This window comes from Ostrinia furnacalis, unplaced genomic scaffold, assembly GCF_004193835.3.
Source record: "Ostrinia furnacalis isolate ACB-3 unplaced genomic scaffold, ASM419383v2 OfSCF5129, whole genome shotgun sequence".
Classification (NCBI taxonomy): Eukaryota; Metazoa; Arthropoda; class Insecta; order Lepidoptera; family Crambidae; genus Ostrinia; species Ostrinia furnacalis.
This window is the reverse complement of record NW_021135368.1, coordinates 49,472-121,560: the sequence shown is the minus strand read 5'-3', so window position 1 is coordinate 121,560 and position 72,089 is coordinate 49,472. Positions and strand designations below refer to the sequence as shown.

The following is a 72,089-nucleotide window of genomic DNA, read 5'->3' as shown; positions in this document are numbered from 1 at the left end:
TTTAAGTGCCTTTGAACATGATATAGTGAATGAAAGTTGTGTTGTCATTTGATTCGAAAACAATACATACGAGTAACATTAGAGTAAGTTGTTTTGTTTCCATGGTAAGATTTTTTCAGCTTCATTGATAAAAATGTATGGTTGACAATTATCCTGATGCGACAGACACAATAAAAATAAAACAAAACTTTAACAATGCACATAATTTTCCGTGTTTGAATCCCAACTTTTAAAGTAATAAATTCCCAGGCTGTTGTTACCCGGTCCTTCATGTCCTCGTAAGGGACTTTGTTCAATACGCCTAAGGGCTTTTACTTATATTTCACTTAGGGTAGCTTGCGCGTATCCTCCGTAACTTTTTGCCAACCCTAATTCTATTGTACGTGTATTGTACTAAAATATGAATCGATATTCAGTTAGGGCTAACACTGGAGTGATGTACGTTTACTGTATCTGTCTTGTATCGGTGCGAGATACAAACACCTAACATGACACGTACCTGAATAGAGAATTTACACTCTGTTCTAAGGGAATTAAGTAAAATATTGTCCGGCTTAGATTAGTAGTTTTCATTTGTTTCTCAACAGAATTACGAAGCCTATTCAGCTTTATTTCTAATTATGAATGAAAGAATTTTTAGTTATTTTGCATTTGTAGTAGTCACAGAATAATGGCTCTTTCGGGTCGAAAGTGTAAGCTTTTCAATTAAGAACATTTTGTCGGATAATAATCTACTAAAGTTCGATAATTTTCTTAGATTAGAAAATTGCAATTGTCTAAAAGTAATTACAACGTAATCTATCATGCTCATTTTTTTGTGTGGTTGAAACAAGGACATCAATGATGAGATAATCCGATTCCTTAACCTTTTTGTTTAGCATATTGTGACTATAACACAACATAATAATAAGGTCGCTACAACCGAACAAGGTATGTAGGTAACTTATGTTCAACCTTCCCGTCTTTACCTTTCCAAACCCCCGGATTTTGCGTGACAACACCTCATACATAAACGGTTAATAATGTGACGTTAGTTCCCTTTACGCGGGGCTGTAGTACTTAGCGTTGTAAGACGCTGTCACGTCTGGAACATGATGAGAATCTCTTTTAGTTTAAGCCTTTTTACTTTGGGATTATTTTAAAATGTAAGTAATAAAATTTTCCAACATTGAATACTCAAGTGTTATTATTTGTTGGTGTAGTTTTTTTACGCTATTCCAATAATCATTCAGATACCGTTTTAATCATAATCCTACCGTTTTAATGTTTTAACTCGTGATCATTTTGCTATGTTCTTTTAAATGGTAGGTGGTAAATTATTAAGTTATTTGCCGAGCAAAAAAACATAGCTTTCTATGACGACCTCCGCAACTAGTGTAATACTGACCTCCGCATCTAGAGTGATACTGACCTCCCAATTAGCTATCTCTATAGTCGATAAGTTGCTTTTGTTTGTGTATCTTCTAAGCATCCGATCCCCCCTGTAAAACACTATTAAAAAAGACTAATAAAGAGTGCGTCCAATGAATTTACCCAAGAATAAATTGTAAACAATCCACTGACAATTATGCTGCGGCAAATTGACAATCCATGCGGTATTTTCAGCCATCGAATTGAGACAATTCCACAAACATACTCCATATTACTCATACATATGTCACTGCAGACGCCCGGATTAATTCAGCACGTGCAATCCTGTGTGTACTTATGAGAATTTAAACTCGTTAATAACTCGACAGACAATTATATTGTTTGTACTCTTTAATTAAGCGATAAATATGAAGTTACTGATGGGGATCTCGTTATGATTGAAACTAGCTTGTCTGGATTGTCAGTATTATTGCGAGGCTGTATTAAATATTTCTGTTGCCGTGTTTTTAGTCGTGGTAATTTTATTTTTTGCAGAATAGTTAGTATTTTGTTTTTATCACCATAATAATTATTCATAACAAAAATTGCTTTCATCACCATAATAATTATTGAGCACTTTCGTTGACAGTTTAGTTTAAGCATTAATCCTAATACAGTGTGAGTCACGTTAAAGTGTACATATGAAAATAGATGAAACTAGACCTATTTTTATCGACAAAAAAGAGGTCAAAAAATTTTTGAGATTTTTTTTAATTTTTATTGAATTTTTTTTCTTCCAAGTATTTATTGTAAAGAAAACGTAATAACTTTTAAACTAAGCGGTACATCCTGATAAAATAAAAACAGTAATAATGCTAAATAACAGGCAATACTAAAAAAGTACATAAAATACACAAAAAAAGCCAACAAATAATAAAAAATGATATTTTTTTAAAAAAATCTGCTTTTAAATTCGTGCTTTTTTGGTTATTTGATAAATTTCTCCATAAATGCCCCTATAACCGGTGGTTTTTATTACTTTTTATTATTCTCTATCGTATTACCTTCGTAAAACCAAAAATCGCATGTCTCTATCCCTATCACAACGTTTGCAATGATCGTTTGAACAAAGGCCTGCCACAACATTATTCTCCGCTACAGGTAGAGGCAATTTTAATTTTAACTAAAATGCTTATTTTACTTCGAAATCTTTTGTTTTTATTTGAAATCTAACTTGTCTTTATCAAAATTACAAATCTAGAGCCATTTTCAGTTTCGTTGTTAACGAAGCGTTGAATGGCGCGCCCGGAGAGGCTTAGTTTAAACGATCATTGCAAACGTTGTGATAGGGATAGAGACATGCGATTTTTGGTTTTACGAAGGTAATACGATAGAGAATAATACAAAGTAATAAAAACCACCGGTTATACGGGCATTTTTTGGAGAAATTTATCAAATAACCAAAAAAGCACGAATTTAAAAGCAGATTTTTTTTAAAAAATATCATTTTTTATTATTTGTTGGCTTTTTTTGTGTATTTTATGTACTTTTTTAGTATTGCCTGTTATTTAGCATTATTACTGTTTTTATTTTATCAGGATGTACCGCTTAGTTTAAAAGTTATTACGTTTTCTTTACAATAAATAATTGGAAGAAAAAAAATTCAATAAAAATTAAAAAAAAATCTCAAAAAAATTTTGACCTCTTTTTTGTCGATAAAAATAGGTCTAGTTTCATCTATTTTGATATGTACACTTTAACGTGACTCACACATTTGGTGCTCTTAAATGTTGATTTGAAGACAAATGTCCTCTCAAATTGTACAACGGTAACATCATTACTTTAATTTATGTAGGTACCTGCTACCCGTTCTCTGTTTAGTTACCTAGACCTATGCATGTTGTTACAGCTACTGTTGACATACATCAGACTACAGATTTCATTTCACAGCTATTACAGCCCCGTAAGATGCAACAATGTTCAACTTGACGTGCCGTTGTCTGCACCAAAATAGGCGTACGTTAGTGCATTCAGGGCGCATCTGCCAAACGCCACGAAGACGTCGCGTCACGTTCACCGCGCCTTTGTTTGCACTCAGCCCGTGACTAGTATGAACCACGGTTGGGTGTTGCTTGCATTATGCTTTAACAACGTTGGGAGATAAGGTTACGTTCTTCAGACGCGCGATAACCGCGCGGTTTCTGAGTGGTTCTCATTGGAGGCACTGAGGCGGTAACCGTACGGTTGCGAGTCTATCCAAACTGTCTGAGAACTGCCCAGCAACCGCACGGATTCTGCTGGGAATAAACTAGGCATATATTTTCTATTAAAAAAAAACCAAGTCTACAACTGAAAAGTTACTTGCATGCTTGATAAGTGCTTCTATTTCCAACTAAAAAGGGCCCGGGTACCTTCCTAATTTAGTCTAAAACAATTCGTCTCACAGCCACAACCATTCACTATCTAGTTTCTTAATATAAGCATTTTCAATTAAAAATGCGAAGTGTAAATAAAACGAGAAAAGCCTAAAATATTCTTGAGGTCACATCTGTATAAAATGAGGTTTATTTATCTATCTTTCAAAGAAATATAAGCTCATTATTTTCATTGAATAGACTCGGAGCTTTTATTTAAAAAATGCCTGACAAGACCTCTTCTTTTAATACTAAGACTTCTCAGAGGTCGTTTCGAGGAATTAAATAAGCACAAATAATGATCTGCGCTATCCGCCCTAAGTGGCATTAAAGCCGGTAATTTCTTTGATATATTCGTCAATTTAAATTTAAAATGTCACTTGCTGGCTTATTAAATAAACTGGATGCCCCTTAAAACCGTTACGGGCTATAACAGACACTTCCATTGTGGGGGTGAGTAAATAATAAGTTTATAGTCGAGTTATAATAAAAATTTTCTGTAATAAGTTAACTTTTTGGCTTTGATCGGTCTAGGGTAGAGATATCTGGCAGATAGTCATCCGTATTTTTAATAGCGATCTGAGCTAACAATTAAAATCTTTAACAGGTAAGGTGAAACAGACCTTTGATCTTAAAAATCAGCGTTTAGATCGTTCTCGCGACAAACAATACTGGAAGCACTCGAACTCATTTCCTACAGCTTGTGTTCTATCGAATTTACACGTTTCAAAAATCCAATCCGTTGGCAGTGAACGAAAAATGTCAGGGCAAAATAGGACTTCATAATACAAGCGGAACGTGGCCCGGCAATATGCCGACGCGGCAGTCGGAACACTTGAAACTCGATTTTCACCGTTCCGGTGAAATGGTGAAATAAGTAGTCCGGGTTCCGTCCGATCGGAATCAGGACTTTTTGTTTTATGGCGGGATCAAGACGACGTTTATTCTTTAAAGAACAAAACACGATCGACTTTTGTTAGATTAGCTGAATTCGAACGATTCAAAAAAAGAATGACAGTATTTTTTTGTTTTTCTTAATGGTTTTGTTATAGTAGCCAGCTGTAAGAGTAACTTTATTTTTAAATTTTATTAATAGCCTTTTTATGGCCATTTGGTCCCACCAACGTAGGTACATAATTTAACAATTTCAGTGATGTTCAAAATCAATTTTACTAATTCCCGTCCAAAGCACATTATAAAAGCGCGATTTATAAAGCACTCTTAATAACACCTTTATTATATCCGATTCCATTAAACGGTCGTTTAATAATAGTCCATAGAGTATTAATGGAATACTTCAGTTGATCGGCCAAAGTTAATAACTCCGGTACAAGGATTTATCGAGTTCGGCACAAAAGCTAGCTGTATAAACTTGTAAATCTGGACGTGCGGTGTTCCCGCTCTAAAGTGGAAACATGGCTAGTGAGTTCCCAACTCAGTGTCCTATAAATGTTTGTGGGACAAAACGCAAAGCTTTCGGAAAAGAATCAGCTTTATCGTTGGTAGAAACGACAATACGTCGAGCTAAATAAACATTCGGCATCTTACATACCTTAGTTGTACTTGTATTAAGTGCTTATATTGCAATGAAAAAACTTTTTCTGATCTTTTTGTTGTCATATTCTCATTTTATTTTCAGGCGATATTATAAATTTTTTCCTCCTAAAAAATTCCATTTACATAATGTAAATGATGAATCTATAACTTTAGGTACTTCGTGGGCTGCAAGTTCGGAAACGCAAGTTTACTAAGTTACTAAGTCAGTATTTGAGAAATAGATGCATTTAGTAAACAACTTAGAAAAAGCAATAACTTGCAAATCTACTTACAGTAGACTCTAAACTTGCCATAACAAAAGATACGTTTTGGCATAATAACACTGCGGTAAACCATTTCACCGCCGTCCGCCGCAGCCATAAAGTTATTTCACAATAAAAAAACATAAATAACAATTCACTTTTCAATATTCAGGCATTTTTCGCGGCATTCCGTGGAGTCTATCGCTTTTGGCCTTATTTACGTTGGAGTCGTTTCCGGTGTTTCGGGGCCATAAATATCCAGCCGGATACATGACAAACAATTGTATAGTTGGACAAAAAACAGCGCTTCTGCAAAATGCTTCCCAAATATTTACTTCGGTAAGCGCGACAATATCTGTTGTAACCACGCCTTTTCGGTATCGAAAGCTAGAGCATGCATTTTGTTCGAGTCATAGACAGTGTTTTGTTTTGGCATGATTTATAATCCTAGTTTTTGTTGAGTCTCTTTGTACGTGTCATAAGTTTAAAATACCAACTTAGATCTACTATTTTGGTGATAAACCGTTCAATCGGCTTAGAATCGGCTCAATACGGCCACGTATGGATTGAAGTATGTATGTGATTTACTGTTTATTTACCAACAGTAGAGCGTTTGTACTATGCAGCTATGGACCCGATCCGAATCCGAAATAGGGAACGCAATAATGTAAAAAATTAGTAATTCTTAAAATTAGGTACTTGAAAAAAAAAACTTTTCTCGAACCTTTAAGCAGAAAAGTATTACTTCCCTTCTTAATAAACTCGTCACACGGTAAGAAATCAAAACCTTGGTGTCCGGACACTGACAAGTGAGTGAGGGCCCTAAATCAGCATGTAACACACCAAGCACGTCCGAGCTGTCCCGTTTCGCACCAGTCGAGCGGTCTGGAGACCTGCCCCGAGCGCGATTGGTAGGGTGACAATGATATTGAGAAGAAGAACTTGTCTTACGATAGGCTGGACTTATAATTTATTTAGGAAAACCAGGGTTTTACAGTGTGTGATAATAACAAGTTAGGTCACAGGTATACCACATAGGTTCCCACAGGTAGAAAACAATCTAAACATTAATAAGCCTTTGCACCAGGATTGCTAATACTACAGTACTAGAATTATTAGGCCATTTTGCATTATTCAGGGTCTGGGTTAATTTGTTTTGTAGATATATGGGCTGGAAAAGGTTTTCAACAAAGTCGAAAATAAATGCTTGAATAGAAGATTTGTGTTCAGAGCACATCATACGTTTGATCTTAATTATGGTTGTAATGAAGCATGGATGATAATGGGTCTTGAAGCTAGGGTGTCCCGTCGTTATATGGAAAAAAATTTTTTTTGAGCTACGGTTACGCAAGAGGTATCAAAAGTTGCGTTTTGACATACAGATTACGATTAACATTAAATTTAATTAGATATCTGTCATCTTGAGGCCTCTACCTGTCCTTGAAAAAAATTTAAATTGCTATTTTAGTGGTTCCTAACATAAACTATAAATAATACAAAAATAGCGTTTTTATGAAATTTGAGGGTACACAATGAGTCACAGCAAGGTTTAAAATAGTTGAAAAACCAATAAATCCATAAATACTTTAAAAACAGAATTGGCTTTTTGACCAGAATTAGGCATTTACGCGCGTGATTTTAATGTATTCCTAATTAATCCATGGGTCAGCCAAGATATCGATATAATTTGGGGATACTCAATTCCCTTCTCACAGCAGGTTAATAATTTTATTGCGCTATTATAAAACAATGATTGGCATCTCTAAGTGGTAGCTAACAGAAATGGCAGCCAATTTTAGAAAATCAACCATAACTTGAAAACCATTGGTCCGATTTCATTATTTTTTTTACTTAAATGAAAGCTCTACGTGTGCGCTTGATATTTTGTGGTATAAATTGTATCGATATAATCAACCTTTAGTTAGTAATTAAAGGAAAATGGAAAATTTTTACATTGTTGTGATACTACTTTTTAAATCATTTTTTTTACAAAATGTCTTATACTCTACTAAAAATTTTAACGAGCCAAAGAAGTGTATTAAATTGCCATTAATTTGATATATAACACGTATGCGTCTCATAACTAAAAATATATGTTTACTTCCGTTGAAGTTCACCATTGATAAAAAACTGCGTTCAGAACAAAAACTTCAGCTAAAAAGTGTATGTAGCGTACAAAACTGTTATTTATATTTAATTGTATGCTAAAACTATTTAACATGTCAATAAGTATTAAGTTTCATTATAATATTTTAAACATTTTTGGCTAGGTATTTTTTACCTGAAAAAAAACAAAAAGTATACTACTCCCATTTAATTGCAATTTTTTTGTTAAATTTATGATAATACTATCTAATATTATAACAAAAAAGTACGATGCGATACTTTACAGCAATAAAACCTCAAAAGAAATAATACCAACAGCCTCGCCGAAGAAGTAGAAAATTTGAGAAAAACAAGTCAAAATATGAATTCTGCGAGTTTGAACCAAACCTATTCCTCACTGGAAACAGTCTGTCATTGCCTGCAAATCATATCTTAGTGTTCCCCCACCACCGTAACTACAAAATAAAATGAAATAATTGTGAAAAAAATGTAATAGATGACAAACAGTGAAGGGCTGATTAAGTGATTTTTTGTGACATAAAAATGCCGGTAGAGCCCTTGAGATATTATTTTATATTTTTTTAATTATTTTTACGGTAATCTACATCTTATGACGCAACTTTTGAGGGGTATTGTGTAGCGAAAATATAAAAAAAGATATTTCGGGACACCCTATTGAAGACGGTTGAGATTAATTTATAAGAAATTCAAAAACTTATTTCTTTTTTGACACTTTGTTTAGGTTACACTCGTTATTAGAGCTGTTTACACTATCTTGTAAATCAGCTGTGCTTATTGCTAGTACTTTAGCAATCCCTCTCTTCTCACATACTTTTTGGTCACCCTTCTCTCGACGCAGTACGTCCATTACAAATCATCTATCCAAGTGCTTACGTGGATTGATTTTACCGCTTCATAAGCTATTCTTGGATGGAATTATTGATTTCCGAATATAGCTGTTAATATTTCATTACATTGGTATCGCTTGTTATTAAATATACCTACTCGAAGCTTTGACGGAAAATTAATTGGACAAGAATTAATAAATTACTATACATAATAACTGATAGCTTCATCATTTATAAATAGATAGGTACCACTTACGTTATTGTTTTAATATTAATTTAGATTATTAATTTCCACGTTTCAATGCGTTCTGAATCATTATTATAGTTTGAAGTAGTAAATTGTAAAGGTACCTATTACCTATTTCCCATGTCTGAACGCATAGTACGGTGGAAAGATGCAGATGTGTTATGACCCGGAATTCTACTGTTCGATTCCCATAAGTGAAAACGATTGCTTTGTTCCCAGTTTGGTTAGATTATTAGATACTTCTAAGAAGAAAAATGACTCCGTGTTACGGAGGGTACGCAAAGCCATCTGGTTCATCATCATCATCATCATTTCTTTCATAAACATTAACATCAAAACAAATGACGCTCACACCAACGATATGCGTAAGACCCCTTTTATTTACAACACCAATAAATGAGTAAACGCAACGACGTCATTACCTGGTTTTATTTTATTTGCACACCTCAAACGGTCCTGAGTAGGCGTGTAAAGTGTGAGAATCACCACTCGGCACCATTGTCGTGTGGAACGGCGATAAATAAGCGGGACTAAGGAGGATATGGCCCGAAGGAGGGCACAGAGATGTGTATCTGTTGTTGTGTGTAGAAGTTTTACCTGTTTTTTTTTACAATTTGGGATATTATTACATGAAAAAAAAATGACGTCATTTCCCCCTCCGGCAGCTTTTTTAAAAACATTGTTTTATTATTGAGTAGGTAGGTGTATATTTTTTCAGTATTAGATGGAGACAATAGAGGTTTGTGATTGATTGCAGCAAACATTCGAAGCAGAAGGAATGTAAGTAAAGTAACTACTAAAATTGCGTTTGTTAATAAAATTTAACTTGTTTTCCGCAGTGCCAACTTTTGTCATTATTTTGATTTTGAAGTCTTTAAATACAGTCAAATTTTGTTAAAGAAATAATTAATTTTTTGGCACGTTGATTTGCAATTCTAGACTCTCATTGTTAACCATTAAACATTTATAATTTGATTTAGTTGCATACTTATTTAAATAAAAAATATTTTTTTTATTCTAAACGTAAACTAACAAAAGAAATTATACAACGTCAAGCGATTTTTAACTGTGAGTTGTTTGCAGTCTGACTTATTTTGGTATGAACAGACTTACTGTCCACATTAACCCTCTCTCGCTCTGCTTGCCCTGAAAACACCTGGGCAGAAAAACATGACCATTAGAAACATTTCGTTTGCATTTTTTTTTTTCATCCTGTGGCCATTCTTTTGATTCTGTCACGGTCAGTACTTTTTCTACCAAAAAGGTTGATGTATTATACAGCCTTTTGTCCTGTAATATTTTAAGGTAATTAAGGAAAGTACAATAAATTACATTCCGCAGTGAAACTTGAAACGCGTTCAGCTTACTGATTGTAAAATGTTTCAACAGTTCTATTTCATTTTCATTAATTTATTTTGTTATGTAAATGTAAATCATAAGATTTTGCTGCTCAAATATGAAGAAAATTAACATTTTTGATTTAAGATTGAATAAATCAGACAATCTGCGTTAGGTACTAAATAATACTGGTCCTGAAACTTTTTAAAAAAATTTAAATTTAATTACCTTTCCTTTTGGCCCACTTGTTGACTTCGACTTCCAGCGACCTACATTAAAATGAGAGTTAATAAACTAAATCCGTTTCAAATTCGATTCCGTAGTTTAATTGTACAATCGGTCTTTGCAGATTCGTAATCCAGCTGATCACAATATCGGCCGAGCGATATTCCGTGTGACCGAACACAGATTGCCGATAACGCAACCAATAGCCAACACCGAACCATTTGTGTCCGATGCCGACACAATAAGGCATTGTACTGCGGGAAATATAACCGTTAGAAGTGGAAGGGTTAATATCCAAGTTTGGAAAGTAAAATTAGCTGATGAAAATATTTGGCGCTTTGACAGAAATAGCGTGTTGATAGACTAATTTGGGCAATCTCAGAATTTTGTATCTACGAAATAGATAATCGTAGAAACTTAAATGTCTACGAATTAAGTCCGATCCAATTTTGTTTGAGCGGTTGTTTATTGATTTAGATGTTGGTCCAATACAAAAGTACCCCTTTCGAATAAGAGTTTATTTACACCTTAAGTATGAATAGTTTACGCGGACGCGGTGAGGAAGACGGTGAGCGGGAGTTTGCATCGTGCGGTCCACACAGCTTATGACCGCAGTCTGTGGAGGAACACTATCTGTGGTCGTGATCCTCATCAGTGAGGGACCGAGGAAGAAGAAGAATCAATAGTTTTGAGTCACACAGGAAATCGGTATGTAATTAACATAGACTACTAGAACACACACAGTACTATCTACAGACTTTCATGAAACAAAATAATATGCTCTTCCAGTACTTATAACAATACGACGTGCGCATTCACTAATAAAACTCAAGCGCAAAATACAAGCAAATATTTCCTCACTTAATAAGCAAAGAAAATTTCCCACGAAAATAAACAGTTAATGTTGGAAGGTACATAAAAAATCTATTCCACTTTGCCAAGTTCAGAGAAGTTAAATTTAAAATCAACTGCCGACATCCCTCCACGGAAATCAAATTATATTCGCCACCGTGAAAAATGGGAAAACATTTTTCCTTTTGATCTTCAAAAACAACTTGCCCCCGACATTTTGGGAAAACATCAATTACGGGTAACGACCTCCCGATCATGTTCGGCTAATCAATGCTGCATTCAAATCGTGGTCACGTCGTTATTATAATTCGGGGTGATTAGTTAAGTTCTAACTTATGTTTGATTACGTGCGTCTGTGATTAAATACTACGTGACACTAACGCCCGTATTCACAAACAATATGTCATGGTCCCTGTGCGTCCACGCGCACTGTACATAGTATAATAGAGCTCTCTAGCTCTATTCAACGCTGTGCGTTCGATTTGCTGCTTCACTTCAAGAGGCCAAGAGCTTCCCCGTTGGAGATTAAAAAAAAACTTAAGCAAGCATCGCGATCGTTCGTTTGTGAATACGGGTGTAACTGTAGTCTTTGCTGAGTTATTACTATTTCTAATTAAAACCGAGACAAGATAAAATATTACTTTGAATTGTAACCGAGGCAGATGGATCTCATGCACATCACATAAAAAGGAATCGACGATTCGCGGTTATATTTTTTAAGTTTGAAAGATTGGTCTATTGATGGGAAATATAACTGGTGAAAAGAACAAAATAACTCTATCAGAGAACGCCATTTGCTTAGATCTACATTATTTTTCAGAAAGATGGTAAGACAAAAATCTTCATTTAACATTGTTACCTGTTGCAAATACTAAACTTTTAACCAACCCAAACAAAACCCTCCTGTGACTACACTATACATTTTCCTTAAATTTTACAATTTTCATATGCCATACTAGTTACTACTGACCCCGTAGCGTTGGCATAGGTGAAAACCAGTGAAATATAGCCGCAGGTCAGCACAATAGGCACACGCCACAAAGATTGTGTCACGGCACATTGTTGGCCAGATAATAGTGGGTTTACTACATCGCCACAATGTGATATTGAAGTACCAAAACAGGGTGTACGAAATATTACTTTCAATTTTCTTCGCAAGTTTGGAAGTTCTTTTTTTAATTATCTGAGGATTTGCTTGTAAACTTACATCTTAGGCTGAGTTGCACCACCTAACTCTAACCGTGACTGTAACGATAACTGGTGTTTTTTGTACGGAGCTTGACAGCTTTTTGGTGCTTGTTAAAGTAAGATGGTGCAACCCAGCCTTAGAGAACTGACATAAACCATTTGTTAATTTATTAAAGATGTAAGAAATAATAGACGTTCCATAATGTGAAGAAATGGTTATGTTAATCTGATATTCCAATTTGAGCTTTCTTTTTAGCGCTTAGATCGTGCTCAAGATTGGTTTTCGGTCGGTTCCTTTTTAGGTCACTCAACCACGCTATTGTTGCATGTTCATAATCCGTAATTTTATATAAAAACTCACGAGGTAATGAAAGCATTAACTCACAATATGTAGGTTTTATACAAACGTCAATTTAATAAGCTAAAAATATTTATGACAAATCGTTATGACTACTTTATGTAACGGTGTTATAAGCACGCCCTGTATTACATTAAGTACCCATTTAGTAAAATTAATCTAATTTAATTTGGCGCAAAATGATGAAAAGATAAATCTCAAATTAATGTTAGATGAAACTTTCATGATCTTCATTTGATACTAATTTGTTAGGTACCTTTCATTAAAGGAGATTGAGATTTTTATATTGATGTTGTTGAAGCCGTATACTGAATATCATTATCAAAATTGACTAAAGAACACAACGTATCGGTCGTAAAGAATTTTCTACCTATCAAGAATGAACTCCTACCTAATTAATTTAATTACTGGTAATAAATAAATGAGTAAAGATTGTTGAAGAAGAGTATAAAGTCATATTTATTTTTAATCCCACTATTTCTATCTATTTCTATTCTCCATTCCGAAACAAAAATAGTGTCAAGTATCTTTAGCTTTGCTATAAACCACACTATACTCATAATAGTTGACCTTTGACGAGCTCAGCATCGCCTACGTCATGTTTGGAATATTCCAGATACCTTACGCATCGGTCGACCCAAGTATTTTGTACTCGGGACCGAAATATCAAGGGCAGGTACGGAACATGATAGCGACAATTTGTATTCTTGGTAATTCGGTATATTAAACTGTACCTGTAGTTGAAATATGAATTTATAATATGTTTTTACCCGACTGTGCTAGAAGGAGGGATATGTTATTATTAGCTCAACATTGTTTAGGTAAAAAGAAAGTGTTGTAAACGAAAATCTATTTGCAGTAAGCTCGATATGAGTAATATTAATTTTTGTAATGAAATTATACTCATTTTTCAGTTATTCAGTACCATTTTAAGTTATTTACGAACCGTGCAACAACGAAGCAACGTTCTAATAATTTTCTTATGTTACTAGCGATAACAATACCAACTTGAAATTTAATCTTGAATGTTTAAACTCAGCTAAGATGTAACCCATTACATATATAATGCACTTTGCATTTAGAATGTAGACACATAAAACAATGTTTGTGTGCATCATTTGCTATTCTCGCGCACTCAGACTCAGTTTGTGAATATGTAATGACGTGGAGATACCTTAGTTCTTATGTTGTCTTGTTTTTTTAAACAGAAACTTGATAATTGTAATAAGCATTACGCGAGTATTCAACTGCTAATGAAAATTTTCGCCGAAACATTAATTGTTTTGGTTTTTTCTGATTCCTAAAGTTTATTATGATTTAACACTTGTAATAAAAAAATTACGTGTTTTCAGACTTCTACGACTTTTATCATGCTCTCTGACGCCCGGAATTATGTTTTCTTTTCGGATAGTCAGGTACGCAAAGTCCTTAATATGCGCTTGATACCCAAAGTTTTAACAATCATGCCAAAAAGTGCTGCATTAAAATCACTTCGATATAGGTATTTCCACGTCAGCAGAATTCAGCGCATCAGCTGCACTAAGTCTCTGGGCGGCTCTTCATTCGCCCTAATACGGCCGTTCTATCCAATAGGCTGTTTAGTAATTAGGTGTGAGCGAAATATTAAAATTACCGTGTAAGCGCAACGATCATGGGATTCTGAAAGAGTTTTTAAAGAATTGTAATGCTAATTTTTACAAAACTATCAAACTTTTCAAACAGATCCGGTGTGGTGTATTAAGTTTTCAATAAGACTGGTCGCTCTACAAACAGTTGGTTTGGCTACCAAGCATGTATCTACATTACACTCATATTATGTACAATTAAGTACCCGAAGTTTTAACAATCATACCAAAAAGTGCACTAAAAACCCACGTCAGCGCATCAGCCGCACTAAAAGTCTTGGGGCGGCTCTCCACTTGCCCTAATGAGGCCGTTCCATCCATTAAGCCGTTTAGTAATTAGGTGTGAGCGCGGACGCGCTGAGCGAACAACAATAATTGTTCACTATGCATGAACTCGTAATTGCTAATACTGCGCAACGGCCTTGTGATTTTGGGTACCTTTGTAGAAGTATACCTGTGAGAATAGTGTGCATTATGTCTAACTTACATACTTAGTTTAAATGTTAAATACCTAGCAAAGAACTAACAGCGCAATAAGTTAAATTATTATGCAAACTTAAATTAGACGGCTTAAGCAGAAATTAGGCATACATACCTTAATTAGAATACGTAAATTTTAGGAGCCTAAAATGGAAAGCTATGAAAATTCCGGTAAAGGTATAAATCACACAATCTGAATAAAATCTTACAATAATGTCTTGTACTACAATACCTTGCTATCATCGTAACTCGTTAATGTTCTGTTTGGTGCGTAGATTTATTGATCTAAAGTACTTATTTATTTATAGACCGTCAGGCCGAAGGTATGCTTAGGTATGCTTAAGCTTAAAAGTAGGGCTTAACCAAATAATCCAGGGAAGCATCGAGCCAAAAAACCTATAAATCGTTGACTTAATAAAGAACCTTTGGGCCAAATCCTGCGTAATAAATTCACCCTTCAAAATCATTTTACGACACACTTCGGCACCGTACAATACAGGCCACAGATCCAATGCTCTTTGATAAGCGCTGGCCGGTGCGGGACATCAAAACTCCATCAGAACCGGGGCATTGTTGATCTGAATTCGATGTGCGTACGGAGTTCGAAGCTTGCGCGGTAATGTATGGGCACTTATTTTACGTGTATGTGTAGTGATGCTTATATGACGATGTTTTGGGAGTAAAGTGCTTCAACTGATTGCTTTCTAACACGTTGGACGCCACGCGGCTCACCGGTGAGCCTCGAACAATACAATTTCCATTGTGTCTAGCGTCTCGGCGTTCAATGACTTAATGGCCAGTGTGTTGTCAACATTTTTTTTTCACTTCGAAATAACCAGTCGATATAAATAGTATAAGATGATCTTGTCGTCTAACGTTAGACAGAAACAAGGAGCTAAATAAAGCGTTAGACAATTACAATACGCATAATTAAAATAGAAGTGTAGATGCAGATTGCACCAAAACTCAATATCTTCCATTATTGGAAACCGTCAAAGGATTTTGTGCTGAACAGCTGAAACAAAGGTATTGTTGGAATCACAGACCACTTTGACGAATAAACAAACAGTTCCAAATTGTACAATCGTAATACTTAGTAGGATATTTCTTAATAATTTATTTCTTTTAGCCGTCCTTAGAAATTAACCCTGGTTGATTATTCGATTTCACTGATAAAATCAATACCTTTTATTCAAATAGTAGTGGTTGAGGCAGAAACCTTCTCAAGTGGCGAACACAGATAGGAGAACGTTATGTGAGTAGAACCCCCCACTCTGTGTACCAACGATCAGGAAAATGTCGCGGAAAGCATCTGTATGCGGGCAACTGCAGGACCGGTCGGTAGGAAATTTGGGGAGGCCCAGCTGTGGAAATCCTTTGACTGAAAATATCTTTGAGGGAGACCGTGAAAGCAGTGGACAACAGACGTCATTTGGCTGAAATGATGAAAAGGTTAGTAGAAACTCAAACTGAATACTTGGCGCAAAATTTGATTATGTGTCACGGTGTCGTTTCGCTGACTATGCCGCCAAGTGGTCTGTGATCCGAATGTAGCTTAGTTAGTGTTCCCAACCAGACTAGTAAAGTCCAGATTATTGTTCCAAATGTTGAGTGTTTCTTTGGCTAAAACTGTCTAAGTAGGTACTGCTGTATTGTTTCTAGGTTGTAAATTAATATTTGTCTAAATGTCAAACTTCATCGATTTATGTAAGTATTTGATGGATGTTTTTATACATATATTATTACTTCAAGTGTTAAATTTGTGATTAATTTATTATTGTTTATAGTGTTGTTAAACTTTTTCCAGTTCATTGCACTAGAGAGTTTCAAGACTATCAGCCTCAAATATTTTCAATATTCAAATTCTTGGTAATTGGATACGAGTAGGTAGGTACACTGAGCCTACCCGAATTGGAGAGCCAGTCAGAGCCTGAGGTATGGTAGCGGCACGGGAGGTTTTTTCTGAGACCTCAAACGTCATCGAGACTTAAGATATGCATCAGCCCCCTTAGACAAAACGCACTTTTTGATCGAATCGAAAATCAAATCCGTCAAAACTCCATACAAATAATTAACTTTAAAAAAAAATAAAACCGACTTCAAATGCGTGAACACAAAAAAAAACTAAAAATTAAAAATATTGCGTATAAAAAAGTTCATCCCTAATTTTCCACCCTTGGGGGTTGTTTTTTCTATTATTAAATTTAAATGGGACCACCCTTGAGGTATTACCTATACGCCGAAAAAAGATTTGTTCAAATCGGTTCATAATTGGCGGAGTTATCGCGTAACAAACAATATAGAAAAAAAACATACGGGTCGAATTGAGAACCTCCTCCTTTTTTGAAGTCGGTTGAAAAGGGGCTTTTCGACCACTTTTCGACTGGTTTGCGATTATAATTTGCACTTTGTCTAGACCCGCTGATTTGTATGCTCTGTCACATCATAATTTATCAATGTCACCCCTCCCGTACCGCTCTTACCTTAGACACTGACTAAGTTAAGCACCAGATCTATAGTTCAATACTGCAATGACAGCAAACGCATACTCGTATATTCCTCGTCATCATCATCATCAACAGCCCTTTACAGTCCACTGCTGGACTATGAGCCTCCTCCACTATAGTGGAGGGTTTTGCCATAATCTCCACGCTTGGCAGGCGGGTTGGAGATCGCAGTTTAAAAGATTGATGTTTTTCAGAGAGCGCTGCTGCCCATTCTCTGTTTGATGTGTAGTCCCTAAGTCGCCTCTTACGATACGACGATATTCCTCGTACTTTAATTAAAATGAATTCATAACGACTGGGTTTTTAATGCAAAATGAAATAGATTAGACGCTAAGTTTATTTCCGGACCTGGATAGATATCGAGTCTTCACTCAACGAGTTCTTTAAAGGAATTAAATGAAACTAGACTGAAACTGTTGACGTAGTGAGGAGATATTAAAACGAGTTTTAAAATGTAAAACAGCTTTGTAAAATTTAATTACTTTAGTTAATGATTGCTATAAAATATGTTTCCGATAGAGTAGAGTTAATTTCCGATATTCCCATTGTAAAAGCGACCAGAGGGACATGCCTGTGTAGTAGGCCAAAAATTCCTCTCTTTGTGAAAATTGGAGAGGGTGGAGACTGACGCCCGTATTCACAAACATTATGAGGTCTCACAGTGTGCGTGGACGCACAGGGTGACACACGAACCAATCACAGAGCTCTATTCAACGCTGTGCTTTCGATTTGCTGCTTCACTTATGCAAGCATCGTTTATGAACGATCAAATAATCATAATGATAAAAAAAAATTCATCTCACTCGAACGTGTATCGAAAAGCATATTTTCGCGTGGAAAATCTTTGATCGGAATTTATGTCTCTACGGGGACCCTAAACAAGCAATATAACTAAAATCGATGTTTTTATTGTTCAACAAATATCAATATATCACTCGAGATTGAAAGTAATAAATCTCGATAAAAGATAAAAATGAAAAATAAACGATTCCCAAATTGCTTATTACAACAATAAATATTCTTCAAAGATACAATGCCAATGTACAAATTCTCGTTTTTATTCCCCAAACTACAGTCACATTCCGAATAACATAAAATAAAGGCAAAAATACCTAGCTCCGGTGAGACATGAAAAAATAATTACGCCAAGGAATGAACCTGTAAATAAATACATAGGCACCTACGTGACTGCCGACTATATAGAAAGTCGTTAGCTAAATAAAACAACGTACCAATATATTGCAGAAAGGCATCGAAACAAGAAAGTTCAGAGAATTCTCCCGAGAACAACACAACATTCGCAAATTTCGAAAAAGAAAATAAAAATACTCGTCTCTGAGCTGAAGTTGCTCTCAGCCATAACTTGTTGGCTGAAGGCTTTTTATAGAAACATGACTCAAATAGAAATGGGAAAGGTTCGCCTCTAAGTGAAGGATAAAAAGTTTTCGTTTTTCTGTTTGACTTATAACGGGTTTTGTATAGACTGTAATCTATACAATATTTGGGGTATGGTTCGAACTCACGTAGGCATTCTTTTGTAATAAAAGTTTTGTTATAAAAATATTTGTGGCCATAGTAGTTATACTTAACCCTGTAACGAGTAGGCATAGCTCATTAGAAATAACCTACATTATGTAGAAGATGAAATGAAAAAAAGTTTTTTTTTTTAATATTTCCCACAGATGGTGACTAATATCCTAATAACTAACCAAATCCAATTTATAAACATAGCACTTACTCACTACATACGATATTATTAGATATACATGCTACTGAAAAACAATAGGTAGGTACATTATGTACTCCAGTATGTTACATTCACTACAAAAACAATAACGCCGAGCGGTAATGACGAAAAAGACAACAAGTGTAGTTTTAAATAAAAACAGTTGGCCTAGTTATAGAGTGGAAGTGCCCAAGTTGGAAGCATAGCCAAACCGCTAGTTTCTAACTTTTCCCGGCCTTCCCGCTACCGAAATTTGTTCGTACGATTAAATTTTGACGCAGATTGCCGAGATTATTTGTTTTTAATGTGGAAGTTAACTTATGTCGTTTTAGAGTTTGGATGAAGAGAGTTTTGTATCTGTATTTAAATGTATGATTTAGTTGTTGCTATTAGCAAATAAAAAGGTTGTATTTTTTTCTTTACAATTTAAAAAAATATCCAATAAATGCGCTGCACTATAGTGACGTTTTGTAATCATTCACGTCACAAAAAAACGAAAAATTTGAAAAGAAATACTAAGTACTACGTTGACACAAAATTCAATTAAGTTCTGGATTAATTATATTTTTATGGAGTTATACACATAATAAATTCGCAACACACAATCAATCAACTATTTGTGTAATACTGAGCCGTAGACAAGCAATCTAAACCTCAGGCATGTCTGAAGGGAGCGTTCTGCGGTCCATTATAAGCTAAGCCTATAACACAAGTTACTCCTCCATCGGTCCATTATAAACGGTGTTTTGCTAGAATAGATTGAATTTGGAAATCAAATTATAATGGAAACCCAATCTCAGCTGTGATGATTTCTATCCCCGTATTATGTGAGAGTTTTCGATCAAACTCCTTACGCACCTGGCCACTATAAACATTTTTTCTTTTTATTCGACCAATAAATATTGATTGTCATTTATTTCAATCACAACCCCTTCTGGCAACGTTTAAAAAAACAAATTCGTAAAGTTCCTTTTTTAAAAGTTCATAATTTGTAACATGAACACACCCAGAACACAGAACGTTGTTTAAATTTAATAAATAGCTGGCACAATAGACTGTAATCGTCCAAATGTGAAACTAAATACAGTGGAAGGCAAGATTAGGGAGTAAGTAGCAAATGAGTTTATAGCGTGATACCCAACCTCCGCGGTGTAAGGTTAAGCTTGAGTTGTTTGTTTGGCGTGTAATTAAAAAATAAATTATACATTATAATGTGTTGACGTGTTATTTGTTTTTTTTTTTTTATCAATTTCAATACATATTTAATTTCTTACTGTTAAAGTTCTTATCGTGTATTTACTAAACACTGGCTCAATTAACTTCCTTTACAATGTTAAGTGCTTTTTGTTTTTTTTTCTAGGGGCATTATTTGCTGTAACATTATTATTAATTTTTGAAAAGTACTGATGGAAAGAAATATAGAACCTTTACTAACATCTTATTAGTATTTAATTAAAAAATTGTTGCATTTAATAAAATGTTAAATTCAGTAAGGGGAGCATAATGACGCAACTTTTCAAAGGTCCCTCCCCTCATAAATTACTAACACATCATCTTTACACGAAGTTTAATTAAAAAATCTCAATCATTTTTTTATTTAAATTACAGAGGAAAAAGACTAAAACTGTAACTTTTAAGGGAAATTGTTTAAGGGAACAGGGAAATTAATCTTTCGGTTAATTAGGAAAGTTGGTCGGACGCTGCGACGGGGTATTCGCGACCGATAAATCAAGGTGTTGGCTTTACAGATGAAAAGAATATAGAAGCAGCTCTTCTAACGCAGATCTATGTATATATTTAGTAGTAAAAAAATAAAGTAATGTCAGAGTTCTGAGGTAGGTATAGATTACCTACCAGATCGAACTCAAAATATTTTTTTTCAAGAGTTTAGTGCGAAGCTCATGGCAGGATGTGAAGCTATTTTAAACTCAGTCGCCATTATTTAAATTACCACGTGTAGCTATGTTTTACATACTTCCATAAAATTCAGGGGTGTCCTTTTGATTGGAGGACCGTTCGTAGGCGAAATGTCTAATGACGACCTGTGCTGTCGACGAATCGTACGCCAGTGAAAGGTTCTGTTTGCGAAACGGCGATATACGAAATATTGTGTCGGCGGGCAGTCATATGAAGAAACGAATGTCGGCGACCAGTTCCAGATTCGACCAGATTGACTACTGATTCTGCAACAGATTTGACCTCTGCTCATTTCAGCCTATTTTTTTTATCTTANTTTTCTTTGGTCTATTATTTTCGTCTACTTCTGAATTACCTCATTCCATATTTAATCCTTTAACGAGATTCCAAGATTTCGACTTGAATTCGAAATTTCGCATTAATTGGTAACCGTGGCTTTCCCTGCTCCAAGCTCTACGCCGACTCCGCATGACTGAACATGGCCCCAGTTTTTCACTTCTACGTTTCTTTTGTTCTCTACTCAGCTCAACCAGTCCAAAGCAACCATTCTTTGCTTTTAAGACTTCAATATTTTAGAGCACCCTTATCGATATTTCAGCTGCCAAAGCGTAGGGCGCGAAACCCTGATGTTAGGGGGTACGATAAGACATCGCTTTCCCACTGTTAGTTTTTACGATAAATCACAACCTTTGTTACGAACAGTGACCGATCGTGATAGTGGAGAGAAATGTTCGGGGTGCGTTTAGGAAGATGCATGTCGGGGGAGGCTGTCAAAATATTATTTCTTGTGTCAAATGGAAGGTTACGTGGCGATTTGTATTACTAATCTTCTATATTGAAAATTGAATTTTCATGTGATATCAGTATTAATAAATTAGATAAGCTCGGTATATGATAAATCGCATTTGCACCCCTTGATTGAGATTGTTATCAAGCAAAAAAAAATACAATACTAAGAATCACGTATGCCCTTGACTGCTTCCAAAGCGCATCAAGTTATCGCTTGTATTCCATCGAAATGAGGGCGGTCGCAAGTCCAATACTTAATATTATCAAATCTTACCTCCAAAACAGGCAACAAATAGTACAAGTAGACAGCTATGACAATAAACAACACAAAATAATAACCACAAAATCGAGTAGTAAATATTATATGACCTGTTCCATTCCCCAAGGAAGTGTCCTAGGATGTGTACTCTTCTTAGTCTACATCAACGACCTTCCTAAAATTATAAAAAACGACGTTATCCTACCAGTCCTTTTTGCTGACGACATAATAATATCAATTTTAATAAAATGCAATAACATCATAAGTGCAAATACTTTACTTACAGAAACTTTACAAAAAATAACAAATTGGCTCCAAGATCATAATCTCCAAATAAATTTCCCAAAAACCAAAATAATACAATTTAGATCATATAAAAAAAATCCATTAAAAATAAATAATACCTTTTTAAATAACCAAATAGAATCTGTAGATACTTTCAAACTTCTCGGCATTGTAATAGACACGCACCTTAACTGGAAAAACCACATAGAACATATTAAGTCAAAACTATCCAAATTCACTTACGCTCTTTATGAAATAACGCACAGTACACATACAGAAGCAGCATTAGCAGCATACTACGCCTACGCTTATTCCCAATTAAAATATGGCATCATACTCTGGGGAAACAGCACAAACTTCATTGATCTCTTTATAATGCAAAAGAAATGTATCAGAATAATAGCACAAATAGACAATACACAATCATGTAAACCTTACTTCATTAAATATAATCTACTTACGTTACCATCAATATATTATATCCATGATACATGTATATTTACCTACAAAAATATTCACAATTTTACAAAAGTTAAGGACACACATAATATAAATACCAGGCATAAGGATAAACTTTACTTACCCCCATCAAGAATAAAAATGTTAAATACCAGCCCCTACTATATGTCGGTAAAATTATTTAACAAACTTCCAGAATATATAAAAACTGAACCAAATGTTAAACGCTTCTCTAAAGCCCTTAGACACTATTTAATATCCAAATGTTTTTATTCAATTAATGAATACCTAACAATAGATCATAAAAAATATTATAGCAACCAACTACTTTAGTCAATAAGTTATCAAACNAATGTTACTTGGGTACGTACGAAGCTAATTGTATTTTATAGTTACTCGTAATGTTTTCGTTAAATATTATTATACCTACTGCACATTTTTTTAAGAAAATGGCTTTCGCTATTTATTTGCTCAGTATTGAAAATTGTGTAAAGATTTTAATTACTTTTATAACAACGACAAATTACAAAGTGAATTTATTTCACACGTTAAGTATCTGGCTCGAAGGTCCAAGTTACACAACGTGGTGCAAGCCACAGGAAAAACAATTTTAAAAATAGAATACATTCACAAGAGTGGATAACGAAAAGCTAAGGCTTTGAATTTGAGTTTAGAACCCGAGTCGACCTACATTCGCTACTTTTGTGTTCTACGTTTGAATTTGCGGAAATACTCTTGGCTCTTGCGCGGATTCGGAATCAGGTGTTTTTGTCCCATTTCCGCTTTGTGATGACATTTGGCCAAGTTACTGAGCCACGGCTTTGGCTGTGTGTATAAATTGGTTTGTCGCAGATAATCGCGCAATACTTGTAAAGTGACGTTTATATGAACGTTTCCACCATCAATCCCTAATTTTTAAGTGACCCCTGTGAAATTAGGAACAGGAATATTGTTTTCACCAACACCTAAGGGACACCTAAAGGGATACTTAATTAATATTGTTGGTGAAAACGGGTATTAATCCTAATGCTAGGTATTTGAATGAAGAATCGTTATAACATGAAGATTAAAGAATCCGAGAGTTATTCGTCGGTACATACAGATTTTGCTAAGCTGCTAACAATCCATGTGTTTGTAGTAAGGTAGTTCGCACTTGTAGTACCTACTAATGAATGGAGTCAAACCAGCCAAGCCAAGACAATAGCACTATATTTAGCGCTGTCTGTCTCCACTCCACAGATAATTGCTGCACTAAAAGGAACGCTTAGAGGAAAATGGCGGTTATTTTTGACTTAGGGCGCCGCAAACGTTTAATGAACTACTATTGGGCAAAACCGAGTTGACATTAACATCGCATCAAGCTATAAACAAAACACTGTTAAAATCTTTGTAGTTCTTCAGCTTTTGTCTGCGGTGTCGCTCGCGTTTCTTTTTGGAGTTAGGACCCTTGTTTCATCCTCCTCATCATTATCATTTCAGCTACAGGACGTCCACTGCTGAACATAGGCCTCCCCCAATGACTTCCACATCGCACGGTTGGTAGCGGCCTGCATAGCTCGTAGAGACGATGGCCGTTGGGGCAGGAAAGTTCTCGAGTGGCGACCACGGGCTGGAAGACGTAGCGTGGGCAGGCCTCCTACTAGGTGGACCGACGATCTGGTGAAGGTCGCGGGAGGTACCTGGATGCAAGCGGCGCAGGACCGGTCTTTGTGGAAATCCTTGGGGGAGGCCTTTGTCCAGCAGTGGACGTCTTTCGGCTGAAACGATGCGATGACGATGCGACGACGAAGCCGCGGGCAAAAGCTAGTATATCATAAGTAGACATTGAAATTATACCTAATAATAGCTTTGTCCATGGAATAATTCACGTTTCAAATGATGGAAGATTTTTTTAAATAACGTGTAGGAGTAGTAGGGGACATAAGCTCAAACTCGCAAACTTGTCTTTAGTAGACTTAATAAGTGGACTTATTTAGCGTTCAGCCTTAGCTGAAAAAGCTATTTTAGTACTTCGTCTCTAAACGGTTAGCAAGACAATGGGGCCCTCTGGAAGACATTACTGTGATGTTTATTGTATAGACTACATGGACTAATTTGTTGTGTATGAAAGTAACTGTGTCTGTCTGACAACTTCTTCTTTTGGAGGACGCTGTCGTTTAATCTTACGCCCGTATTCACAAACATTACTATGAGGTCTCACAGTGCGCGTGGACGCACAGGGTGACACAAGAACCAATCAACAGAGTTCTATCCAATGCTGTGCGTTCGATTTGCTCCTTTACTTGAATACGGGCGTAGAGCTCTAGCTCAATTGTAGAGTGAAGAGTAGGAAACAGTTAAGAAATTGGATTCAATTTGCATAGAATTGCATGAATGAAACTGTATTATGCTTTACTGAGGGTTGCCAGATGTTACTGAATAAGAGAACTGGACAAGTTTTTGATTTGAAATCAATAAGCATGCCTGTCGATCTTGCTAAAACAGAACCTACAAATGACCAAGTTATTGATTTGAAATCAAACATGTCTGTTGACTTTGATAACACAGAATCCACAAATGACGTTAGACGTGACTTTTTCCAAATAATATCTTCAGGGAAACAGTCTCATGCATGACAGCTCCTTTATAGGATTTCAATTGACTGGTGGTGCCTGATACCTTAGTACTCTATTGATGGTGATAGAGTTTAGCCTACTTTTAGGAACAACTGGCCCCTATAAGTTAGTAGGTACTTAACCTATGTGACAATTTTACTTCCAAAATATCTTTGCTCCAGCTTTCGTACGCTGTGTCGCTGTGTGAAGCGATTTCGAAATTGAATGTCACTTTATCTATGGGGGCAGTTAGTACCGACCGAGTCCACATTTTTATAGTAGGGTAACAGCTTGAATGCTTCTATCCCCAAATTGAAAGCAGCGATTGAATTTACGTAATCGTAGTGCGTCGCGTTGGCGGCCTGCCCAGATCATTGGCATCATTTTGTTTGGTCTCTAGAGCTACCATCGTCCGGGTCCCTGGAGAAGTCCTGTTTGGATCGTCTGAGGATGCTTGTAAAGTTCCCGGAGAAACCCGGACACATTTCATGCCTCAACTAGATATAAATAAAGCTTTAAAAAACTAGGGCCGGCATAGGGAATGGTGCAGAGTCCAAATACCGGTGGTCAGGCATTCATATTGTGTCCACGTACTTATGCTAACTAACTGAATGCATAGCGCTTAAATAAATAGGTTGTTTCGGTAGTAGAGTTGCGGGAAATATTACATTGTATACCTACGAAGTCTTGCGACGGCATTTGACGTAGGCCAAACCATTCCCTTGCAGCACCATTACATTACTATAGGAACCAACTTAGTTATGCTCAATGTTCGAAGAAATCAAAACAACAAAAACTTATTGCATCGCTATCCAGTGATAAAATATCAAATTCGGTTCACAGCGACAAAAATAGGTGTCCGAGGAAATTATTTTACCCAAATGTCCGGGAAAATCAGTTTTCTGTCCAGCATCGCTAGGTGACAGCCCTACGTCTGACGTTTCAATGGAGATGGTTTACTATCGAAATATTTAGAGTACGGATTTATCAATGACGATAATGTTTTTGTAGTCCGTGCATTTGTGAGCTTCTGTCTGCGACTTGGATAAGCGTGGGATTCGTTCTGAAGTTTTTTTTTTACTTTTTTTGCGTCTCCCCAACCCGTCTGGCCAGCGTGGGGAGTGTAGACCAAATCCTCAAATATTATTGCCTTTGGTGAATTAGAGAGAGTCGCGCTCCTGCAGTGGAGGAGACTAAGTAAATGACCCGATGATGATGATTTTTTTGCGAACCACGTCATAGCCGAACTGCCGAACGGTGAAAGGGTCGGACTGGCCGACTCGAGATCCGAGGAACGCGGGTTCGAATCCCACCGCCACTCGACTATTGAGGTGAGCCCACTCGTAACACAAGCATCAAAATCTAAATATTTAAATTATTATTTTTAAGTAGGCCCTTCTCAGGGCATATTTAAAGCTTGCCCAAACAATCACTTTGGTACAACACATGGGCTTTTGCTAAGAAGAAATGCATCTATCACTAACACAATTGCACCTATAAAATGATCCATTTACCTTGATTAGCCTACACACCATTATCAAAGAACGTCTTAACTGCTAACAGCACAAATCAATACCAAAATAAATTATCGTAAGCTTTCGCTTCCAATCACAACTGTCACACGGGTCACAGCTATTTTGGTTGCACTGCACATAAAAATATTCTGGTTGACGCAAGTGATTGTGATGATTGCACGGAGTAGGCGGGCAGACGTCTGGTGGTAGGCACTGTATGTATACAGACAGACAGACTTAATTTGACTATTGCGTCTGGAAAATGTAAGCTGCATAGAGATATAGAGAGATTCCAACTAAGTAATGCGCTGAGTTCGAAACTCAGTGTCGCATTGAAATGTACACTCACAAAGTAATCAAAATGTGTGCTCATCCACTGCGGTATCAGTACTCAACGTTCGAATAATCTTTAAATAGTAAGTAGTATAGATGACCCACGCTGAACTGTCCCACCAAACTCAATGACAAGGCGGCGCTACCATCGTTCAACTATATGGTTTCCAACATGGCAAAAATCGGAACCAGCGATCCGGTATTGACGGTGGCGCCCCGCTGTCAATGTTATGGATAGGACAGTTCAGTATTTTGGAACTATACGCAAGCAATGTAAACTGTTTATATATGACGTCGCTGCTGTCATCATTGCTGTCGCGAGCAATGTGTTCTGTTTTTTGACATATTGCTGGGACACCGGCCCCGCCCCCTTGTCACATCTCCCTTTAGTTTCTGGGATCTGTGGTAAGCTGCATTCAAAGACAAATTCGTAGCCAACTGCACACAGCAGCAGCAGGCGACGCGTCGTTGCGACTTGCGACACTACTTACTGGTTACTATGTAAGGTATTTCTATGAAATAGCATCCGTTGCTAGCGATACGTCGTTTGAGAGTATTTCGTAGAAATACATAGGAAGTCGGGTATTATAGGCCCTTTTCAGGGCTCTTATACACACCCCAAATATATCTTGCACCATTTGAGGATTAATTTTGGCTAATGCTTGAAAGAAGTACCTACCGGAAGAAACTCGGTCACCTATACAGCGTGGTCTAAGGAAGTAACAAGAATTAATAAGGCAAGTTAAAACCAAAATAAACTAAATTCGTGCCTTCGTGTTTGTTTGTAGGAAATATTTTCTGGAACTCCTGAAACGACTGAAAATTCTTTTACCAATGAAAGCGACACAGGGTAAATTAAATAAAACATTTATTTAAATCCACGCAGGCAAAGCCGTGGGCAAAAGAAGCCACTCAAAACCACAACAGTAAATTCATACAATTACTTATCGTCAGTTGCACCACTTTACTAACCGTACCTAACTATAAAGATAAAACCGGCGTTTTGGTATGGAATTTGACAGACTTGACGTTTGTTAAAGTAAGATGGTGCAACCCAGCCTTCGTAGGCTCCTAAACCATAAATCACTGACTGAGTTAAATCGCAAGATCTTTAATTTGAAACAAAGTAAGGCACAGTTTCGTCTGTCGACTATACATATTGCAGACAGAGCCGCACGTCGCGCTAGTTTGTTTGTGCCAGTGACAGTCCGCAAATAGAAACGGCTAAATCACAGAATCTCACAGGGAAATGAACTTTGTGAGGCGTGGACGCGGTGATAGCGGTTTGATAAGCGGAGCGATATGCAATATTAAAGTTGCTACTCTTCGGTTCCTTTCCTTGACTTAGCTTAACTTTCGTCTCATAGATATTTATGTATCTGAAAACAACTGAAACTGTAATGGTTGGCAACACTGCGGCGGCCATATTTAATGTATTTTATGTAGGTTTGATGTTTAAATAAAATGCTGATGTTATTTATTAACACTTGGGGTTTTATTCTTCTTAATTACTTCACAACTTGTACAACAACGTCTGTCCTTTGCTTTTTCTCCAATAAGATTAAATATGGCCGCCACAGTGTTGCCAACCATTATAGAAACCTTGTCAGAAATAACTCAGGAATCGAAACATGTGAAAGTAATAAAAAGCTTGTAAAAAATAATTCTTATTAGGAACATAGAAATTACAAAACAGAGACTTTTAGCAAGTGTGAAACAGATAAAATATCTACTTAAGTAGACCCTTAGAATTTGTGTTGACCATATTTTTTTTATTTGGGAAACATACAGCTTACATAATATTTACAAAGACTTCAGTTATGTTTTCTTCTGTAACCTATAATAACTCATTCGGTTTTCTTTCCAGGTCATTTCCTGTATCTCCCCGTGGACCCCACCATGGAGAATATGGTGATCAAGTCACCGCCCTTCAGAGGGCTTTGGGAGTTTTGCAAGGTGAGTGCGATTTACTTAGGTACCTCTAAGCTTTAGATAACAATGAGTTTTAAATGAACTTGCTCTTTAAATTAAATGCTTTGTTGAAATGAATTAATTCTGCATTTTGCTGCCTTCGTTAGGTCTTTTTTCACTTCATGAAGCGGTTGCAAAATGCATTTGTCACGAATATTAATAGAATAAAATAACATTTTATTGGTTCTAATAACATTAATACACGACCCCTATTGCGCGCCCTTATGACCAGTAGACCGACCTGGCTCACTGTGTCACAGATGAGACAGGGACTGTGTCACCAGATTGTAGCTCTCCTATAACCTGTCTGACACTGTCTGATTAAACCGTCTCGGCCACAGGTCTCGACCAGAAGGGCGCGCAATCCTCATCACGCATTGGTTCCCGCTGAAAACCAGCTTCTCGGCATGACGTTTGTGTCATGTCGCGATTTTTGCTGAGCGGGCGCCTATTCAGCATATGTTTTTATTTATTGTTTGTTATGTTTTTATGTTTTTTTATGTACTTATTCTTGCCTTGTATACCTTAAATGATAATTATGCTGAAAAAAGACATTCTTATTCTTATATAACTTTAAACTTTTTAGTTGCATAAATGGAACCAAAATGGTGTCCACTTAGCTTGAACCACAGCGACCGGTAAATCCTTTGGCATGAGGTTGGTTTACTTTGTCTACGCGCCTAATCTAATTTCCCAGCATTTCCTGCTTCGAGAAATCTCTAAAGGCCTATATTGACTGACATTGCAAGGTTGCTAGAGGGGCTGCCTGCATATTCTAGGATCTACTACTTTGCCTGGCCCATTCCCATTTTATTTGGGGTCGGCCCTCCGCGTCATGCGTCTCCAGGCGGCTCGGCCCTGGGTTGTCTTACTATTAACTTGGGCTTCTTTAAGGTCGTTATTGATTACGAACATCCACTACACTGCATAATCTAGGATCGTTTCAAATAAATGACGTCCTCCCCATGTTTTTCCACAACACAACGACTGTTTCTGCGCTGCCTGCATCCAGGTACTTCTCGCGACTTTCACCAGTTCGTCGATCCACTTAGTGGGAGGTATGCCCACAGTACGTCTTTCGGCCCGTGGTCACCACTAAATTTCTCTGCCTCAGCGGCCATCAGCTCTACGACCTATGTGCCCTGCCCACTATCACTTATGTTAGGAAATTCTGGGGGACTCAAGGATCATCAATCGAGAAGACTCACAAGCAGCTTCACAAGTCTATCAGGAGCCCAAAAAGCGTTGTTTCACTAACATTCTCCCACTTTGTCAACAGTTCGAAGCTCACCTCCACCAGAGCCGGATGCAAAACGCCAGCATCAAGCTGGTCTCCGAGTCCACCAGTACCGAGGTGCAGTGGATCCTGCAGGAGGTGGCTGGGAACAACTTTGAGGAGTACGTATTTGTTTGTTATGGCTGTCTTTAAGTTACTGGAGACCTTGGGCGTTTAAGGATTAAGGGGCACTTTGCATGCATGGCCATCTTAAACTTACTGGAAGCCCCGCATATTTAAAAGATCAGAGATGAGGCTCTTTCCTGAAAAAAGGATATCGCATTATATAACTTTTCAGTGATTAACCCCCTTAAGCTCTGAGCACGTGCTCAGCCAGTGTCCAGTGAAAAAGAGGGACCTGATTGCATGACTAATGTCAGTCGTAGACTTCTCTTTCTTCTTTCTTATCGTAGCCTGAGAAATAAATGAGAATTTTCACCACTAATTACCAAGCAATCTCTATGTCATAATCATATTTAGTCTCCACTGCAAAAGCATGCCCTTTGTAATTTACCAGAGGCAAATGGTGGATTTGGCTTACCCAAATCTAGAAATCTTTGTTCTTCAGTCAACGTCATGATGACTCAAACGATTACTTAAATCTTTGGTGAAAGTGGATTTGGCCTACACAAATCTGTAAAAATCAGTAAGGGAGACTTATGTCATAGAATCTACTCAGGCTGGTTTATTTTATTGGATCGAAAATTGCTTAATAGACGTTCTTCATCTTTGGTGAAAGTGTGTAAAGTTAGCAATAACAATTCCCTCTTCCACCAGGTGGTATCCCATGCAGTTCCTGGTGGGAAAGGTGTTACAAGAAGTGCGGATCATCATAGAGATCACCCGCCCTAACATGGTGAACCCGCCGCTTCCTCTGCCGCATATCGCCATTGACAACATCAGGATGGTGGACTGCCTGCCGGAGCCCCCAGTCTTCAATGGGGAATGCCTTGTGGGGCAGCTGAAGTGCAAGATTATGAATGTGAGTAAATCATATCAGTTGAGCACCTTAAGTGGCTGTAAAAGACGCTGTTTTGCAACTAAAAGTATATATTTTGTTGGAGTAATTGAGTAGATACAAACGGCCACACTGTTAACTAGCCATTTCCGTTTTTGCTCTCGCTCTAATCAAATGGTGATTCTTTGCGATAAAACTAGATGACATGACCGGCAATGGGCAGTTAACACTGTTGCCGTTAGTACATTTAGGGGGATTTAAAGGTCTATACGCTGTACTCGTTTGGGTGTGACTCGTTGGGAACAAGCACCGAGTACCCATTCGTTCCATTTCTGAAAACGAAATGTATAAATTCTGTGATACTAACACCTTCTTTGTCTTACAGAAAGACTCGTGCATCAAGCTGCAGCAAGTCTGCGACCTGGTCAAGGACTGCGACGATGGAGCTGATGAGAATCAAAATTGTGGTAAGTTATTGACTATAAGGCTTCCTCTTTTTATATCTACACAACCGAATATCTAGACAAAGGCACGCATTTACACAAGGACCGGTGTTACGCTGCCCGTATCATCCACCTTCACCAGATCCTCGGTCCACCGAGTGGGAGAACTATACTAGGTTTTCTGGTCCGTGGTCGATAATCGAAAACTTTACTGCCCCAGCTAGTTATAAAAGATTCGATCAGCAGTTTTGAAGGCCATAGCTACTGGAGCACTAAAATCGTGTGTGATAATCACCCGTATTCACAAACGATGCTTGCTTAAGTGAAGCAGCAAATCGAACGCACAGCGTTGAATAGAGCTCTGTAATTGGTTCGTGTGTCACCCTGTGAGTCCACGCGCACTGTGAGACCTCATAGTAATGTTTGTAAATACGGGCGACTATGTTTTAAGCAAATTGTATGACTATCATGTTTGTTTGTAGACAAAATGCCGTACGGATCATACTGCAACTTCGAGCAAGATGCTTGCGGCTTCGAAAACGTGCCTCAGTGAGTACATAATCAATGTTTGCTCTATCAATGTTTCCAAACACGAATACAGCTAACAGCAGCAATTTTTCACAGGCCGATCCTAAGATGGTCGAGGCACAACGGACCCACCCCTACAGACAAAACAGGCCCGAATTTCGACCACACCTGCGGTCCCCCTGACCCTTACCCCACCCCTATGATCCCCCCATTAGTCCCAGCTCACATGAACTTCAGTTTGTCCACGTGCGTTGGATACTACTTCTTCGTGAACATGAACGTGACCGGGCCCAATAAGGAAAAGGCGGATTTCGCGTCGACGGCGACTATCAGGACTGTGGTCTTCAACCCACCCCCTATGGTGCATGGGAACCTCACTTCGAAGTACTACAATTGCTGTATGGTGAGTGTTGAAAATTGAATTTTTTGATGATGCACGAAATTGATGAAATGCATTTCTTTTTGCAAGAAAGGTTCCACAAAATGTACGATTTCTCGGCAAATGCCGTTCGTATGTAATTTGTTGGTCATGCAAAAGCTATTTGTGATGCTTCAGTAAAAAGGAGAATATAGCAAGCTATGTAAGAAGTTTAGGCCATATTTTCTAGAGATGCCTTTAGAGAGGGTCGGTTCTCGTTTCCTGCAATAGAGTGACCCAATGATGACAATGATGGTGTTGATAGCAAGCCAAGTAATGTTATGAAGATATCAAAAGCTGACGATAGTGACGTTTGGGAGTGACAAAAAGACCACATGTCATGTAGAACTTGGCTCTGTTTGCATCAGGGGTTATGTTAGATTATTAATTTTTATCGATAAATGATATTAAACGTCTCTTTTCCCAACAGATAAGGTTCTATTACCAACAAAACGGGCGAAACTACGGCTCGCTCAGCGTCGAAATGGTGGAGCTGACCAGGAACGGGAACAACACCAAGTCCATCTGGTTCTCCACCAAGGACAAGGGCGAGAACTGGTACCGGGCCTCGATATTCCTCCCCAACACCACTTCGAAGTAAGTCCTAAAATTTATTAAGAAACTTTTGACTTTACGTTGCATTTACGTCACGCCAGTGTTGGAGACTTGGAGTGCAAGTGTTCCCCAGTCGAAGCACATGATGTCGTGCCCTGCTTGCCCAAACAACTGCACGCAGGAAGATTTAATAAATGCTACTGATAACGCCACTCTTGTAGCGGAGTTTTGGGCTGATACTGTATAGGTTTGTTGATACGTCAAGAAGAAGTATCGCCAGTCTCACTGATATTCTATGTCGGATCTTACAGCTTTTATCTTATCCCCTTTGGCGTCCTGATTTAACCACTTGGGATCAGGAATTGTGACAGTTCCTTTACGTTAGCAAAAATCTGCTGCCATTATCAAAAATTTTCCAATATTATCTAGTCTGCCGTAGGCGTAGGGTGAGTGGGCTGAAGCCTTCTCAATGGAAAATCTTTCACTGCTCTCATCCTCTGAAGTGGTGGGTGGGTGGTGGCTTAATTGTTTATTAATATTCTATATTTGAAAATTATAAATAACTTGAAAAAATCGAACTGCCTAAGGGCAAGCGGAAGGTCGTGGGTTATATTCCCGCCTTAGGCAGTTCGATTTTTTCAAGTTACCTATTTATAATTTTCAAATTTGTTTGAGATTAACGCTAAAAATTAAATAAATATTCTTTATTATTCTGATGACGTAGTAAAAAAAATAGTTTTAATAAAATCCTGTCTCCTCCCTGAATACCACGTTACCACGTTCAATCTACAGCGGGATTCGGGAGTCGCAAAATTGAGTTTTACATTGCTAGTGTTTGAAAACTCCTGTCCTCTCCTTGTTCCGAATCCCACGTTCCCACGTTCAATCCATATCTGGATTCGCGACGCTTTGGCTGTTTCATACTATCCTGGGTTCAATTCCCAGGTGTCAATAACACTCAGTAAATTCACCTCATCATCATCATTTCAGCCACAGGACGTCCACTGCTGAACATACGCCTCCCCCAATGATTTTCACATCGCCCGATTGGTAGCCGCCTGCATCCAGCGCCTTCCTGCTTCCTTTATGATGTCGTGGACGTCCCACGAATTGGAAATTCACGTTCAATTGCAATAAATGTTCCTTTCTTTCCAGATACTACCTCGTCTTCAAGACACGAATGGGTATGCGTATCTACTCAGACTCCGCAATCGATGACTTCTCTATGGCTCCGGAGTGCTTCGGTCTAAACATAGACAAGGCAGAGCTAGGGGATTACAACTACTACGACCCCATGCTGGAGGAGAAGACGACCACTCATCCTGCATTCTTGAATAAAATATGTAAGTGTTCTGAAAAGTTTGGTTGCTTTGCTATGTAATGTGGCTAGATTAAAGGACGTAGCATACTTATCAACACGGAAAGGGATCGTAACCGTATCAACTCGAGGCGGTCAGTATTCTTTGTATGAAACTCCATACTGCGAGGTACACTATCCGCACCGTAACGTAAACGCCTCGCCTCGCGGTTGACAGCGCGCGAAGGGCGATGACAGCGCGCGAAAGGCGATACGGTATTGATCCCTTTCCGAGTTGATAAGTCTGCTATGATCTTAAAGGTTCACACATCAGTGAAGTCACAGTTCCGTTCGAAGAAACCTTAACTTCGAACTCCTCTTCTTCTGATTAATTTCTTTGCGGGTACAATGACAGTTTAACTTTCCCCCGGGACAAACTTGACCTTCACTGGTTGGGTTTTTATTGGCGGTCAAGCTGTAGATCCTGGCTACACAGGAGTTGCAGCGGTGGGAACGAGAGGTGGGAATAGTCCCGTATCAGTGCTACAGTGACACACGTCAGACTCAGTTAACGGAGCTTCAGTGATACGTCCGTGATTGCTGAAATCGGCACTGAAACTGAAATTGAGAGCACTGTGTCGTCACTGACATTTACAAGTGGGGATGCGTTCATAGAGAATGTATGAAAGAATATTTCGCACTGAGTCGGTACTGTGACTTCACTGATTTGTGTGAATCGATCTTTATATTATTACGCGGAATTAACCTGGCGAATAAATAACGTTGAGGACTGTTAATGAAACCTTACTTTAATACTGAACCGAGCGGCGTTAAAGTTTGTGAAAAATGACTAAAAAATACGTAAAATGAGTTATTAACACGGGAAACAGCTTGCAACTAAAATTCCAAGTGTCCGAATTACCTAAATACTACATTTTGGGCGAAAAAAATACTGAGTGGGCGACAAAAAATTAAGTGAGTGACTATTTAACCATTATGAGCTTCATAAAATACCATTTTGGGATGAGTGTGTGGGCTGCGGAAACAATATTGCTAGATACTGTACCACAGAGTAAAAAATACTCGTGTGAGTACGTAATACTTTACAAATTCCAAATTTCTTTTTTTTTTATTTGAGAAATATTTTCTATTCTAGCGTAATATTCTCCTGAAAATAGCGCAAAATGGCAAAAGTCTCCTGAAAATCGTTCGGCTCCTAGAAAATGGGGAGGAGCGAAGAAGTGACAACACTGTGCCTGTGTGGCTACGGGAGTTCGAAAGCAATAAAAAAAATTTAACCGATGCTTTTTTGTTGATTTGTTTGTATTTAAATTATAATGTTACAATCAATTATTTTCGGAATGTTACATTATTTTGTTTCAATAAAACAGAGTTTCTATTAATTAAATATGTTTGTTGATTTGTATTTTTTTGGAAATTATATTTTTAAAGTAAGGAATTTTTGGAATGTTACATTTTTGTTTCAATAAAATCAATTTTATAGTGTTTAAAATAAATGTTCAATTTATACTAATTGCTACTTTTAATTTATACGAAATAAAAACTTTTATTAATTTTAAGAGACCGATCTTAACCCGCTAATGACAGCGCGACGGATTTCGCACTGTAATTTGATGTGCAGTTAGACAGTTTATTGGGTTTCATTGAGAGTCTGCAGTTCATTACTCAATATATTATAATGAAACACTTCGATTAGGATGTTTACTGCATTTTTGTAACTTTATATACTGATGGTTCTGAATAAAAATAATAAAATTCACATTTTCAAGTCGCCCTTTCAGTATTTGTGTTCGCTCTATGTTTTTCGCCCATTTAGTAAGATATAAGTGCGTCACAATCAGTATCTTACCTTTAATTTTAATTTATATTCGATCATTAAGTATTTAAGCTTCAATGTTGCGTCAGTGATTCAATTCACACACGTCAGTACAATTCACGGAGTTTCAGTGGTGATTGCCGGTCCGTGAACACCTTGACGGAACTGTGGTTTCACGGATATNTTTAAAAATACAGCGGACAGTGCATGCAATAAAATTATTATTAAAAACACAACGCGCGCGACACTCGCGACGGATGGACTGCGAGGTTCGCTTAGAGCTCGTGTAAAGCGTGCGTCTGTGTGCGTGAGTCTGATTTCGAGCGTTTGTATGAAGCTTCCGTACTGTTTGATTTATCTACTGTGCTTTTACCCACCGCGTGCTGTTACCCCGAATGACTCTACTTATCGTCAGTTGCACCACCTAACTAACCGTACCTAAAACTAGGTATAAAGATAAAACCGGCGTTTTGGTATGGAATTTGACAGACTTGATGTTTGTTAAAGTAAGATGGTGCAACCCAGCCTTAGTAGGCTCCTAACTAAACCATAAAGCACTGAGTTTAAAATCGCTAGATCTTTAATTTGAAACAAAGTAAGGCACAGTTTCGTCTGTCGACTATACATATTGCAGACAGAGCCGCACGTCGCGCTAGTTTGTTTGTGCCAGTGACAGTCCGCAAATAGAAAGAGCTAAATCTCAGAATCTCACAGGGAAATGAACTTTGTGAGGTGTGGACGCGGTGCCAGCGATTTGATAAGCGGAGCGATATGACGACGACATCGTAAAGGTAGCAGGGAAGCGCTGGACGCAGGCCGCTACCAATCGATCAACATGGAAAGCATTGGGGGAGGCCTATGTTCAGCAGTGGACGTCCTATGGCTGAAATGATGAAGCGGAGCGATATGCAATATTAAAGTTGCTACTCTTCGGTTCCTTTCCTTAACTTAGCTTAACTTTAGGCTTATTTATGTATCTGAAAACAACTAAAACCTTGTCAGAAATAACTCAGGAATCGGTGAAATTAAAAACTAATTCTTATTAGGAACATAGAAATTACAAAACAGAGAGACTTTTAACAAGTGTGAAACAGATAAAATACATACCTACTTAAGTAGACCCTTAGAATTTGTGTTGACCATATTTTTTTTTATTTGGGAAACATACAGCTTACATAATATTTACAAAGACTTCAGTTATGTTTTCTTCTGTAACCTATAACTCATTCGGTTTTCTTTCCAGGTCATTTCCTGTACCTCCCCGTGGACCCCACCATGGAAAATATGGTGATCAAGTCACCTCCCTTCAGAGGGCTTTGGGAGTTCTGCAAGGTGAGTGCGATTTACCTCAGCTTTATAACAATGAGTTTTAAATAAAATTCTTTGTTGAAATGAATTAATTCTGCATTTTGCAGCCTTCGTTAGGTTTTTTCGCTTCATGAAGCGGTTTCAAAATGCGTTTGTCACGAATATTATTAGAATAAAATATTTTTTTATTGGATCTAAACATAACATTAATGTAACTTTAAATAGGTGTAAACTTTTTAGTTGTATAAATGGAACCAAAATGGTGTCCACTTAGCTTGAACCACAGCGACCGGTAAATCCTTTGGCATGAGGTTGCTTTACTTTGTCTACGCGCCTAATCTAATTTCCCAGCATTTCCTGCTTCGAGAAATCTCTAAAGGCCTATATTGACTGACATTGCAAGGTTGCTAGAGAGGCTGCATAATCTAGGATCGTTTTAAATAAATGACATCCTTCCCATGGATTTCCAAAACGACTGTTTCTGCGCTGCCCGCATCCAGGTACTTCTCGTGACCTTCACCAGTTCGTCGATCCACTTAGTGGGAGGTATGCCCACAGTACGTCTTTCGGCCCATGGTTGCAACTCGAAAACTTTTCTGCCCCAGCTCTACGAGCTATGTGCCCCGCCCACAGTCACTTATGTTAGGAAATTCTGGGGACTCAAGGATCAACAGTCGAGAAAACTCACAAGCAGCTTCACAAGTCTATCAGTAGCTCAAAAAGCGTTGTTTCACTAATATTCTCCCACTTTGTCGGCAGTTCGAAGCTCACCTCCACCAGAGCAGGATGCAGAACGCCAGCATCAAGCTGGTCTCCGAGTCCACCAGTACCGAGGTGCAGTGGATCCTACAGGAGGTGGCCGGGAACAACTTTGAGGAGTACGTATTTGTTTGTTATGGCTGTCTTTAAGTTACTGGAGACCTTGGGCCTTTAAGGATTAAGAGGCACTTTGCATGCAGGGCCATCTCAAACTTACTGGAAAACCCGCATATTTAAAAGATCAGAGATGAGGCTCTTTCCTGAAAAAAAAAGGATATCGCATTATAGAAGTTTTCAGTGATTAACCCCCTTAAGCTCTGAGCACGTGCTCAGCCAGTGTCCAGTGAAAAAGAGAGATCTGATTGCATGACTATGTCAGTCGCAGACTTCTCTTTCTTCTTTCTTATCGTAGCCTGAGAAATAAATGATAATTTTCACCACTAATTACGAAGCAATCTCTATGTCATAATCATCAGTAGGCCTAAGATGCGCGCCGCGATAAGCGGTTATCACGCCATTTTATCGATTTTCCCCATACATTTTGACGTCGATAAAAGTTATCACGGCGCGCATCTTAGGCCTACAGGTAATTTAGTCTCCACTGCAAAAGCATGCCCTTTGTAATTTACCAGAGGCAAATGGAGGATTTACCTACACAAACCTGGAAATCATTGAGAGGTCGTTTAGCAGTGGACACCCTATGACTGAAACGTGATATAATTATCTTTGGTAAAGTTAGCAATAACAATTCCCTCTTCCCCCAGGTGGTATCCCATGCAGTTCCTGGTGGGAAAGGTGTTACAAGAAGTGCGGATCATCATAGAGATCACCCGCCCTAACATGGTGAACCCGCCGCTTCCTCTGCCCCATATTGCTATAGACAACATCAGGATGGTGGACTGCCTGCCGGAGCCCCCAGTCTTCAATGGGGAGTGCCTGGTGGGGCAGCTGAAGTGCAAGATTATGAATGTGAGTAAATCATATAAGGTTGAGTACCTTATGGTACTTTAATAGATTCTGTTTAGCAACTAAAAATATATTTTGTTGGCTAATTGAGTAGGTAGTGTAGGTACATGGGGGGATAAAGGTACGCTGTACTCGTTGGGAACAAGCGCCGAGTACTAGTGTCTAATTATAATAATCACTACCTATGAGATACGAGACTTGACTAAGAATAGCGAAATACCAGCTACCTATGCTAACATTATTATGGTTGTTGTTTTCTAATTTCTACAAAAAATCTAAGTTATTAATCCCAGCAAAGCTCTACAATTTAGCGACTGTAATACAAAGTAATATACTTAAAAATCTTTTAAAAGAAACTAACAACTTACCTGAAAATTAAAAACGCGTGTGTGGCCAAGAGGCAATGATGCTGGCTGCATGTCCCCATTGTACAGTTTGATAGATTTCTCTTTTGTGCAAGAAAAGAGCTAGGTAGTAGTTAGTTCCATTTTCTGAAAAGGAAATGTATAAATTCGTGCATTTTTTTCCATTTTGGAGGTGATGAATGATACTAACACCTTCTTTGTCTTACAGAAAGACTCGTGCATCAAGCTGCAGCAAGTCTGCGACCTGGTCAAGGACTGCGACGATGGAGCTGATGAGAATCAAAATTGTGGTACGTATACAACGAGACTGTAAGACTTCTTTTTATATCCTCGCTTTCACCAAATGCTGCTGGACGGACATTGGCCTACTACCCCATGGATTGCCCCACGGTGCCCGTATCATCCACCTTCACCAGATCGTCGGTGTACCGAGTGGGAGACCTACACTACGTTTTCCGGACCATGGGCGCCCCTCGAAAGCTTTTCTGCCCCTGCCTAATTAAATCTGTTCAGCAGTTTTTAAGTCTGTACTAGTTTTCAAGTCAGATACTGGAGCATCGTGTGTGATCAGTGATACTTTAAGCAATTTGGATAACTATTATGTTTGTCTTCAGACAAAATGCCGTACGGATCGTACTGCAACTTCGAGCAAGATGCCTGCGGCTTCGAAAACGTGCCTCAGTGAGTACTTAATTTGCTCTATCAATATTTCTTAACACGAACATTAACTAATAAAAGCAATTTTTCACAGGCCGATCCTAAGATGGTCGAGGCACAACGGGCCTACCCCTACAGACAAAACTGGCCCGAATTTCGACCACACCTGCGGTCCCCCTGACCCTTACCCCACCCCTATGATCCCCCCATTAGTCCCAGCTCACATGAACTTTAGTTTATCCACGTGCGTTGGATACTACTTCTTCGTGAACATGAACGTGACCGGGCCCAATAAGGAAAAGGCGGATTTCGCGTCGACGGCGACAATCAGGACTGTGGTCTTCAACCCACCTCCTATGGTGCATGGGAACCTCACTTCGAAGTACTACAATTGCTGTATGGTGAGTGTTGAAAATTGAATTTTTTGATGATGCACGAAATTGATGAAATGCATTTCTTTTTGCAAGAAAAGTTCCACAAAATGTACAATTTCTCGGCAAATGCCGTTCGTATGTTTATTTTTTTATCCACAACAAAAAAGCTCTTGGCCAAAAAGCTATCTCATCTGATGGTAAGTGACGATCAGGCCGAAGATGGGAGCTTCACCCGGAATCCTTAACCACAGAGGAACTGGCTATCTTACCTCCAACTGCCGGAACACAACAATACTGTTAACATTATTGTTATGGTGACAGATTTATATAAGATGGTGGTAGTTGGCCAGGCGGACTTAAAACAAGCTCTATCACCAACTAAACCAAACAGAAAAATCTGCCCACAAAATTTGTTGGTCATGTGAAAGCTCTTTGTGCTGCTTCAGTAAAAAGGAGAGTATAGCAAGTTATGTAAGAAGTGTAGGCCAAATTTATAACTTTTTATTAGTAAGGGGATTATAATAACGCAACTTTTTTCCCAACAGATACGGTTCTATTACCAACAAAACGGGCGCAACTACGGCTCGCTCAGCGTCGAAATGGTGGAGCTGACCAGGAACGGGAACAACACCAAGTCCATCTGGTTCTCCACCAAGGACAAGGGCGAGAACTGGTACCGGGCATCGATATTCCTCCCCAACACCACTTCTAAGTAAGTCCTAGAATTTAGAAACTTTTGACTTTACGTTGCATTTACGTCACGCCAGTGTTGGAGACTTGGAGTGCAAGTGTAGTTGTGTTCCCCAGTCGATGAAGTACATGGTGACGTGTCTTGCGTGCTCAAACAACTGCACGCAGGAAGATTTAATGAATGCTACTGATAACGCCACTCTTGTAGCGGAGTTTTGGGCTGATACTGTATAGGTTTGTTGTTGAATACGACAAGAAGAAGTATCGCCAGTCTCACTGATATTCCATGTCGGATCTTACAGCTTTTATCTTATCCCCTTCGGCGTCCTGATTAAACCACTTGGGATCAGGAATTGTGACAGTTCGTTTACGTTAGCAAAAATCTGCTGCCATTATCAAAAATTTTCCAATATTATCTAGTCTGCCGTAGGCGTAGGGTGAGTGGGCTGAAGCCTTCTCAATGGAAAATCTTTCACTGCTCTCATCCTCTGTAGTGGTGGGTGGGACTTAATTGTTTATTAATATTCTATATTTGAAAATTATAAATAACTTGAAAAAATCGAACTGCCTAAGGCGGGAATTGAACCCACGGCAAGCGGAAGGTCGTGGGTTCAATTCCCGCCTTAGGCAGTTCGATTTTTTCAAGTTATTTATAATTTTCAAATTAGTTTGAGATGCGACTCTTAACGCTAAAAATTAAATAAATATTCTTTATTCTGATGACGTAGTAAAAGAATAGTTTTGAAAAATCCCTGTCCCCTCCCTGAATACCACGTTACCACGTTCAATCTACATAGGGATTCAGGAGTCGCAAAATTGAGTTTTACATTGCTGGTGTTTGAAAACTCCTGTCCTCTCCCTGTTCCGAAATCCGAATCCCACGTTCAATCCATATCTGGATTCGCGGCTCTTTGGCTGTTTCATACTATCCTGGGTTCAATTCCCAGGTGTCACAACACTCGGTAAATTCATTTCATCATCATCTTCATTTCAGCCACAGGACGACGTGAACATAGGCCTCCCCCAATGATTTCCACATCGCCCGGTTGGTAGCGGCCTGCATCCAGCGCCTTCCTGCTACCTTTATGAGGTCGTGGACGTCCCACGAATTGGAAATTCACGTTCAATTGCAATAAATGTTTCTCTTTCCAGATACTACCTCGTGTTCAAAACACGTATGGGTATGCGTATCTACTCAGACTCCGCAATAGATGACTTCTCTATGGCACCGGAGTGCTTCGGTCTAAACATAGACAAGGCAGAGCTAGGGGATTACAACTACTACGACCCCATGCTTGAGGAGAAGACGACCACTCATCCTGCATTCTTGAATAAAATATGTAAGTGATCTTACAAGTTTGGTTGCTTTGCTATGTAATGTAGCTAGATTAAAGGACGTAGCATACTTATCAACACGGAAAGGGATCGTGACCATATCATCTCGAGGCGGTCAGTATTATTTGTATGAAACTCCATACTGCAACGCACACTATCCGCACCGTAACGTAAACGCCTCGCCTCGCGGTTGACAGCTCGCGAAAGGCGATACGGTGTTCATCCCTTTCCGAGTTGATAAGTCTGCTATGATCTTAAAGGTCCATTCACACATCAGTGAAGTCACACTTCCGTCCGAAGAAACCTTAACTTCGAACTCCTCCTATGTTCTTCTGATTAATTTCGTTGCGAGTCCAATGACAGTTACTTTTCCCGGGACAAACTTGACCTTCACTGGTTGGTTTTTTATTGGCGGTCAAGCTGTAGTTCCTGGCTACACAGGAGTTGCAGCGGTGGGAACGAGAGGTGAGAATAATCCCGTATCAGTGCTACAGTGACACACGTCAGACTCAGTTCACGGAGCTTCAGTGATACGTCCGTGATTGCTGAAATCGGCACTGAAACTGAAATTGAGAGCACTGTGTCGTCACTGACATTTACAAGTGGGGATGCGTTCATAGAGAATGTATGAAAGAATATTTCGCACTGAGTCGGTACTGTGACTTCACTGATTTGTGTGAATCGATCTTTATACGCGGAATTAACCTGGCGAATAAATAACGTTGAGGACTGTTAATGAAACCTTACTTTAATACTGAACCGAGCGGCGTTAAAGTTTGTGAAAAATGACTAAAAAATACGTAAAATTAGTTATTAACACGGGAAACAGCTTGCAACTAAAATTCCAAGTGTCCGAATTACCTAAATACTACATTTTGGGCGAAAAAAATACTGAGTGGGCGACAAAAAATTAAGTGAGTGACTATTTAACCATTATGTGCTTCATAAAATACCATTTTGGGATGAGTGTGTGGGCTGCGGTAACAATATTGCTAGATACTGTACCACAGAGTAAAAAATACTCATGTGACTCTACGTAATACTTTACAAATTCCAAATTTCTTTTTTTTTTACTTGAGACATATTTTCTATTCTAGCGTAATGAATATTCAGGAGAATTCCTGAAAATAGCGCAGAATGGCAAAAGTCTCCTGAAAATCGTTCGACTCCTAGAAAAGGGGGGAGGAGCGAAGAAATGACAACACTGTGCCTGTGTGGCTACGGGAGTTCGAAAGCAATAAATAAAAAACCGATGCTTTTTTTGTTGATTTGTTTGTATTTAAATTATAATGTTACAATCAATTATTTTCGGAATGTTACATTATTTTGTTTCAATAAAACAGAGTTTCTACTAATTAAATATGTTTGTTGATTTGTATTTTTTTGGAAATTATATTGTTAAAGTAAGGAATTTTTGGAATGTTACTTTTTTGTTTCAATAAAATCAATTTGTTTAAAATAAATGCTTAATAATTTATTCTAATTGCTACTTTTAATTTACACGAAATAAAAACTTTTATTAATTTTACGAGACCGTTCTTAACCCGTTAATGACAGCGCGACGGATTTCGCACTGTAATTATTAAAATTTGATGTGCTTCAGTCAATCAATCAATTACTTTAGCAGTTTATTGGGTTTCATTGAGAGTCTGCAGTTCATTACTCAATATATTATAATGAAACACTTCGATTAGGACGTTTACTGCATTTTTTTAACTTTATACATATACTGATGGTTCTGAATAAAAATAATAAAATTCACATTTTTAAGTCGCCCTTTCAGTATTTGTGTTCGTTCTCAGTCATTCGCCCATTTAGTATTAGTGCGTCATAATCAGTAATTTTTACCCTTAATTTTAATTTATATTCGATCATTAAGTACTTAAGCTTCAATGTTGCGTCAGTGATTCAATTCACACACGTCAGTACAATTCACGGAGTTTCAGTGATACGTCCGTGATTGCCGGTCCGTGAACAACTTGACGAAACTGTGGTTTCACGGATATGTGTGAATCAACAGTAATAGCTTAAAATTAAAAAAAAATGATCTAGATTTAGTTGTTCAGTAGCTTAAAATTAAAAAACCTCCCAACCTTAACCCTTAGAACCACCATAACCACTCAACCCTTTCAGTCTACCGTTTCACCACTTGCGGGGCAACCGGTCGATACGGCCCCAACCAGACGATGTGCGACGCGGCGTATAACAACACGCCCGTCACCGTGTCGGTCATCCAGACCCCGCCGCATCAGGGGATTCAAGTGTGGGAGGTGCCGGCTGAGGGGTTGTATACGTGAGTATTTTGATTTACAGTTTTTAGCTGGTTTTAGAATCGCTCGCTGTTCGTCGGCGCTGACAAATCAAAATGTATGGTAATGAGGGCTATCGTTTTAGCGCTCACCAGTTTGCGTCACTGTAGAGTAAGGTCCTGTCACTTGCTAGTAGCGAAGACAGTGGCACCATCTGGTGAGTGCTAAAGTGGTAGGAGGACTATCGCATTTGCACTCATCAAGATGGCGCCACTGTAGAGTAAGGTCCTGTCAATCGCCAGGGGTGCCAACTGTTAAGTATAAAAACGATAGCCCTCATTGAAGGGAACTTTCCTGAGTGACGATGATCGCTCGGTGCCGACGCTTCATATATTTCGGCTGTCAGCGCTGACGGTCAGCGTGCGTCAGCGTGATTCTAAAACCAGCCTTACGCCCGTATTCACAAACGATGCTGGCTCAAGTGAAGCAGCAAATCGAACAGCGTTGAATAGAGCTCTGTGATTAGTTCGTGTGTCAGCACCGTGCGTCCACGCGCACTGTGAGACCTCAGTAATGTTTGTGAATACGGGCGTTAGCTAACTATTAAATAAGGCTTACATCGTCTTTGTATAGTTAGATTTTAGATGAAAGTTAAACACAAGAGTTGCCCATTACAAAAATATTTTAAAAAAATGGAAGGTACCTCCTACCAAATACAAATTACATGAAAAAAGGCACCAAGATGTCAGGGTTTCGAACTGATCACTGGAAGACATTATATCGATACTAACTTCTACGTCGCCATGTTATCGAGCAGCCTTAGAACCATTGCCATGATGGGCCATTTCGTCGAAAAGTGCATTTCGACGAAATTGCCTACATCGGTAAATTAACCCGTCGGTTCTTCGTTCGGCGACGTAGAAGTCAGCATCGATAAAATGTCTTCCAGTGATCAGTTCGAAACCTTGATATCAAGACACCGACCTTATTCATCCTCCTACATCAGCACATCTACTTAGAAGATATCAAAAGAAGTGGATCAAGAACAAAAGCATCAAGACCTCCCGATCCCTCGGCCCCCGGTACATCAGCGCATTTGAGTGTGGAGTATCACTTGAATGCGCTGGTATATCGGGGTTCGTGTGGCAGTCATCATGCTGGCAACTTTGTCGAAGAAAAGAAAAGAAGACGTCACTGAACTGCCTCAAGATCGAAGAAATTACTACAAATTACGTAGTTCAGTTTTTATATTTAGTTTTTTTGCAACATGTTTAGCGAGTATTAAACACTGTATTTGCCTATTGTATTCCATTTACTTTGGTAAATTGCTCCTGCAGTGGAGATTAAATTGTTTATCATCAGGTATTTGCGATGTATTTATAACAGCGTCTAGAGATTTCATCTGTATTCTAAAGGGTAATCCAATTTGAGGTTCCCAGATATAAATGAATCATCCTTTAATGTAGCTATAGGTCACGAGGATACAACTATAAACACTATAATTTATGTAACCATCTACTAATACTTACACTATAATATGTAATACTTGAAGGTATAAGTCCAAGATGGACTGCAGACTGTAACCGCAGGCGACTCGAAGCTGCAGTTGACCGCAGTGAGAAACAAAAAGTCGAAGAAACTGTGGTGGCTTGCAGTTTGTGGTCTGCAGTCCATCTTGGACTTGTACCTGTTTTTTAAAGTCTACAATGACTTGGACATTTTCGGAAATGTAATTTTAAGCACGCGTTGAACTGGAAATGACATTTTAAACAAGTGTTCAACGCGCCTTTAACTGTTCGTAGCCTTAAATATTCACTTACCCGCAGGATCATAGCCACGGGCGCGTCGGGCGGACTGGGCTCCGCTTGGGCGGGCGTCTCGCACGGGGCGCAGGCGCGCGGTCTCTTCGAGCTTCATCGCAGCGAGCATGTTTATATGCTGGTCGGGCAGCAAGGGCTTAACGCCTGCAAGAAGGTAAGTGATCACTTAATTTGTTATTACACAAATTACTAATATTCCTATTAGCCCCTCGTACTAAGCTAAATATGCTTGTATCACGAGTGAGCTCACCACAATATTCGAACGGCGGCGGGGACCGAGCCCGTGTTCCCCGGATCACGAGTCGGCCAGTCCGGCCCCCTCACCGTTCGGCTATCATCCATACTTAAAACCTTACTATGAGACCGCGACTGTTATTTGATTTTAACCAATTTATCAGTTCGCGAGACAGAGACTTAAATAACGACTGCAGTCGCCCATCTAGTCTCATGTTTGTCACTGTCTGCTTCCGCAAGGCGAAATAAGGTGTCGTAGGCGACTGAGGGAGAAATATGTGAAAATCAGTCTTCTCCAACCCGTGTGGCCAAATACTCCATGGTAATGCTGGTGAGGCAGCAAGGGCTTAACGCCTGCAAGAAGGTAAGAGATCATTTAAATCCATATACTATTCGTCTTCTTCTTCACTCTTGGCAGAGTGGTTGTGGTCGTCACACTTGATTTGGTGGCAAGCTTGATCAGGATGGCGGATGCAAGCTTCACTCGGAATCCTCAACCACAGAGGAACTGCCTTCGTTTCAGCCAAATGACGTCCACTACAGGACAAAGGCCTCCCCCAAGGATTTCCATAACGACCGGTCCTGCGCTGGTCAGGAACTGCCTATTTTACCTCAAACACTAACGCTACTATGTAATATTTCATGACTATATCCCACTGAACTATCATCCTTGACAATATCCTTTACCTCCGCAGACTCTATCAGCGCAAGAGAGTCAGGACTGCTCCAAGAAGCAGAACGACTCTCTCCAGATCTTCACCAGCAAGACGCACGAGGTCCGAAACACCCACGTCACGGACGGAGGCGGCGGCGGCGGTGGAGGCACTTACGTGTTCTTGGTAAGTCCATATTCATTCCCCTTTAGTTATAAAACAGTCCTATATAGCACCCTTTTAACAGCGAAATTACACATTATCCGTGGTACAGCCTGCGAATCTGAAATCTTCTAGTATCAACATGGCGCGAGAGGTATTAGCAGCTTAGTAGGTATGCAAAAATATGCAAGCAGGTTTCAAAACTTAGTATTTTAAGCTTCAATCTTCTTTCTTGTAAAAAGCAGCAGTAATCCAGGCCACTCTTTCCCTCTGGAAACGTGTCCAGCCAGGGCCCCAGAGGGCCTTGTGTGAGTTTTCATCAAACGCGCTCATTAGTGGGCGCGTCAAAAAATTACATTNACAGAGACAGAGACCTAAGTCAAGTAACGGCTGCAGTCGCCCATCTAGTCTCTTGTCTCTCTCTCTTCCACAAGGCGAAATAGGGTGTCGTAAGAGGCGACTAAGGGAGAAATATGTGAACATCAGACTTCCCCAACCCGTGTGACCAAATTCTCCATGGTAATGCTGCTGAGGCAGCAAGGGCTTAACGCCTAAATGAAGGTAATGGGTCACTTAAAACCGTATTCGGCGACTAAGGGAAAAATATGCGACCATCAGGCTTCCCGTGTGTCCAGGGTGGGGAGTATAGACCAAATATTTACTCAATTTTTCTCTGGTAAATTAGAGGTTCGTCCTCCTCCTCCAGTGGAGACTGAAAAAGCTGATGCCGTTGATGATGAATGTGTGTGAAAGTCACTTTGTCTGTTAATATCTCTCACACCGGATAAACTTTGGCCTGTACCTCACTTAGTGAAAAGTAATAATCTTGCCGAATGTGGCACATAGCTTCACATGGTAAACCACATAGGAACTGGCTATATTATACTGCCAAAATCCTATACCACTGAAATAATTGCGAGTATGATCCCTGAACATTTCCACTTTCTCCGCAGACTCTGTCGGCGCAAGAGAGCCAGGACTGTTCCAAGAAGCAGAACGACTCTCTCCAGATCTTCACCAGCAAGACGCACGAGGTCCGAAACACCCACGTCACGGACGGAGGCGGCGGTGGTGGAGGAGGCACTTACGTGTTCTTGGTAAGTCCATATTCATTCCCCTTTAGTTATAAAACAGTCCTTTAAAACACCCTTTTAACAGCGAAATTACACATATCCGTGGTACAGTCTGCGAATCTGAAATCTTCTAGTATAAACATGGCGCGAGAGGTATTAGCAGCTTTGTATGCAAAAATATGCAAGCAGGTTTCAAAACTCAGTATTTTAAGCTTCAATCTTCTTTCTTGTAAAAATCAGCAGTAACCCAGGCCACTCTTTCCCTCTGGAAACGTGTCCAGCCAGGGCCCCAGAGGGCCTTGTGTGAGTTTTCATCAAACGCGCTCATTAGTGGGCGCGTCAAAAAATGACATTACATTCATGACGGATTGAACAGCGCTCCTAGCGAGAAACGTTCAAAAGCTAAAATTTTCATACATTTGTAAACTCACACTCAGCCCACAGTTCATCCGAACAGCTTTCGAGACTATAGTTTTGAGCTTTGTTTCTCCATTTTCAACCTTCAATCTTCTTCTTCTAGCTGGACAAAGAAGGCCACTCAGTGCCGCTGCTAGTTGGTGGTGGCGGCGGCGGCATCTCAGTCGGGGTGTTCCGCGATGATGGCTCGCAACATGCCCGCGCGCATACCAACGCTACCCCGGAGTCCGGGTATATGTACGGACAGCCGGGGCGGACTTCTGGTGAGTGACAAACTAGCCTTTTATCTTGGGCGTGTTCTAGAAACATTTTTTTATGCTAGACAAGGCAGGTATTTAACTATGTTGGATATGAATATGAATGATATTTTATGTTGGATATCCTGTTGGTATTGGCAAGCTGAAGGTCCTGTAGTTCGCCAGCTGAAGTTGCAATTTTCTTGCAACATGCAATATAGCACGCAGAACTGACGGCCGATGGGGCAGCAAGATTTTGTAATAGAGGTCATACACCGATTAGCGCAGTGGATGGACAGATGGGCTCATACAGGTTGCAGGAAGGCGCTGGATGCAGGTGCCTACCAATAGGGAGATGTGGAAATCATTGGGAGCAATTATATGTTCAACAGTGAACGTCCTGTGCTGAAATGATGAACTTGCGGGTCTGTTTCAATAGCCCCGGAGGACACCGTCGGTTTCGACGTGTCCCACATACATAACCCATTGGCTGTCTCCATCGCCAATCACCTGATCATGATGAATGTATTAATCAGCATCATCATCATCAACAACAGCCCTTTAAAGTCTACTGCTGGACTATGAGCCTCCTCCACTATAGTGGAGGGTTTTGCCATAATCCCCACGCTTGGCAGGCGGGTTGGAGATCGCAGTTTAAATGATTGATGTTTCAGAGAGCGCTGCTGCCCGTTCTCTGTTTGATGTGTAGTCCCTAAGCCCGGGAAGAGTAGGGGTTGGGGACAATGTATTCTACTTTGCCGTCATCACACGGCTTAGAATGTATTGGCGGATTTACACTACGCGGAAATTAGCCAAGTCAAGTCAAAAAAACTGATGAAAACTGATGACTGAAATTCATTCATTTTTCATCCCCACCCCACTGTTTTTTTGACTTGACTTGGCTAATTTCCGCGCAGTGTAAAAGCGCCTTATTAATGATGTCTGATATCCAGGTGCCGGCGGCGGCTGGGTCGGTCGCTCAGGGCCAGTAACGCCAGGTCACGAGGCGGTACGAGGCGCGGCGGTCCACGAGGGCGGCGCGGGCGGGCTGGCGTGCGCGGGCGCGGNAGTGACAACTGATAACTAGCTTGCTATCTTGAACTCTTATCTGTTCTAGAAACTACTTGATATCTTGAACCCTTATGCTTCTTCTACAAACTATGTTAGGTGTGAATAACAACTGGAATAGCAAGCTGAAGTTGCAATGGGCTGTGTACATATCAGGCAGAACTGACGACCGATGGGGTAGCAAGATTTTGCAATGGAAGTCATATACCGATTAGCGCAGCGGATGTCCTGTCCACCCACAAGATGGCATACATACTGGTTGCAGGAAGGCGCTGGATGCAGCTGCTTACTAACCTGTGGAAATCATTGGGGTAGGCCTATGTTTAGCAGTGTACGTCCTGTGGCTGAAATGATGAGGATGAACTTGTAGCTCCGTTTGAATGGCCCCGGAGGACACCGTCGGTTTAGACGTGTCCCACATACATAATAATCCATTGGCCGTCTCCATCGGTACCTGATAATGATGAATGTACAGTCCACTGCTGGACTATGAGCCTCCTCCACTATAGTGGAGGGTTTTGCCAAAAACCCCACGCTTGCCAGGCGGGTTGGAGATCGCAGTTTGAAAGATTGATGTTTTTCAGAGAGCGCTTCTGCCCGTTCTCTGTTTGATGTGTAGTCCCTAAGCCCGCGTGGGAAGTAGGGGTTGGTGACAAATGTATTCTACTCTGCCGTCATCACACGGCTTAGAATGTATTGGCGGATTTACACTACGCGGAAATTAGCCAAGTCAAGTCAAAAAAACTGATGAAAACTGATGACTGGGGATGAAATTTATTCATTTTTCATCCCCACCCCACTGTTTTTTTGGACTTGACTTGGCTAATTTCCGAAAAGCGCCTTATTAATGATGTCTGATATCCAGGTGCGGGCGGCGGCTGGGTCGGTCGCTCAGGGCCAGTAACGCCAGGTCACGAGGCGGTACGAGGCGCGGCGGTTCGCGAGGGCGGCGCGGGCGGGCTGGCGTGCGCGGGCGCGNCCTCCTCCTTTTTTTTGAAGTCGGTTGAAAAAAATACAAATACGTTATAGGCATTGTCATCGCTATGCGATTGATCTCTTGCCGTGGACGAATGACCAATTCGCATAATAACTCGCGGCCCTCGAGGACACCGTCAGTTTTTAGAGGGTATACCCCGCCCTTATGGTTGATACGGGACTATACAGTGGGTACGGGACTATTCCCACCTCTCGTTCCCACCACTGCAACTCCTGTGTAGCCAGGATCTACAGTTTGACCGCCATAAAAACCCAACCAATGAAGGTCAAGTTTGTCCCGGGGAAAGTTAAACTGTCATTGGACCCGCAACGAAATTAATCAGAAGAACGTAGGAGGAGTTCGAAATTAAGGTTGCTGCCATTGGCCAGTGGGTACGCAAGGAATTTCCCAACGAAAAAAAAAGCAGACGACAGTTATTAAAGAAGCATTATTGAGAGAGATTTTCCGTGCAAACTTTCAGCTCCATAAGACGCCTATTTTATAAATTGTGCCACAAAAATCAGCCTATGTCCAATCAAAAATTGTTGTAACCGTTTAGTCTTGAAATCATTCCTTTTAATGTTACTCGTATGTGAACATTACGAACGATTTAATTTGATTTCAAAATTACAGCAACTCATCATCAGTGTACCTACCATGAGTTTACGTTAGGTGTGCTCGCTAGCGAGTACGTCAAAAAACTCTATGAAGATTTTGTTTCTTGAAAGTAGCCGCTAGGGGCGCTGCACAATGGCATGTATTTAAATGATCTTTTTAAATTAGCGAAAANGGCGTGCGCGGGCGCGGCGCACGGCGGCTTCGGCGGCGGCGGCGGCGGCTGTCTGCGCGGCGGCGGCGGCGGCGGCTGGCTGGGTGAGTGGGAGTAGTCTTACCCAGTGTCTTAGGTCAGCGAAGAGCGCGAAGGTGTTTTAAAGGCAGCGACGAGAACAATAGCCACGCGACCCGTGACGTAAGAGACTTACTTAGTGTCTTAAGGCAGCGATGAACCACAGGGAATACTCTTACGCGGTATCCTAAGTCAGCGAGGAACGCGACGCAATGTGACGCAGCAAACGCGATGAGACCAATGATGGCATTCCTTGCTCCGATCTAGCTACGTGCTAGTACACGGCGCGACGCTATGGTCTCCTAAAGACAGCGACGGCAGTAAGAGAGTAGACTTGCACAATGTCTTAAATCAACGAAGAGCATGATCGGACCAATGGCATCCCCTACTTGCGGCCTATATGCCAGTATGCAGCGAGAAGCGACGGTCACGAGCGCGTCACGCTCGTCACCGACTAGGACTCTGAGCTAGCGGCGGCTGTTAAGAGAGCGACGGAGGGAGCCGAAGGCTGGTATGTGTTCAAAGAGCAGGTACTTTCAGCAGTAACTGTTTAAAGAGAGGCGGCTGGCGCTAGTTCGATAAAGTAAGATGCTTGAGGAGCGACGGAAGAATCTCTTGGTTGGAATCTCCAGCTGTCTAAGCGGCAGGTAAGTAAGCCAGGCCGCTCAGGTCCAGTAACACCAGGTCACGAGGTTGTACGAGGCGCGGCGGTGCGCGAGGGCGGCGCGGGCGGGCTGGCGTGCNGAGCGGGAGTAGACTTACCCAGGGTTTTCAAGCAGTGATGAGGCGCAGAGAGCACTCTTATGCAGTACCTTAGGTCAGCGAAGAGCGCAATGGTGTTTTAAAGGCAGCGACGAGAACAATAGCGGCGGCGGCTGTCTCTGCGGCGGCGGCGGCGGCGGCTGGCTGGGTAAGAGAACTTGGAACTCCCCAAGAGTTCACTTAGCGGCGACTACTTGAGTGTGAATTAGAGAGTAGACTTACCTAGTCTCTTAAGTACGCGACAAGCGCGATGCGACGACGCGACAAGCGCGATGAATCAATAGCATCCCCTGCTTGCAGCCTAGGTGCCAGTATGCGACGCGACAGTCTCCTGAACTAGGTGAGTAAGAAAGCACATTATAGGAGGTGCCTTTAGTCCACGACGAGCGTGACTGAATCAATGGCATCCCTCGCTTGTGGCCTAGTTAANTGGCGTGCGCGGGCGCGGCGCACGGCGGCTTCGGCGGCGGCGGCGGCGGCTGTCTGCGCGGCGGCGGCGGCGGCGGATGGCTGGGTGAGTTGTAGTAGACTAGCCAGTGTCATAGAGCAGCGACGAGCGCGATGGTGTTTTAAAGGCAGCGACGAGAACAATAGCGACGCGACGCGTGACGTAAGAGAGACTTACTTAGTGTCTTAAGGCAGCCGACGGCGACGTGACGCAGAGAGAACTCTTACACAGTACATGGAGACAAACGCGATGATACCAATGGCATCCCTTGCTTATAGCCTACGCCATTACACAGCGCGACGGTCTCCTTATACCTACTCATCCACACTAATACACTTAGAGGCGTCCTAGGCTAAAGTAAGCGACAAGCGCGACGACACTCTCGTTGCTGACACTGTTTGGGGCAGCTCGGCTTTTGGTAGCTAGGTTGGTAAGAGAGCTTATGCGCAGTCTTAAGTCAGCGACGCGACGTGCGTGACCAAAGCAATGGCATCTGTTTCTAGCGGCGTACTGGCCAGTATGCGGCGAGACAGGACATGATCCAAGTCAGCCACGAGCGCATTGCGCTCGTTACTGACTTAGGACTCGTCATTGGAGGCGACATTCTAGAAGCGCTAATTCGATGAATGAAGTAACATGCTTGAGGAGCGGTACGCTTAGTGGCAGCTGTCTAAGTAGCAGGTGAGTAAGCCAGGCCGCTCTGGCCCAGTAACACCGGGTCACGAGGCGGTACGAGGCGCAGCGGTGCGCGAGGGGGGCGCGGGAGGGCTGGCGTGCGCGGGCGCGGCGCACGGCGGCTTCGGCGGCGGCGGCGGCGGCTGTCTGCGCGGCGGCGGCGGCGGCGGATGGCTGGGTGAGTGGGAGTAGACTTAGCTAGTGTCTTAAGGCAGTGACGAACGCGATGTGATCCAGAGAGTTCGGTATCCTAGTTCAGCAAGGAGCGCGATGGTGTTTTAAAGGCAGCGACAAGAACAATAGCGACGCGACGCGTGACGTAAGAGACACTTACTTAGTGTCTTAAGGCAGCGATGAACCACAGGGAATACTCTTACGCGATATCCTAAGTCAGCGAAGAACGCGACGCAATGTGACGCAGCAAACGCGATGAAACCTATGGCATTCCTTGCTCTGATCTAGCTACGTGCTAGTACACGGCGCGACGGTCTCCTTATACCTAGTCATCCACACTAATACACTTAGAGGCGTCCTAAAGTCAGTGCCGTAACTAGGGCGGTGCCAGCGGTGCCCAGGCACAGGGCGCAGACCCTGGAGGGGCGCAGAAATGACCAGACCATTGGTAGCTAGGTTGGTAAGAGAGCACACTTATGCGGAGTCTTAAGTCAGCGACGCGACGTGCGTGACCAAAGCAATGGCACCTGTTTCTAGCGGCGTACTGGCCAGTATGCGGCGAGATGACATGATCCAAGTCAGCCACGAGCGCATTGCGCTCGTTACTGACTTAGGACTCGTCATTGGAGGCGACATTCTAGAAGCGCTAATTCGATGATGATGATGACGACGCGTGGCGTGAGTAAGAGCGTGATCAAACTAATGGCATCCTTCAGTACATATCCTAGGTCAGCGAGGAGACAACGCGATGAAACCAATGGCATCCCTAGCTTGCAGCCTAGTTAAGTAGGTAACTAGTATGCGGCGAGACGCGATTGTCTCCTAAAAACAGCAACAAGAGAGACACACCGATATAATGATGGCAACTACCACGAGCGCGTCGCGCTCGTTAGTGACTTAGGACTCCTTATTGGCAGCGCTGTAAAGAGAGCAATGGGAATAGCAGAAGGTTATATATTCTAAGAGTAGGTACTTTCAGCAGTAGTAACTTGAGGAGAAGTAGCTGGCTGGGTAAGTTTCAAAAAAGGCGACATTTCGATGCATGCGACAGCGCTAGTTCGATGAATGAACTAAGATGCTTGGGGAGTAGTGGAGAGGGCTAGTCCAACTGGTGGGATAGTCCAAGAGTACACTTAGTGGCAGCTGTAACCCAGTAACACCGGGATACGAGGCGGTACGCGGCGCGGCGGTGCGCGAGGCGGGCTGGCGTGCGCGGGCGCGGCGGCGGCGGCTGGCTGGGTGAGTTGTAAAAGAATCAACAGCCCCAGCAGTGTCACTATCAGAATGCCGATTCAAGATTCGAGGAACACTAGTTCGAACTTCTCTGCTGAATGGTGGGTGAGTTCCTAGAGTAAGCGGAGACTCCGTGACTCTCCAACTGTCTTAAGGCAGTGACGAATCAATAGCATCCCTTGATCTTCCGAAATTGATGTAAAATCTTGGTTTGCTTACTCACGAAAATTACAAATATCAGCCTAGACCGTCAGTGTGTTGTGGATTATGTCCATCATGTCCAATATGGGTCCATACCTTCTTAGCAGCTGCTTGACTCCTCAAGCGGAGGTAAAAGGCGGGGTGTATTCCAAGAGTCAAGTACGAGTACACTTAATGGTACCTAGCTGCCTGAGAGGCGACGGTGGTGAATCTTATTATGCACCTTATATTATGTCTACTTTTTGTACTAACATGGCAATGTCTTCTCTCAGGAGGCAACACGAACGAGGGCGAGGGCCAGCACGGCAGCGGCGGCTGGTCGCACATCAGCAACGCGCGAGCTGTCAGAGAGTACTCCGAGGTCACCATCGCCTCGCATATCGGGCCTGGGGAAGTCCTCATTATACCGGCCATACACGTGAGTGGAAGATTCTAGAAGCTAGATTACTGCATCATTGTCAGGAGGTATAGTGAAGTAACCATCGCCTTGAACATCGGACTTGGGGAAGTTCTCATCATACCTGTTATACACATGAGTGAACATCTGGAAGGTTTTAGAACACTTGAAGCATCAGCAACGCGCGAACCATCAGAGTGTACAGTGAGGTCACCATCGCGTCGTATATAAGGCCTGGGGAAGTCCTCATTATACCCGCTATGCACGGTAGTGGAACATTCTCCAATCATAATCATCATTTTAGCCATAGGACGTCCAGTCCAGAAGCTATAGCAAAATCACCATCACAGAAAAAGTACTTATTTATATCGCTTCACTTGTAAGTCAGCGTGTACTGAAATGATGAGGACCTCCTCATCATTCCCGCTAATAGGTAAGTAAGTGGCAGTGGGCAGTGCACATAGCCATTGGGACGACTATGGAAAACGTAGCGTAGGCAGGCCTTCCGCTCAGTGGATCAAAGATTTGGTTAAGGTTACGGGAAGCACCTGGATACAGGCAGTACAGGACAGTAGTTGTGGAAAACTGGAAAACTTTTGGAGACTAACGCCCGTATTCACAAACATAACTATGAGGTCTCATAGTGCGCGTGGACGCACAGGGTGACACACGAACCAATCAACAGCTCATCATCATCAACATCTTATAATCTGAAGGACAGTAGCGGTCCGCCCCGGGTGCCAAGCATCAGGGGGTGACACAAGTCGCGCAGATTAGTACTCACTGGCACATCTGCACGGCAAATCTGCCGTTTATGTCATGATATGAGGGGGGTGGGGGGTGCGATTGTCTTTCAATCTTCGAATCGCGAGGTAACCCAAAAAATTCTGGGGGGTACCAGAGGGTGCCATAGGATCGCCCCGGGTGCCAACCCATGCTACGCCGCCACACTGCTGAAGAAGTCAATTTTGCAAAAAAGTGTACCGAACCATCTGTTCCAGGACTGCGGCTGCGACTACCGCTGCGTGGCGCTGAACGAGTTTCGCAGCCAAGTGCGTTGCTACTGCCCCTCGTCTTGGAGCACCGACGTCCACGACGACACCAAGTGTATATGTGAGTACAGAGAATTAATTAATTTAACACTATCATAGGCGTATCTGGGGTAATTCTTCAGGGGGGCCTCTCCCTTGACATGTTATGATATGAGGCCATCTTCGAATCGGTAGCCCAACACCCTAAGAGCGGTTCTATTCCAGTCTAAAGGGGGCACGGCCCACCCGGCTCCACCACTATACAGGGTGGAATTTTGTAATGCCACCTGGAGGGAAAGTACTCTTAATACTGTAGATAGAAAATTTTACTGAAAGAAAACATTACTTTATTTTTGAAGAGAAAGAGAACTGCATTCAAAGATTTTCGAAAATTCTTTACCAATGCATACTACAAAATTTCCTGTACATATTTAAAATAATTTGAGATTTCATGGTTTTCCTTTCATTTGATTTATCAAGTTTGTTAGAGAGATTTCATCCTTATACTTAACCCTAATGATAGATGCAATAAAAATACAGGGTGTAATTTTTAACAGATTTTAGTTGGTTCGAATCCCGGGTGTGGAAAGCAAATTTTTGGAAATCTTTGAATGCAGTTATATTTCTTTTCAAAAATAAAGGAATGTTTTCTTTGAGAAAAAAATTATATCTACAATATTAAGAGTACTTTCCCTCCAGGTACCATTACAAAATTCCACCCTGTATACGCGCATGATCACTATAAAATACCTGTGTTCTTGATGTGGAAAGGAGACGAGATGATATAAGCAACCAATAGAATTTCGTTATTTACAAGTCTCGTCACCGCTGTTCAGCATTGTGGAAATGGTTGAGCAGAGCGGAGAAGATAATAATGTGCATTGAGCATTGAGCGAGACAAAGCGGAGCAGAATGGAGAAGGTGTCTCAGTAAAAAAAAAGTCTACATCCGCGCCCTACTCCGATTTAGTAGCACATCATCTGTGTAACTTAACATTCTTGGTATTCCTTGTTTGTTCGCTCTCAGTCCTGCAGTGAAGACTTGTCTCCAATATCTTTGCCCTAATGATGATGATGATGATAATGTGTTTGCAGTGGAGGAGTCCTGGCCTCGTCTGTCGCTGGTGCTGCTGGTGGTGATGGGAGTGGCGGTGTTCGTGTCTGCCCTCGCTGTGCTTTGTGTCTGCCTCTACCTCTGTGAGTATACTGAACCTGGACCACTTAACCTTTATTGGTTGCGTTTTTATTGGCAGTCAAGCTATAAATCCTGGCTACACAGGAATTACAATGGTGGAAACGAGAGGTGGGAACCTGGACACTAGTTAAACTCTACTCACCAGTAGGTATACAAGACAAGACAAGGTGTAAAAAATGCGCCACCAGAAACCAGTTCCTGTATCTGGCCACTGTGGGTGAGGATTCCGATTGAAGCTCGCGTTCATCTTCGGCCTGATCATTAATTTCCATCTGGTGAGATGCTGCCCAATAGCTTCTCCGTTGTGGATAAAAATGCATTCTGCACGTCCACCCGATCTAGGTATATTTTAGTGGGAAATACAATGGCTAATGGATAAATGGATGGCCCAAACTGGATATGTTTACCCCAATCTAGCATTTATAGCCAAGTCCGGGGAGATGAGAATCTTACTCCTCATTTTACTTATAACCGCAAACTGATATCCTCGCTATCGGACTTATTTCTAAAATTTTACGACATTTTATACCCTTGACCAGGCTCTAATTTCTAAAAACTTTCCAGACAACGCCTACCAACGCAGAAAAGAGACGGAACTCCGTCAAAAGCGCCTCCTAGAACAGGAGGTTCAGCTCCACCGGCTCAGGAACGCCCCTGGGGGTAATGAAAACCCCCTCAGCATGGCGTTCAACCCCCATTATGGAAGCGAGAGCATCCTGCCTCAGGGGATTGATGTGAGGGGCCTGCCGCAGGTGTCTAGGGAGAGCCTGAAGCTGGTCAAGTAAGTGCTTACCATTTCTTTTTTCTTCTTAATTAAAATCTAGCCAACAGATGAATTGTGCTCCTGGATAAAAGGAGTCTCTAATCTTCCGGTACTGGATGTGTCAAGAGCCAAGAAGTGCTAGCCACCATTTTGTGGAGCATGTGGTTTTTAATATAGTGACCTGTGATTGCACTTGTTGTGCCTAATCAAAATGTGCATACCAAATCGTATAAATCGTATGAGTTCATGTATTCTAGTGGTGACTGAGTTTGTTCCGGCGTTTCTTCTCAGCACTTGCCATATGTTTGTCTCGAAGCGCTGGTAGGGCTCAAAAGATAAGGAGACATGTAAATTGCCCCATAAGGGCTACCTTTTTTCTTTTTTTACGTTCATAAGTGCCACTTGTGGTCTAAATTGAATAAATATTTTTGATTTTGTAGGATTTGTGCAAAATTGTATGTAGGTACTCGTAAATATGACGTAGTTAGGTATTAGGTGTATTTGGATTGGTTTTGAGCTTTTCATCATTGATTTAATTTTCCCCCAGGGCACTAGGCCAGGGCGCTTTCGGCGAGGTCTACCAAGGCTTGTACAGGCACCGAAACGGCGACGCAGCAGAAATGCCGGTGGCTGTCAAGACCCTACCAGAGCTATCCACCGGCCAGGCAGAGTCAGACTTCTTGATGGAAGCCGCCATTATGGCGAAGTTCAACCACCCGAATATCGTACACCTGATTGGAGTATGCTTTGATAGGCATCCTCGGTAAGTGGGTTTTTGAAGTTATTAGAATAGCTTTTATCCTTCATAACAATCCGAAATAATAAAATATTAAAATTTGAAAAAAAAAAATCCGCGGCTTTGCCTGCTTGGATTTACTTTATAAATTACTAGCTTTCCGCCCGCGGCTTCGCCCGCGTGGAATTTTGTGTGTCACAGAAAAACTTTATCGCGCGCACCCCTGTTTCAAAAACCGGGATAAAAACTATCCTATGTTCTTTCCCGGGACTCAAACTATCTCTATGCCAAATTTCATCAAAATCGGGTCAGTGGTTTTGGCGTGAAAGAGAGACAGACAGAGTTACTTTCGCATTTATAATATTAGTATAAAAGTATAGATTTACAGCCTATGTCATTTATGGATATAATGTAGAACCACCCAGAACACATTATTGTCTCGAAGCAGTGGCAGAGTTGAAATTCTATGATCCTGTAAATGTGCTTGTGCTCATATAAAGCCGATATAGTCCTAGAATTGCCAGCGAGCGGGTACTTAAAAAACTTTTTGGACACAAGTGACAAGAAGCCGACATTCTAAATTAAATCTTGTACCCAGCTTTAGATATAATCCAAGAGCTTTCTCAAGGAACATCCACTCCTATCCGACATTGAAAATTGTGCCTTATTCCACAGCTTCATAGTCTTCGAGCTGCTAGCAGGCGAGGATCTAAAGAACTTCTCACGAAAGAGTCACCCCATTTAAATAAATAATAAATAATTTTTATTCACAAATATCATTTCCTGTGATGTAATAAACCACAGCTTCTGCACTAGGCTCGCAGGCCTGTGTCAATTTCAAGTTGTGTATTATTTCTCAACATTATGGTCCTAGAGTTGCTGAGAGGGCAGAGACCTAAAATACTTTTGGGTGGGGCCTAAAGAACTTTCTGCGCGAAAGACATTCTAAATTGTGCCTTATTCCACAGCTTCATAGTCCTGGAGCTGCTAGCAGGCGAGGACATAGAACTTCTTGTGAGAGAGTCGCCCCAAGCCTACTCTAAATTGTGCTTTATTCCACGGATTATAGTCCCCGATAAAAAACTTCTCAAAAGCAAAATCCGCCCCTAGGCGACATTCTAAATTGTGCCTTATTCCACAGCTTCATAGTCCTGGAGCTGCTAGCAGGCGAGGATCTAAAGAACTTCTCACGAGAGAGTCACCCCATTTCAAGTTGTGTATTATTTCTCAACAATGGTCCTAGAGTTGCTGAGAGGGCAGAGACCTAAAAAACTTTTGGGTGGAGACCTACAGAACTTTGGGCGAAAGACATTCTAAATTGTGCCTAATTCCACAGCTTCATAGTCCTGGAGCTGCTAGCAGGCGGGGACCTAAAGAACTTCTTGCGGGAGAGTCGCCCCAAGCCGGAGCGGGCCAGTGCTCTCACCATGAAGGATCTGCTGCTTTGTTCGCTGGACGTCTGCAAGGGCTGCCGGTATCTGGAGGCCAAGAGGTTTATACACAGGTAAGGGAACATAATGGGGACTTATAGAACTTTATACATATAACGGGGGTTAACAAAATACCAGTGGTGCCGCCTAGTGTGTTTCTAGCCTGTCTTTATTTCAAAATGTCAGTCAATGAGAAATCATAAGTGCGTTTCAATTTATAGAACGTCTTTTATAATGGGGACTTTAAGAACTTCCTATGTAACAGGGACTTGAAGAACTTCGTTTATAAGAGACGTAAAGAAATTCCTATATAGCGGGAGTTTAAAGACCCTTCCAACGGGAGGCTGTCTTAACAGCTGTGTTCCCGATGAGGATGTTGCAGTTTGGAATTTGGAATCAACCATTGAACAAAAATAAATATGATTTCGCTTTGACGGGGACATAACAACCTAAAAGATAGAAGATAATATTTTAAAATCAGCATTAAAGTAGATTATTAGGATTTAGGGCATAGATTTGATTTAGGTTTATAGAGGGGAGTGGCATGATGACGTAAGAGGGGACTAGAGTCAGCGTGGTGATTGTGGGTCAATTTTCCGTTTACCGCCACGCTGGTAAATTATAAAGTTGTGCTCCTGCAATTGAAACTAAATGACCTAATGACAATGATATCAACAGGGACATAGCAGCACGTAACTGCCTGCTAACCTCCCGCGGTCCAGGTCGTGTGGTCAAAATCGCTGACTTCGGCATGGCCAGAGACATCTATAGAGCTGACTACTACAAGAAGGGGGGCAAGGCCATGCTGCCCATCAAGTGGATGCCGCCGGAGGCGTATATTGACGGGATATTCACCATTAAAACTGATGTTTGGTGAGTATCTAATCAGTTCTCATGTCTTTTATTATAACATGTTACATTCCGACTATTCGTTAGCTTTTTCCCACTGCTGCAACTCTTGTGTTCCTTTATAACCAGGATCCACATCTTGACCGTCGTTAAAAATCCAACCAGGGAAAACCGTTCCCGTAAACAATCGAACCAAAGAACGTCCATCTAACTAAGGTCTTCCGTAAGGAATTTACACAAAAACCTGTCTAGCGGTGCCAGCATCAAGGTACTTCCCGAGACCTCCACCAGAGATCGTCGGTTTACTTAGTGGGAGGCCTGTCTACATTAAGTTTTCTGGTCCGTGGTCGCCGTTACTTCTATTCCTGCTGAATTAGTTCAAGGGCTATGTGCCATGAAAATAGCAAGTCAAAGTCAAGATGAGGATCGAATAAATGCGAATGATAGTTCATTTTTTCCGGCTAGCAATTCATGTGTCTTGTCTTTTCAGGTCGTTCGGCGTGCTGCTATGGGAGGTGTTCTCTCTAGGCGTGATGCCGTACACAGGCTGCGCGAACAGAGAGGTCATGGAGATGGTCTCTGGCGGCGGTCGCCTGGAGAAACCTTATGGTCAGTGCCTTTATGTTATATTTTATTTTACACTGTTAAGTCTCAGAATTGGTAGACTATTCAATTTGTTAATTATTTTTTGATCCTTTGAGCCGGCTTTCATTTATTAAGCCGCTTATCTTACAGTTAAAGAAGAAATGTAAATTGTTAAGTTTCAGAGTTAGACAATACAATAAGATTCGATGTGTATTATTCGTTGATCCTTCGGGCCGGTTTTCATTGGTCCTTCGGGTGGGTTTTTTTTTGGTCCTTCGAGACGGTTTTCATTGGTTATTCGCGCGCACGGGTAACTTCCGTCTTTCTTTTTCTCTTTATAAAAGTGTAAAAGAGACAGATATATTATTGTCACGGTGACAAAAAGGTGCAAAGACGCCCTGCACGCATAGCCTTAGCAACGAGTAGCCTACTTGACACTACTTGGAGATCGTAAAAAGGCCCTAAGGCTGAGTTGCACCACCCAACTTTAACGGTAACTAAAACGATAACCGGTGTTTTTTGTATGGAGTTTGACGTATTTTTGACGTTTGTTGAAGTTAAAATACGATCGTGCACCCAGTCTAAGTATTTCATTTCAAAGATTTACAGCTGTGTAGCCCATAGGCTGGTTTTAGTGTCACGCGGACTGTCAGTGCGGATCGCTCCGCACAGCCGATCTGTATGAACTGCTAGGGAGCGAGCGGTTCCTCCGGACCGCATTACTCTAAAACGCTCCCTAGAAGTTCATACAGATTGGCCGTGCGGAGCGCCGGAGCGGGTCCGCACCGGACGGTCCGCGTGACACTAAAACCAGCCATAGTGTAGCCAAAAGGACCGAACTAACACAGTCTTTATGTTCCTACAGGCTGTCCCCAAGACATCTACCGGCTGATGTGTGAGTGCTGGAACCCCACGCCCTCCGAGCGGCCCTCCTTCGCAGGCATGTTCGACCGCCTGCAGAGGTTCTCACAGGTACGATCATTAAAAAATATAAAGACTTATAATATGTATGTCACCGTAAAATTGTGAATTCCGTCAGATTATAATCTGACGTAGTTAAATTACAATCTAACCTAACCTAACCTAACCCACTGTTCGTTTACAATCTAACGCGTTATATTATAAAATGACAGAGTTCACAATTTCACGTTGACATGTACACCACGAGAAATACTGCACAGAACTGATATAATGCAAAAATTTGTAAATGAAGAGCGATCGAGAGGAGTAAATGCTTGGACGAATAAATTAAATGTATTGTAAGACCAGCGAATAAACTAATTTATTTACTTGCGCATATCATTTATGAAGTTAGACGCTTATGGCGGACGCCCATGATGTCCAGTCCAGTGAATAAACTAATTTATTATAGGACATTAGCGGACGCTTATGGCAAACGCCCATGATGTCCAGTTGACACAGTTTTTATTCTAAAAAGCGCGACTAGAAATATTTAAGTAAGTACTTAGAAGTTGCTGAAGAAGACTGCTTTCATTGGAAGAAGAGGAATAAAGTTGAATACTTTCATTAAAAATATAAATGTAAATAATAATCGGTAATTAATTATTAATAATTTTCACATTGACCGTCAACATACATAGATGGAACCGCCAAGATTTTTCAATAATAATAAAATTCTATTTTACAATATCAATAAATTCACGTCGCAAAAAGTAGTTTTTCCGCGTTGTTTTATTTAAATCCGTCTAAAAATCGTCCGTCTCCATCGTATATTATTGAAGAGCTCCACTCTATTCTCCCACAGGACCCCGAGATAGTCAGCGCCTCGTTACCAGTGGTGCGGTCGCTGCTGCCTCTCCCGGCAGAGGTGCAGGTCAACGCCAACGGACCGCAGGTACACAGCCCGCCTCCGTCGATGATATACAGGGTGTTGTTCAAAGGGTAGTTGGAGAAAAAGATAGAAAATGACAATAATATGAGCTTACATGTCAATACTATCTTCTTATTGTTGTGTCGACAACAAACCAGTCCCAAAACTCCGCTACAGAGTGGCGTTGTCAGTAGCATTAATTTAATTATTCTGTGTCAATACTTTAAGCTGACATGACAATAATATGAGCTGACATGTCAATAATATGTGCTGACATTCAATTAGTATGTGCTGACATGTCAATAAATCTTTGATAAGAAATAAAAATGGGGTTGCCATGTTTAAAAATAAAATAAAGAGTAATAACGGTTTGTTGTTTTTCGGGTATTTGTCCTGAGAAAAATATCAGTAGAAAGAAAATAAATAAAATTGTTGTAAATGTTAAAATAATAACAGTTATTGAAAAAAGATGATATAACAATAGTTGTATCATTGTGTAGATAATAAGTTATCCTATAAGTTTTGTTAGTTTTTGTAAAACAATAATTTAGATCATGTCTGACAGATATTGTATCCAATAACATTCAGACAGATTTTTTTAAAATATTTGTATCTAAATTCATTTTTTGAAGCTGAATAAAAACTTTGAACAACACCCATGTCAATAATAATGATTTTTTTACAACAAACACTGAAAATTGCATTTGATTTAAATTTTTCCGAATTTCCCTACCATTTGATTATAGTTACCCTACACTTTAAAAATGCGATTAAATATAAAAAACTAATTTGAGACTTTTTCTCTTTTTTTCCAAATGTTATCGCTCTGGCTACTAGAAGCAAGTAACTGGATCCATTTTTTAAATTACATAATTATTATTTATCGGTGTTAGAAACTTCGCGTGCTTGAGAATTGCGCATGTATAACAATTTTATTTTGTTTCTCTACCCCCCTCCCGAATGGACCCATGTAGTGACATAGACTCCCCGTAGTTAGACAGAGATTCATTGGAATGGCCAAAACACACCAACTCGAACTCATTAAAAAATAAAACGTCATGCATGACCAGTGTTACCATAAAAAATAACTGAGTTAACAATCTGTAACATTACCATTGTTTTGTTTTATTCATTTTTGCTTGTCATCCGACATTTCAAAGAATCTCTACGTCGAAAATCTTCAGGATTGAGTGTCTATACTTGCCTAGTAGCTATAGCGAGGATCTGTACCTATATCTATTCTTTTATTTTACCTTTGCCCCTTCGAACTGGGTTTTATAAAAAAATAAAGCTTTTTGACGCAGAAGTCATGTTTTTATAAAGCCTAGTGATATATGCACGCGTAGATTTACAGTGGATGACTCGGGGAGATTGAATATTATGTGGTCAAATAATTAAGAATTTAAAAAAAATATTCCATAGTCTTATTTATTTATTAATGAATTCCAAGTACGCCTATTTTTATTAAAACAAAAATCTTTACTTCTTTACTATTTTTTAACTTAGATTTTTTTTTCATATTTGACTACTTCTAAGAGCAGACAAAATAATGTATCATACATTAATAAGAAATATAGTTAAAAAAAAAAATTACAGCTAATAAATAAAAATATTATAATGTCACTGGCCACTGACCAGTCGCTAGCTAAAATGTTATTGGCTCGATTTTTTTTTTGCTTTCGCGGCAACAACAACCACGGAGGCTCAATTTGAATTTTTATTCAAAAATAGAACAAAGGCCATGGAATTCCAATTTCAAATCTCCCCGCGTCCGCGTGTGTACTGAGCGTGGCATGTTGGCAGCGCGGCCCGGCCTGCGACTACCTCGTGCCGATGTCGCCGCAGGAGAACCCGCCGCCGAACTCTAGGTAACGGCCGCTTACGGGCTGGCAGACATTTTGAAAATAGAACAGCGAGAGAACTTTTTTTTAATCTTGTCAAAACTTTTTTGAGTGGGAAATCTTTTTGAATATTTTTTATTCAATTTACGACTTTTTACCGCTTTGAGTAAAGTTTCATAACAGGCAAATGAAGATTAAAAGCTTGTCGTATTTTTTTTAAACGACCGATTTTTCAAAGATTTTACAGAATGAAAAATTAATATTAGCTACCTATTTACCCAACAATTTAATGAATAACCTTTTAAGATTTATCAATGAGTGTCAAATATTAAAAAATGATAAAGACACGCATTTTTTCAGTAATTTTAAATATTAGCTTTATTTAATTCGACAAATAAACGGGATTTTTACGCGTCGCCAATTATTTTAACCAATAAATGCCAACGCTTCAAAATCTGATTGCTGTATATTTAGACATTATTCGAGTATACTCAATGTTAGGTGCTTAAGCATAATTTATTGAAAAAAATATGCCTGCCAGCCTCTGCGTTATTATAATAATAATCACCTATCTCTATAATCTGATCTAACTATTAATATATGTGGCACTCCCTTTCACGACTCGATGTTGTCATAGTAACCATGTTGGTGGCGAAATTGCCAAATTATTTAACATTTTTCATCAAAAAATATGTAAAAAATTAAAATTATGTGTAATAAAATAAAAATTATATAAAAAATATATTAAAAATTTAAAATATGTAATTTTTATATTTGTATGAAAAATGTTAAATAAATATTTTAATAACAGCCAAATTAGAAACTGCTCTATATGGACAGAGTAGTATAGCATGCGTTAGCAATCTTCCGTTCCTGAAAGAATATTTTATTGAGTAAATAAAGAATTANAAAAATTTAAGTCCTTGAAAGATAAATAATGATGAAATGCACCCGATCTTATCATTTTTCCGATTCCATTTCGATCTTCTATCTGTTTATTTTTTTATTGTTATGACAAAATTATGTCAGTACATATTACACTCCGGCTTCATTGATATTTGCCATAAATATCTAGTATGCCTCATATTGTCTAGCTAGTCGATGCGAGTGTTATTCAATTCTGTAAGTAGTACTACAGTTGACCTAACAACCAAATGATTGCAAATGATAAAGAAATTAATGGTTTTTTACAAAAAAAAAAAAGAGAATCCAACTCATTTTGAAAGCAAACTCTATCTTTTCCGGTATACAACTACGACGAGAAAATCTTCAGTATTTTTTCTATTTGTCTTAAAATAACGCCCATAAAATTATAGACCATTTTTTTTAAACTGAGCATGATCAAAACTGAATTCATTTTTTAACAAATACAGTGATGTAGAGGTTGTACCAGAATGTACTGACATAATTTGACTATTTCTTATTCCACTGTTGATAAACCGAGCGGGTTGTTGTAGCTCAACGGATCCGCTGGTCCCTCATAGCAAATCGCCAACGGCGGCGCCGGAACCACCAGAAACGGAGGATTCACCATATCCACCTCTTCTGAAAGGTATATTTTCTTTGAAACTTTCATAATTTCAGCTACAAGACGTCCACTGCTGAACTAAGGCCTCGCCCAATGATTTCCAATCCATATTGGTCGGTTGGTGGCGGTCTGCATCCAGCGCCTTTATTTTTTTTTACATGTTCATATTATGCTTGTCACATGGTGATGTACAGCGCTCCAAAATAAGTGGCAAAACTGGATAGTTGTAATTTCGAAAGGCCTTCACTCTGGCGGATTTTGTAAGGACTCACTTCGCTACTTGAAGGGAATCGATTTTCCGAGCGATAAAAAGTTCCACTTGTCGGGTTTATTTAGGCTTTTCGCACCATCAGTGTACATCGTGTTTGACTTTAATACATTGTCTAATGTAAATTTTTCTTTTCTATAAACAATAATTATATTTAAAAAAAAACTCCAATTTCCGTAGCATCACAAGAATATGGCAACATTCCAATGGCGTCCCGGAGCGGCGCGAGCGCAAGGCGGGCCGATGCTTCGGCTACCTCCGCCGCCGAGACGCGGACCACCACAAAGTTTCTGCCGTCTAATTCGACAGACAGGTATAGTATTTAAAATATGTAGTTATGATAAATTATACAAATTATATTTTTTTATTCACTACTAGTAGTATACGCCAAGGGGTTAAAAAACGAAATTCTTTCTCAAAAATTATGATCACTAGTAAAATATGTTACCGCGTATTTGTAAAAAAAAAAACAAATGGATTTGGTAATTCAAAGTACATCTATGATCATCTTCCTGAAGAATTTCAAAGAAAAAAAAATGTTTCCCAAAAACTTCTTCGTTAGCAATTTTTCTTCTCAATGTGGACGTCACGTATAATAGAAATGACTTAACTACGACATAAAGGCAATAGGTGAGATACAATTTAATATTACTCAATATTTATGCCGACATCTTTATTTTCTCNATCTTTTCAGGTTACTAAGCTCCGTAGAAGGCGCTTCAATAGACGAGGAATCACCATCGGAGGTTGACGGTAAGCCGACCATCTGGGAGACCTCCTTCACTGAGCCCAAGAAGGAAAAGGTTGAGCCCAAGACTCAAGACCGGACTCAAGATCGAACTCAAGACCGAACTCAAGACCGGAGTCCCAACTCCAAACAGAGCTCAGAAAACGGACCTGCTGTAAGATTTTTTTACTAATCTACAATCTATGCTACTTTTTTAAAACCTCTCCTTACATTTTAACTATAATATTTTGTACTATTTTTACAGGTGGAAAAACTAATCAGCATAACACCAACATCGCCCAAACCCCCAGAGAATGTCCTGACCAAGGCCATAGAGGCCAACGTCATAGATAAAACGAATCACAAGAACTCCTTAGTGCCAGAGAGAAAGACTGCGCCTATCGCGTCTCCCGACCCTCCTCGCATCAATGCGTGGGCCAACAACGACCCTCCGAAAGTAACTCCGAAACTAAAACCTCTTTGCCTTGACGCAGCGCAGTTAGAACAAAATTTGAACGCCCTCAAAAAAACAGCGGGTCCGTCAATTTAACCACAATGTCCAGCATTCTCCCCCCGTATATCAACGTGGTGACCCCAAACAAACTAACAGAGGCGAAAACAATTCAAATAGACCCCAAGAAAGCTGTCATAGACGACTTACAAACGCCTAAAGAGGAGACAAAAGAAGAAAAGACAAAACTCAAACAGTCTAATTCCGCTGCCAGTTTGCTGAACGGACCTATGACTGATTTGCCATACGCGGACAGCGACAACGCTTCCTCAAGCTCTGGGAGCAACGCGCAGAATCTCATCAAGCAAAAGAACAAGAAAAATTACACAGAAGTCGTCGTCGGAAACGACAGCGTCAAAATGATAAAACAGGGTAGCAATGCGGAGTTTGGGGACTCAGAAATTAGCTTTTAAACGTCTATTAAAGCCCTTCTATAGCCAAAGGTTGTGCCATACGATGCGACCGTGAAAACGCGAGTGCCGCCGTTTCATGTGACAAAAACTATTCTATTTTTAAACTAATGAAAATAATGTTACCTACTATTAGGTGTAAATACTACCAAATACGTTTTAAATAGGAATCTTTAGAATGTAAGCATTATAGTCACTTTATGTGCGGGACTTTAAAAACATATTTATTAAAAAATATATTGTTTAATTTGGAAATTTGTATTTTTGTCGAAACATGTACAAAACGTTGGTCTTTTTGTTAAAAATTTATCGTGAAAATGAAAAGTGAATCGTAGATTTCTTTTGGTGAAAAGAAAAATGGCTTCCTGATATCGCTTAATAGTAAAAAATAGTCGTTTATTGTTGCTCAATTTGCTCAATGTTTTGCGAGAATTTTGTATGTAGCTCAAAGTAGATAAAAAAAATCTGTTAGTTTTTTCTACTTTAGATGAATTTAATAATAATTGAGATGAACTTTTATATGAACGAAATCAATTGGCTTTGTAGCGTTTCCATTTTGTTTCGCCAGTAAGACTATAATAAAGATCGTCTCGGACCTGTTACATATATTTAATCACGCACATCAAGCAACAGCTGATTAGTATTATCTTCAACTTTAAATTAAGGACAAATGAAACGAATTAAGACACTACTTATCTACCGGTTTTTTAATTATTTTTTTACGTTGAGAATCTACCATCGTTTGGCAAAGTCAAAAAATATGAACATTCCATGGATTTTTTTAATAAAAAATATTTTAATTTTTTAAAACGTTTTTTGAAGTAATAAGTATTTGTTCCATTAAAATTGTTCATAACAATGGTTTGATTCTCGACTATTATTTATGAGTATTTCCTTACGATCCTAGATTAACTAGATAAAAACGTAGTATCGCTTAAAATGTTTGTAAATAATATAAAAATGTAGAAATTTGTGTAAATCCGCCCCAGAAAAAACATATACACGAATAAATATAAAAATATAATGAAGTAATCTTTTACGTATACGTAGTACGTAGAGTGAAAGAGTTGTGTCAGTACCTATTTTAGTTGTAAAAATTTTATGTACGTTGAAATATATGGTATGAGAATGTTGATTTTGTTTATATATATAAATTTTCATTTATATTTCACCGGCATTGTTAGAGTTCGGCCACATAAGAAAAATATACATTAGAAATTATGAATATAGTTTTATTATATTATATATATGAATTTAAAATGTGTGTTTATCACATAAGTGGATGCTTTAATTACACTATAAGATAGATTTTAAGAAATACTAGCAAATCTATGATTTGTACATGTTTATGTTGATTCAGAGTAGTGCCAAATGGTTTTGTTGATTACTGCCTACTTGGAACGCATTTAAAGTATTATTCTTTTGTATAATTGAGGCATGAAATGACAGGGTATCATGGTATATTCGTTTAAATTTTAATTATATTGTGATGGTCTGTCAAATAAACAAAATTCTGTCTGTGGGACGGATAATAATGAGTATTATTTGTGTCGTATAACGAAATGTCTGTGACGTAATTTTAATTCGTGTATATATATAATTATTTATACTATACAAGGTGTAACTGACATGGTGGCAATAGCTTGAAATGTCAAGTTAGCTCGATATAAAATAAAAGTAAAATGTACATTCACAACATTCTACTTTCACTATTTTTACAACATTCTATTTTCTGAGTGACTTAAAAATGCACAAGGCAGATATTTGACCGCAATCACATCTGATGTTACGTGAGATGCAGTCTAGGATG

The 72,089-nt window shown here is 39.9% G+C and overlaps 2 protein-coding genes across 2 annotated transcripts; both read left to right on the top strand.

Annotated features, from left to right (window-relative positions):
- The first annotated feature begins 29,092 nt into the window (after positions 1-29,092).
- Positions 29,093-35,898, top strand: LOC114360697 (MAM and LDL-receptor class A domain-containing protein 1-like). The gene is made up of 9 exons (XM_028315470.1): positions 29,093-29,169; positions 30,464-30,582; positions 31,238-31,442; positions 31,804-31,885; positions 32,344-32,410; positions 32,486-32,792; positions 33,238-33,404; positions 34,518-34,705; positions 35,816-35,898. The coding sequence occupies exons 1-9, from the start codon at positions 29,113-29,115 to the stop codon at positions 35,818-35,820; spliced, it is 1,197 nt and encodes a 398-aa protein (XP_028171271.1). The 5' UTR covers positions 29,093-29,112; the 3' UTR covers positions 35,821-35,898.
- A 1,847-nt stretch (positions 35,899-37,745) lies between these two features.
- On the top strand, positions 37,746-71,465 carry Alk (Anaplastic lymphoma kinase). Its single transcript, XM_028315489.1, has 30 exons — positions 37,746-37,828; positions 38,564-38,682; positions 39,328-39,532; positions 40,103-40,184; positions 40,509-40,575; positions 40,646-40,952; positions 41,471-41,637; positions 42,768-42,955; positions 45,084-45,243; positions 47,026-47,173; positions 47,949-48,092; positions 49,662-49,821; positions 50,748-50,855; positions 51,728-51,835; positions 52,622-52,711; positions 56,451-56,596; positions 57,577-57,688; positions 58,701-58,802; positions 59,365-59,581; positions 60,111-60,326; positions 61,636-61,803; positions 62,408-62,602; positions 63,069-63,187; positions 64,029-64,135; positions 64,929-65,018; positions 66,726-66,862; positions 68,293-68,387; positions 68,812-68,944; positions 69,326-69,533; positions 69,624-71,465. The coding sequence occupies exons 1-30, from the start codon at positions 37,772-37,774 to the stop codon at positions 69,906-69,908; spliced, it is 4,440 nt and encodes a 1,479-aa protein (XP_028171290.1). The 5' UTR covers positions 37,746-37,771; the 3' UTR covers positions 69,909-71,465.
- The last annotated feature ends 624 nt before the right edge of the window (positions 71,466-72,089 follow it).

What these genes read in the sequence shown, in the direction of transcription:
- LOC114360697 (XM_028315470.1), top strand. Translation starts at nt 29,113, where the DNA reads ATGGAGAATATGGTGATCAAGTCACCGCCCTTCAGAGGGCTTTGGGAG. An exon ending in TGATGAGAATCAAAATTGTG is followed by an intron (nt 31,886 to 32,343) that starts GTAAGTTATTGA and finishes GTTTGTTTGTAG; the next exon opens with ACAAAATGCCGTACGGATCA. An exon ending in GGCTTCGAAAACGTGCCTCA is followed by an intron (nt 32,411 to 32,485) that starts GTGAGTACATAA and finishes AATTTTTCACAG; the next exon opens with GCCGATCCTAAGATGGTCGA.